The sequence below is a fragment of the Nicotiana tabacum genome, chromosome 17, assembly GCF_000715075.1.
Source record: "Nicotiana tabacum cultivar K326 chromosome 17, ASM71507v2, whole genome shotgun sequence".
In the NCBI taxonomy this organism is placed as follows: domain Eukaryota; kingdom Viridiplantae; phylum Streptophyta; class Magnoliopsida; order Solanales; family Solanaceae; genus Nicotiana; species Nicotiana tabacum.
Window position 1 is genome coordinate 135,233,055 of NC_134096.1, and position 72,089 is coordinate 135,305,143.

The 72,089-nt window shown below is 36.6% G+C and overlaps 3 protein-coding genes and 1 long non-coding RNA gene across 4 annotated transcripts; 3 read left to right on the top strand and 1 right to left on the bottom strand.

The window, feature by feature from the left end:
• Nucleotides 1–11,001: 11,001 nt before the first annotated feature.
• Nucleotides 11,002–17,538, bottom strand: LOC107814516 (V-type proton ATPase subunit F). Its single transcript, XM_016639948.2, has 5 exons — nucleotides 17,365–17,538; nucleotides 16,984–17,063; nucleotides 16,698–16,779; nucleotides 13,216–13,298; nucleotides 11,002–11,446 (listed from the first exon to the last, which is right to left on the bottom strand). Exons 2-5 carry the CDS (start codon nucleotides 17,044–17,046, stop codon nucleotides 11,282–11,284), a joined length of 393 nt encoding a protein of 130 aa, XP_016495434.2. The 5' UTR covers nucleotides 17,047–17,063; nucleotides 17,365–17,538; the 3' UTR covers nucleotides 11,002–11,281.
• A 1,166-nt stretch (nucleotides 17,539–18,704) lies between these two features.
• Nucleotides 18,705–24,281, top strand: LOC142171642 (uncharacterized). Its single transcript, XR_012701494.1, has 2 exons — nucleotides 18,705–19,211; nucleotides 24,093–24,281. It is a non-coding gene; the product is annotated as an uncharacterized LOC142171642 (long non-coding RNA).
• A 12,736-nt stretch (nucleotides 24,282–37,017) lies between these two features.
• On the top strand, nucleotides 37,018–43,112 carry LOC107779718 (small RNA-binding protein 11, chloroplastic). The gene is made up of 4 exons (XM_016600194.2): nucleotides 37,018–37,230; nucleotides 42,234–42,302; nucleotides 42,398–42,504; nucleotides 42,587–43,112. The coding sequence occupies exons 1-4, from the start codon at nucleotides 37,086–37,088 to the stop codon at nucleotides 42,725–42,727; spliced, it is 462 nt and encodes a 153-aa protein (XP_016455680.1). The 5' UTR covers nucleotides 37,018–37,085; the 3' UTR covers nucleotides 42,728–43,112.
• Nucleotides 43,113–61,812: 18,700 nt separating this feature from the next.
• On the top strand, nucleotides 61,813–70,162 carry LOC107779719 (choline-phosphate cytidylyltransferase 2). Its single transcript, XM_016600195.2, has 8 exons — nucleotides 61,813–62,109; nucleotides 63,807–63,920; nucleotides 66,258–66,353; nucleotides 66,628–66,670; nucleotides 67,064–67,219; nucleotides 67,368–67,448; nucleotides 69,428–69,526; nucleotides 69,743–70,162. The coding sequence occupies exons 1-8, from the start codon at nucleotides 61,925–61,927 to the stop codon at nucleotides 69,896–69,898; spliced, it is 930 nt and encodes a 309-aa protein (XP_016455681.2). The 5' UTR covers nucleotides 61,813–61,924; the 3' UTR covers nucleotides 69,899–70,162.
• Nucleotides 70,163–72,089: the final 1,927 nt, after the last annotated feature.

The window sequence follows — 72,089 nt, forward strand, 5'->3', positions numbered from 1 at the left end:
CCGGTCGTTTCGAGCATTTGCACTTCGCTCGGAGGTTTGTGGGAATGAGTAGCTCCGTATGAGGTATTATGACTTATGCGAATCGTCGGTTTTGATTTTCAGGTTATTCGAAATCGATTTGGAGAATGAATTTCATGGTTCAAGCTTTAAGTTGGAAGAGTTGACCAAGTTTGACTTTTGTGAATTTAACCCCCAGAGCGAAGTTTTGATGGTTCCGTTAGGTCCGGATGGTGATTTTGGACTTGGGCGTATGCCCGGATTTGCATTTGGATATTTCTAGAAGGATTCGGCGCTAATCGGTAAAAGTTGGAAATTTAAAAGTTTGGAAAGTTTATAAGGTTGACCGGGAGTTGACTTTGATGATATCGGGTTCGGATTGTGGTTTAAGAAAAATGAATAGCTTTATTATGTCATTTGGGACCTATGTGCAAAATTTGGATTCATCCGGGTTAATTTGATATGTTTCGGCACGAATTTTGGAAGTTAAAAGTTCGAAGTTTATTCTAGTTCGAATTGAGGGACGATTCATCGTTTCGATATTGTTATGCGTGATTAGAGGCCTCGAATAGGTCCGTGTTATGTTATGGAACTTGTTGGTATATTCGGACGGGGTCCCGGGTGGCCCGGGTGAGTTTCGGACACGATTTGAATCATTTTTGTTTCATGTTGCATTGTTGTAGGTATGTTGGTTCTGGTGTTTCCGCATCTGCGGAAGAATGGGTACAGATGCGGACAATTGTTCGTAGAAGCGCAAGTAGGCTTGGCTGGGGAAGATCGCAGAAGCGAAAATTGGAGCGCATTTGCGGCCCCGCAGAAGTGAGGGCCTTGGGCACAGAAGCGTGTTTGGCTTCGCACCTGCGATTGCACAGAAGCGGATAGATATCTGCAGGTCCGAGGGGTCAACTGGCTAGTGGAGTCCGCATAAGTGGAGCTCGTGTCACAGAAACGGCTCTTGTGTCCGCAGAAGCGGAAATGACTAGGCAGAAGCTTTAAATCAAGGGTTTGGTCATTTTGTTCATATTTTGAGATGTGGGACTCGGATTGTAGCGGTTTTGGAGGCACATTTCATCACAAGGATTGGGATAAGCGTTCTACACTTGGTTTTGATTATATTTCGTTATTTTATCTTCATTTTTGGTAATTGGATTATGAGTTTTAAAGGGAAAAATTAGGAATTTTAGCCTAAAGTTTCATAGATTGAGTTTTTGAGTTTCGAATGTCGAATTGGAGTCGAATTTGAGTGAAACTAGTATAGTTGGAATCGTAACTAAATGGGTTGTCGTATTTTGTGAGTTTTATTGGGTTCCGAGGCGTGGACCCGGGTTGGGATTTTGGGTCGATTTCGAATTTTTGATTAAGATTCGACCTTTATCATTGGAATAGTTTCCTTGGGTTTTACTTGATGTATTTGAGTTTTTTTTGGTTAGTTTCGAGCCGTTCGGAAGTCGGTACGCGCGGTATGTCATTGCGGAGCATTGTTGGCTTGCTCGGTATTGGATTTGGCTTGTTTGAGATGAGCAACACTTTTAAACTTGGTGTTCAGGGTATAAAACCCCGAATTACGTGTTATGTGATTTGTTTGGAGGTGATGCACATGCTAGGTGACGGGCGTGTGGGTCCGCACCGTATAAATTGAGACTCAGTCGATTCCGTAGAGATGTGTAGTCAATTAACTTGTATTTTTCCGTGTATTTGTCATGTGTTAAAGAAACTGAGCTGTGACTCATGTTAGAAATCATGCTTAGTCAAATGCTGGTATTATTGGGACCCACCGAGATCATTTCTACTATCGAATTATATCTTTAAACTGTAATTTCGTACTCAGTCATATACATTCATTGCATATTATATCTCAATCTATGTTGTAAATTTTTGATACACCACATCATCATTTTGGGCTAGTTTCATGACATAGTGAACCCAAGAGATGATCTCGCCCAAATCACACCTCAGTTTGGGGTTGTGAAGCAGTCGATTGCAATAATAATACCCAACTAAGAGTCGGGATCGAATCCACATGGAGCGTAGATGGGATTAGGTATATATTTGGACTAAGCACGTAAAGTGTCTAAGATGCACTTCCACAAACTGTGTTTTGATTCTACTTCTAAATTATGCTACGGTTTGCAAATGTAAAGCTAGAGAATAATATTTTTGGTGTTGTTTTTCAAGTATGTAAAAGATCTAGGGTTGTGACTTTCACCTAGGTGTTTGCCTAACGGGTTGTGGGCTTTAGGGAAGGTTTGGTAGGTCAGGGTATAATATACCTCTCGGTAATAGAGTGGTTTTGTCCAATTTGGCTTTCTCAAGTCCAAATGGGTAATTCACAAAATAGTTGATAGATGTTCAAGTCGGATTTTACTATCTCTAGATTCAACCCTTTAATTGGGACTATCAATTTCTTGAGTTCACCCCAATTTCTTGTTAGCCAAGTTTTCCTAGACTCGGTCTCTCTTTCTCAAGTAGAGACTAAGTCAAATAGGCTTGAATTAATGTTTGCAGCCATTAATTCTACAATTAAAGCAAGAACTAGGCTAAATATTACACACTCAACCATAAACAAGCCCTAAATCAAACACCCATTAGGTACCCACACTAGGGTTGGGTTATAACCCTAACTAAAAATTTAGCTACTCATAGATGAAAATGAAGGAATTAAAGAAGAATAGAAGATTAAACTAATATTCAATGATAAAGAGATAAAAATCCAATGTAAAATAGACAAACTATCATAAAATTTCCTAAAGCAGTAAATAAAAACGGCTCCCAACTTTCAGATGTTCCAAACTCAACCTAATTTTGTCACAAAAAAAAACTATTTATGCACAACTGAAATTTTCTGACAAAATTGCCCTTTCGGAGGTTCTGCGGCTGCACAATTTTGTGTGTGGTCCGCACTTTGATGTAGAGCTTAACAGGAGGGACTTCTGCGGCCGCACAATTCTGAATTGCGGCCGCACTTCTTCAGGTTCTGCGGACCGCATATTTTTGAATACGGCCGCACTCTTGAGCTCTGCGGTCGCATAATAATAGTGTGGTCTGCACTTCTTGATGGACTTAAAGTTGGGACTCTCTAATCTTCCTCTTCCGCGGCCGCACAATTATTGTGCGGTCCACACTTTTCAAAGAAGCTCTGACAGAAATTCCTTCATGATCTACAGCCGCAGACAAAATTCTACGGTCTGCACTTTACCCTTTTTGTTTGGTCTTAGTCCTTATCTAAAAATATTCCTTCTTGAGTTGAATTTCATCTCTTTGGCTCATTTTCCAATACTTCTGCAAGAAAGCATGTTTTATCAGTTTTCGGGAATACCTTTAAGCATTTTTGAGCTAAAACGAAAGTAAAAAGGGCACAAATAAGTAGTCAAAATCCCCACTTATCAAGAGACTAGAGAGATTGATGACTAAGTGAGGTCGAGGACTTGATTGTGAGGTTATTGATATTATAGCACGTGAGTTGTCCGTGCGGATCCAGATATTGATACTATAGCATGTATGTTGTCCATGCAGCACGTAATTTGTCCGTGCGTATTATAGCGCTTGGGCTGAAGAAGCCCCTCCGGAGTCTGTACATACTCCCAGTGAGCGCGAGTACCTATTGAGTACGAGTGCCGAGTGATTGAGAGAACTAAGTGGATTGATACTCTAAGAGTATGCATGTGGTTGTTCACTATGTTGTACTGCACTAACATGCACACTTGACATACAAGCATAGAGACGCATTTTTCTTCATGATGCACGGTATCACGTCATTCATGACTTCTCATACACATTGACATGTAGGCATAAAGATGTACTTTTCCTCATGCTATTTGATAATGAAACATTTACCTGTTGAAAAGTTTTGGAAGGAAAATCACGATTTTACAAATTTACTCATATTTTGGTATTTTCGGTAAAGGATTTGGGTTTTCACTGTTATGCTTGAAAAGCATGTCTATTTTCTGGAACTGTGAACAAGCTGAACATTTTATTTCTGAGTCATTTCCTGTACCACTTTTATTATATTGTTATGAGTTGTTGTTGGTTATTGGTGTTGGACTTTGACCTGTGTTCCAGCTCGTCACTACTTTCAACTTAAGGTTAGGTTTGTTACTTATTGAGTACATGGGGTCGGTTATACTCATACTATACTTCTGCACCTTACGTGCACATATTAGATGATGATGTTGCTGTGATCGACGGGAGCGGGATTTGTAGATGTCTCTTGTTCATGATAGCCTTAGATTTATAAAAATCGGTTTATGTACATTTCGAACATATGATATATTTATTTCATAGCAGCTTTTTAAATTCTAATCTTATAAGTTCATGATTTGTACTACTAGTTCTTGGGGAGTGTATTAAAGTCAGTTAAATATTAATTGAATCAGATTGTTGTTATTTGGCTTACCTAGCGGGTGAGGTTAAGTGCGATCACGGCTAGTTGGATTTTGAATCGTGACACTTTCTTCCTTTTATTAATATATATTCAAATTAGAACTAATAGACTTCTGGTTTTTTTTTATAATTATAATTTAAGATATCATCAAATCGATAAGTTTAAAAAGGAATAGTATATTGATTTGGTGATTTCATCTCTACTCTTTACATAGACCAATTTATAAATATTCATGTCCTTCATGGATCTAGGAAGTCATATGAATAAGCGAGATTTCAGAGTTGCCTTTGGATTGGCTTAATACATAATTTCGATACACTAACACACTAACATAGTTGAATTTTGAGAAAGGCAAAAATTCCTCCTTTTATTATTACTGTTTTTATTATATTTTTGTTTTTTTAGTGCACAAATCCTCTTCACTTTCAGAGAAGTTGGTCAAAGTCTACCAGAATCTCCGTTGATGAGGAAGATCATTCAAAGATAAGGTTGAAGTCAAATACTCTACGAACTATACTATCTGTATACTCACCCCTTCCCATCTTAAAGGGGCTTAGTTGACCGAATACATAAACTTTGAAACTTTTTGTGTTAAATTAAAGTTTTTCCAAAGTTAAAAATAAAATTATATTATTTATTTTCTGAGTCTCAAAGACTTTTTTTCTTGGAAGTAGAAACATTCTTTGTCGCCCTAACCTACTATTTGAAGGTGGCGGGGCACATAAGCAATCAGACTTTTGATCTTAAAGGTTTCGGGCAAAATATATGATTAATTTTTAATATATATATATATATATACATATATATATCTAGAATTTTTGTGAGGCTAACGTGTCTGATTACCATCTTCTCTATACATAGATTCGCTTATGCTGATCAGACCTTGATATAAACATGATTTAAAGAATAATATCACACATGTTTACCCCCTCTTTTTCCTTCTTTTGTTGTGTAATTACTAGTACTAATGATGACAAAACTCAGTCAAATTACAAGATATATTCAAAGGTGCAAAGCCCTATAACAATTTTACACACGTTTTTATTCGGACATTATTGGTCAGCTCTTTGTATCTCTATCCTTTTCCTAATTAGTTTCTGTCTCATTATAAACTAAGAGTATCTTCCAATTTTCTTCGTGCAGAAGATAGGTAAATTTTCATCTCTTGCTGAATACGCAAACGACTATATATTTATTCATTTTTGTTATTTTTTCTTGCTTGGTAGAGACTTTTGAAACATTGACTTTGGATATGGAGGTTTAAGTAAACATTTAGTTCCTAAATCGTTTAAGGTGTGATTGTTTGAAGAAAAAGAATCTGAATAAACACAAACTATTTAAAGCGTGATAGTGTAAAGAAATAGAAACAGAATAAACAAAGTTTCTTTGAGCTTAGAAGAACGTGGGATGGGGGTGGTGTTGGGATTGAAAATAACAAGGCGTCATGCGAAAACTAGCAAAGTAAATCTTTGTGACGATAAATCAGATGACAAAGAAAAATCTACTAAAAGATCATAATATTATAATATGATTTGGTCAAGTGACCTACATATGGTTATAAAAGAGAAAAAAACTTATGAGAGAATAAATTCTCCCCCTAAATAAAACTCTTGTAATGACTACATTGTTAATGCTATTCTTGTATTGTTTATGAAGGAGGAATTTTTAATTTATAGAGGCCGGAACTTTTCTTCCAAGAAAGGAAACTATTAAATATGGAAGAGATTTATATTTTTTCTTAGAGGAAAAGTAAAAGCAATTATAGTAATACTTTGATTTTCCTTTAAAAAAAAAGTAAAACTCAATTATGATAAGAAAATCAGGGCAAATACATTAACAGGACCTGGGAGGAGGGTAGGACAAAGAGGTTAAAATTAAATCTTGAACTTTTAAATACAATTCTTTATGTTAATGAATGGGAATTACCACTATGAGGAAAAAGGGGGTTCTTTTTTTTTCGGTATGAAATACAGCATGACGAATGACGTAAAAAATCAATAAGAATACTTAAAAGGTAATTGAATGTTAATTACTCTATCAAAAAGGAATTCATTGCTAATTTATCCTGAATAGTAAGTAACCTGCTTTATATAACATTGATTATGCAATAATTTTGCACTACCAATAACCTTTTATTCTGAAAACATTATTGGTGTTTATGTTAATAATATGCCATCAAGTGGTGTCACTTGCTACATTTTGTTCAAGTGTACCAGACTTTGTAGTTTATGGAAAATTAAAAGGGGTCGTTTGGTTGGAAAAATGTTATCCGAGGATTAATTATTTCGGGATTAGTTATTTCATATTTTCATAGAGATAAAAAAATACTATAATCTCGGGATTAAAAATATCACAATTTTCTCTCAAACAAACATGTGATAAACTCTTCTTAAATTTAGCCCGGGGTTAATTATTCATTGTTCCTCGTACCAAACGAGCCCAAATAGTATAAAACAAAGCATGGTCAGTTTCGTAAGTCAAAAGCAAAACCCTAAGCACCCAATTATTTGAAATGTAATTATATTGCTAAACTAGTAAACTATCATGTACTTAACACATGTTTTATTAGTTTACCTCTTCCAAGAAAACCTCAAATTATACGTACAAATCAAATATCTAACCAAGATTCGTTTACTATGTTCACAATTCGATCCGCTATTCAAGCAATTACGCTATCTTAGATAATTTCATAACACAAGTATTATAAGGGCATATCAATTTTTGTTAACTATGTTAACCTTGAGTTTCATATATCAGGTTTTAGGAATATTTCTTTCTTTAGTTTCTTCTTTACTTTTGGTTATTTGTAAGATTCCCTTAGTTTCTTTGTTTTATAATCTTTGGACGGGACATAATTCAAGCATATGAAAAAGGAAATGGAAAAGTCCGCTGAAAATCAAACGTTGCACAAGTAAAATACAACAACATAACTAATATACTCACATAAATAAAATTTGAGGAGTGTTGTGTATATGCAGACCTACCCTTGTATATGTAGACCTACCCTTACCTCAAGTAGATAGAAAAGTTGTTTACGATAACTCTCGGCTCAAGAAATGCAGAATCACAACAAATAGGATAAGGATATAAAATAAAATTCTGAAATTGTTATCACTCAATTCTTATTCTTTTTTCTTAAAGTTTATTTTACAAGTTAGTACAATCTATATTTACTGGGTGAGGAGTCGTCCAAATTTATTGGTTTAATTCTCATTATGTACCACCAAAGAACCTTGGATTTTTCTTAAGCGTTACAAGTTTCGATGTTGAAACATAAGCTGTAAAAATCGATCAGAAAAAGTACCAAGTAGATCTCAACCCATAGGTACCTATAACTTTTAAAGACTTGGCTAAGTATATAGTAAAAGTACTTATTCCATTTATATGTTGTACTGCTTGTGTCATAACCGTGTTTCAAGTTTAAATTTTCAAAAAAGATACTCCGTATGATACATTCTATTTATTTCGAATCCTTTTTTTCTACTACACCAGTATCAAGAAATACTTACTCCAAACCGGCGATTATGTTAAATCAATTAATTTAATTTTAAATCAACAAAATAAATAAAAATATAAATCACCTAATCATAAATAAAAAATAAATATATTTGTTTTGTATTTACTAATTTGGTGTAAATAAAGCAGGTGCGAGTAAAAAATTTCATATATTTCTCTGTTTTGCTACATAGGAAGCGAAAGTGTGAACATGACCTGCCAATGGCATATGCAAACTTATTTTACTCTAAACAAATGGGTTGCGTGTCAACATATATGGTCAACCACTAGATAATGAAATCAAACGGAATCATACTATGGGTACTTGTTAATCATTTTCACTGTATAGAAAATTAATTTAGACAAATCATTAATAAATCTATCGCAATCTCCTAGAGGCACATGCGCCTTTCATTACAACGCGGAGGTGATTAAGGATGGGTTAATTAGATCATTAAGTTATGGTATTCTCCTAGAACCTAAGAGAATCTCTCTAACAAAGGAACATAAATGGTTTTCAAAGGCCATTTCAAATGAAGCTTAATCCTTCTTTCTCTGTCTTTATCCCTTTTTTCTATAATTTTTTTTATATTTAATCATGTTAAATTAAATGTATTCTCACTTTAATTGTGAATGCTATAATTAAGTTTCTTGATTTAGTTAAACACCAAATGCGAGTAACTATTGTCTAACCGATGAAATTATTCTCTCTTTCCATTCTTTTCCGTTGAACTCCGTCATGCCAATCAAACGTCCTTTAATTAAAAGATAATTAAGCCATTCTCAGACCCTAAAATAACACATATATAAGTACAGAATGACGTATTCACATATATCATAATCTAGCCACGTTCTTTCTTGGAAAAACACCTGCAGCTATATCTTGGTCTTAATGAAGGAAAAAAGAAAAAAACATATAAGATGAATAGTCAACATCCAGCTTTTATGCCTTATTCGTTCTTACCTTTAACCAAAAATCCCATTATATAAACATTCTTGCCTAGGTTGTTTCTGCCCTTTCTAAACAACAAACTGAGCTAACACTTTGAATGTTTTTTGAATGATCAAAAAAACCATGCAAAGCTCAACTGATGATCCTTTGAACTACTATTACCTACAAAAACTTAGCAACCAACCAAATGATATTTCTGTCACCAAAATGACTACAACCTTAAACTGTGACACTACTACCTTAAGCCCTACAAATTCATTATCTAGTCATGACTTAAGTCCCAAAAATTGTTGCATAAAGAAGCCAATTCGAAGAAGATCTCGAGCATCCAAGAAAACTCCAACCACTCATCTAAATGCAGATGCCTCGAATTTTCGAGCTTTAGTGCAACAATTTACAGGATGTCACACTGCTAATACCTTCTTAGGAGCTCATAAAGGTCCTATTAACTTAAATTTTGGACTAGATGAGAATGAAGATTTTGATGCAAATAACTCAATTACTCATTTGTCTTCATTTGAGTGTGATGATTACTGTGGTTTTAAGGTTCAGGCTCAGAGACAAATGCAGCAGAAGGAGAAGAAGATGGCCAATATAGAAGATCAAGAACAAAAGGGTATGTGCTCAGTTGATCATAGAGTTATTGCTTCAAGTTCAACGACCAATAGCAGTAGTCCTCCGATGGATTTTTTGACTTTAGATGATTTTGAATTGGAGAATCTTTCTATTCAAGATTTCACTGGAGAGTTTACTTCTACTGATGAAAATATTTGGGATGATGGTTATCTGATCTTTTAGTGCATATATGCTATTAATTTTATTTTTATTTTTGGTTTTTTTTTCTCTTTTTCTTTTTCTACTCACTCTTTTGGGGCATATAGCCATGGTAAGAAGAAAATGAGGAAAAGATTGGTTTGAGGATCAAGTCTTCAATTTCTTTTTCAAATTTCAGTAGTTTTTTTTCTTATCTTGGATTTGTTTAAGGTTTTTAGGTATTAGTTAAAAGAGAATGTTCATTATGTAAATATTTATCCTATTTAATGTCATCATTAAAGTTGTGATATTCACCTCTTGATTTAATGCGATTTGTGAGTTCCTGGTAGCATGTATGATGTATCAGGTAAATACAAAGAAAATTAATTGACCATGTATGTGATAGTCTTTTCTTTCTTCTGCTTTTTCTTGGTTTTACAAAATTGTATGTACGTCTTATAAGAAGCATTAGGTCACACATCAATGAACAAGGGAACTTAAAGATGACCCAGAGACAAGTCTACATCCCCCAAAGAACAATCCACGTCAATTAAACTAGATTAGAAGACGTTTCACCACATCTCTCTAACTCATGTGATGTATGTTACTAGCACACACGCATTCAGAATTTAAATTTTATGGATTTAAATTTTATTTTATTGCATTGAGTCCATTGTATTTTTAAAGTTATAGGATCATATCGACTATTTTTGTTACAATTTTAATAAATTTTTATACATAAATTTATGCTATGTGCTGAAAGTACTAAATTCAAATGAACCCGGCAGCATTGCTACATCCGCCTATGATTACTAGAGGTGAATCTCCGAATTTACTGACACCCAATACGCTAGTCCAATGAATGCATAGCATGTGCTATTACTGTATTTTCATCACTTAACTATTGTCAATTAATACTACATATTTTCAGTTAAACTTTGGTGTAAATATTAGGTGTGAGTAATCATCTGAGAGAGCTTGGTTGGTTTGTAGTAGACCAAGTGTATCAGCGCCCTACGGAACTTATGTCCTACTCTTTGTACTGTTATTTATGCTACTTTTCTAGGAACATTTTTAAACATCCCTTAGTAGCGCATATATCTTCCATTTTAACCAATTAAAACGCCCTTTCTTCTTAGGGTAAATAGTTTGAACAACCATTAAACTTTTTATAAATCCTAATTCCAGCTTTTAAAACAGTTTTTCGTCTTTTGAACTACTACTTCGGATTCATCCAAATTCTTCCATCAAGTTTCACCTAACGTCAAAAGATATTGGTACGTATAAACTTAAGGGAGCATAAGCAAGTTGAGTCTCATTGGATACCTGCTATCTTACCACCAGCAACTTTGCCAACTAATGCTTAGACAGATGATGATCAAATAAATTTTCCATAAGCACATTGATGAAGAGCACAACATTGATGCAATGCTCAATTATTCTAGTTGATTCCTCTTCAATAATAATATTCATATATCATTTCAACCTCCCCGAGAACAGAAGCCGCCAGCAACTGACTTTATTACAAGTTATTCACTCACATAGTCGGTTTAACTTGTACAACTTGTATCAACACACAATCCGCTTAAATATCTAAAACAAACAAAGATTGCAAGATGAATACGGCTTGATAAGATGGTGACATGGTACAATACAAGTTATTTCGAGTGTTTGGGGCATATAGAAACATTATTCCATCATTAACGCCTTCCAGAGGCCACTGATTCAGTAGAGAAGAGATACTTCACTCGTGACAGAACAGAATCGTGGGCAGGATCGTATGGGTGGTCCTTTGAAGGAATCTCCAAAATAGCTGGAATTGGTTTATTATAACTATCAACCAAAAATCGTATCATGTTGGCAATCTGCAAAAAAATAAACCAGGAGGAATAAGTTACATGAAATGCCAATTAACTCTACTTTGGACCCTAGCAATCTGAAAAAAATAAACCAAGTTATACGAAGTGCCAATTAACTCTACTTTGGACCCTTGTTTTCCGTGAGTCTTCAGTTAAAGAAAAGTGGATAGTTGCCCATGGACATAAAATTGCAGCCTAATAATTTTTAGTTCTTATGGGTGATAGCGAAACTCCACCATATTACACAATGTTACTGGGATTTATTTGGTAAGCTGAACAGAAACACAACAAAGATAAAAGAAGCAATTAGACAGCACCTCACAATCTCTGGTGTATCTAAAAATGATAATACATCCAAGGACAAGTAAGAAACAGGAAGCGCTAAACTCAGGTTGTTTACTGAACAAGGCTCTGCTATTGATTCGACGGGGAGAGAAAGGGAAATTGATAGCTTTTTCTTACTCTAAGCAAGCTATTGTCCTTTCCCCTTCTATATTATGCCTATCAAAGGAGTATCTCCATTGCACACATCCCCTTTGTCCCATGTTAACAAACAACTAGTTCAATACAGGCAGACATTGACAGGCTAACTCAGCAGTTTCAAATCTCTGTTTCACAGTGTCTGATACATCTTAAGAGAAGTGACTGACTGGTTTTGAAAAGTACTTTAACATTTCTTAACACTGTTTGGAAGGACTGCACGAACAGTTACTTTCTCATTCTGATGAATTTTAGACTGGCTTAAAAACTGAGATGGAGGTCTACACCTCTTCACTTGTATTTTCCTTTCTTTCTTCCCTTTTTTTTTGTGTGTGATGATAAGGACACCTCTTCAATTGTATTTCATAACCAAAAAAGGAAAATGAACTTTAGCACTACCCTCTTGATGCCCCCTCCTCCTCCTGCCTTTTCCCCAACCAAGTACAGTATCACCTGATGGAGGTGACAGAGATTCGAGAAGCAGGCTTATATGGTTATGGTCAATTATCTATTTTTGCTTTTACAAGTCCAATGGGGTTTAGTTTTGGAAGAGGAAATGCAAGCTGATTGATGTTGTAGCGAATGGCGGAACTACAGCCAATGAAGGGATTTCAATTGAATCCTCTTTGTAGGAAAACTGTACTGCGTAAGACGAAAATAGAGGAAAAAAAAGGAAAAAAACAACTATTTCATATATATCCAAATTTTTGAATCTCCTTGAACATGAGGAAGGTTTTCATTATGGTGGCAAAGGTAGTTCAAAAATTGCTTTAGATCCTAGGTTCGAATTTTTTGAATCCCCTTGTTAAAATTACAGGTTCCGCCACTGGCTATAGCCACAGTAAGCTTAACTTCCAACAGGAAATATAGATTACATTACTTTTACTCTAGCAGGTTTCTGATATTAGCTTGAGAGCAACCGAAGTTGGACAGCAATTAGGTAGTTCAAAAGTTCAGATTCGGAAACAGCCTTTCTACCTTCATAGGTAGGGGTAAGGTTTGCATACACACTACCCTCCGCAGACCCTACTTGTGGGATTCCACTAGGTTGTTGTTGAAAAGTTGAGAAAATGAAAGATTTGGATCGATCCAATTAGCCATCTACATTCCAACCTAATTTGACATAAACACTATATGACATAACTAACAGTTGAAACACGCAATTCTTATTGTGGCGCTTCAGCAGAGCTCCATGTAATGCACAACCAGCAATTGCTGATAATTTTCTTGACTACATAATAGACATGTAAAAATGATAAACCAAACATCAAATGAAAACAGAGTATGAAACTTACATATTGGCTGATTAACACAATTGCGACGTCCTCTCTTGTGGTGAATTCCTTAAAAGCATCTTCAATCTGCTTCACCGTTGTTTCTGAACATGAGATAGGAAATCTATATTACTTTCTATCCAAATATTGGAAAATTGAGAGAGATGAAAAAATTTACCACTCAAAGAAGACGCCAGCTTCCATTATTTCATTCCTCACTCAGCAACTAAATTAGAAATATTATTTTAGCCCATTACCAATAAAAAAAGGTCAATCTGTTTGGTTATATGGTCTAAACGCATATGATTGACTTTATGCTGAGTTGAGCAAGAGAGTTTACGAAACAGATTGACCTTGGGCTCCTTAAGTCGAAAATCGTGTATTGAAATCACATTTGGGCTCCTTAAGTCATAATCATAATGACAAATCCTTTATACCGGGAGTACCACCTAGACACTGACATCAAGATATACCACCGAGATCATCAATGTCGAAAATAAAATTTTAATGCAAAATAGTACTTTGAGAGCTATTATTCAAGAGAACACTACATGCTAAGTGTAAAAGCATAACTAAAGCATGTAACATAAACATAGTCATTTATTTCCAAATGTTTTCTTCACTAGCCATATGAATATTATTTCCTCCCAAGGTCAATTCCTCCTTTAGAGAGGAAGCTTGCAACATCTAAAAGTGTTGCGTCCAAATTGCCATGGTCAAGAGCAAGATTTGCTTAAATATTTTTTCTTTATCTTTTAATGATGCTCAGTAAAAACCAACAAGATTCTTTTTACTTTGTCGACTTTTATCTTTCTCTTATTCTCTACGGCAGTCTACGCTGATATGCCCCTTCTGCAGTTAGATCAAGATACGACCCAGTGTTATTAAAAGCGAGCGCTTCTCGCTTAAAGCGCAGAAGCGAGGCGAGGCGAGGGGTCTACGCTTTTCTGCCCTGAAGCGCAGTATTTGTAAATAAGCGCACGCTTCAGGCAAAAAAGCGAGAAACGGGGCGATGGGGAAAAGCGAGAAAAGCTCGCTTAAGTGAGGTCCAGCGGCTGCCTAGGGTTTTTAATAAAAAAAATCAAATACACTTGCACACATTTCTTCCAAACACATCTGCTTCTCTGCTGCGACGACTCTCTTCTTCTCTCAACTGCTGCAAGCCTTCGAGGTCTTGTCTTCTCTCAGGTAAGTTTCTCTTCTTCTCTTCTCTTTTTCTGTTTCTTCTCTTTCTTCTCCTCTTCCTCTTCTGATTTTCTGTGCTACCGTTCGACTCCTCTCATCTTTTCTCTTCTTCTCTTTCTCTTCTTCCTTTCTATTTTTGTTAGTTCTTCTTTTCTATCCTGCCTTGTTTTCTATTTTAGGGTTCTGCTCTATTTATTTTTTAAAAACAATTCTGTTGTTCACTATGCTTCTGCTCTATTTTTCTGTTGTTCAGTTCTTTTTTTTTTTTTTTGGTTGTTGAAGAATAGGATGTTGCTCCTTTTGTGATTTGGTTTTGCATTTGCTTAATATGTTACGACTTTTGAGGATTATTGACTATCTATTTTTAGTATCTATTATTTACTTCTTAATTTAAGAATTGAAACATTTGCTTAATATGTTATTTTTATTAAGTTCTAGGTCACTTATCTTTGCCTATTTAATATTTTTTTATTTATGTATTAAATTGCGCTTCACATGAAAAAAGCGCGCTCTTATGCCCTGAAGCTCAGAAAAGCTCAGGGGGCACGCTTCGCCTCGCTTAAGTTGCGCTTCAGTGTAAGCAAAGCATTAAGGCATGTGCCTTATTGCCCATAAATTCTATCTTGAATAGAGCAGTACTAAACAACAATAATAATTGAAAAATAAGTGTATCAGTTGTTAAGTCAAACATTATGAGTGAATTTGTTACTCTTTCTTCTTGAATTACATATATATTTATTTTTCCATCATTGCGTCTTTTTTTACTAAAGCCCACATTTCAATTGCGCTTAAACCCCCAATAAACCTGGAACGTTTTTTAGAGCTTTTCGCTTTTGACAACACTGCACCTCGCTTTTTTCCGCTTCTCGCTCTCCAAAACACTGATACGACCTGATGATAAGTGTAGTGCTTATTAGCGTCACCATGACCACAACCACAATTATGGTCGCGGCTACATCCATAAGATCTATTAGTTGTCTTATACACTTCTGGAGATAGATGGGAACCAACGGAGCATGCTTCATTATATTTTAGTAATTGCTCATTATATTGATCAGACACTAAGAGACATGAAATCAATTCTGAGTACTTTTTAAAACCTTTTTTCATGGTATTGTTGCAGCAAGAGCAAATTTGAAGCATGAAAAATAAGGAATGCTTCCTCTAACATATCCTCGTCATTGATCTTTTCTCCATGTAATTTCACTTGACTGAGCTATATCTTTTTCCACCATAGAATTAGTTCTAAGTGAAATTACATGGAGAAAAGATCACTGATGAGGATATGTAAGAGAAAATATTCTCAACTATTCATGCTTGAAATTTATTCTTACGATAATAATATCGTGAAAAACGTTTTAAAAAGTACTCAGAATTGATTTCATGTCTCTTAGTGGTTGAGCAAAACAACACTAGCTATTAGGGGAACAATCAAGAAATATGCATGTTGGTTCTAGTCCACTCCCTGAAATGAACGCGACAATTAATAAATCTTATGGACGTAGTCATGGATGTGATCGTGGTGGCTACAATACTAAGCATTAAGCCATTTGTCACCCCTAAGTGGGGCAAAATAGAGCAAAGAAGAGGAAGAAAGATTAACGTGGACAATAAAAATTATCAGAGCATATTGTTGATCTTTACCAAGCATCATTAAAGGTAATACAAAAATATTGAAACAAATATTATTCTTGACCATGGCAATTTGGTACGCTTAGATATTGTAGACATCCTCACTAAATGAGGCATTGACACAATGATTGCTAACTACAAACACACCACGCAACATATTTCAATGGTGTTGCTTGGTGGAAATAATGATCATATGGTAGTGATAGAAACATTTGGAAATATGGATTACGTTTAATTTACATGCTTTAACTACGGTATTACGCTTAGTTATGTAATGCTCTCTAAATTTGCATGTAAACTTTATTTTCTACATGATATTGTCTTAGCTTATCTTCTTTAAGATTACATATACATATTATAAATCTTATTTGACGAAGAAAACACTAGTTTTGACCTAAATACGTCCGCAAACGTTTATAAGTGTATACGTGTTGCAGACAGTGCAACTACAAACACAATATTGAAAGATATCAAATATTTTTCGTATTTGAATAATGACAGCTGCAATGGCCAGCGTCTATTACATAACTAATTTTTTCTTTACTAACAAGAGCATATTTGCATTCAATCAAGTTAATAGTATCAATACATATGTCATTTTGATGGAGAGTGGAAGCTATAGCCTAGAAGTAAACGAACGATTCTCAAAGCTATCAGCGAATTGCAATTCCAAAGTTGAAACTTACTTGAATCCACAATGAGGTAATTTGTTTTCCTCCTCAAATCAACATTGCCAACTCCAGCCAGTAAAAATCCTGTAATTGTGTCCTAAATTAACAAGTTATTTCCATCAGGATCAGAATGTTTAGATACTTAAAGTGGGCAATGCATACACATAGATGATTCCAGCACGGAACGTGAACAAAGAAATACATGATTAATGCCCATTAATGACACAAGTGAAGTAGAACACAGTCTATCTATTCTAAACATACATAACAACACCCAAAAAAACCACGATGAAAAGTTCACCTCATCAGCGATCATAGCAATAAGAGCTGAGTTGCTAGTTTTGATAGGAGGTCGGTTAGCCATCTGAGAGAACAAGGTTTCTGCAATCACATAAGAGCAGGGGGGAAAAAGCAGTTTTAAGCAAATCTAGAATCACAAAACAACAGCTTTGATTCAGAAAGTAAGCATCTTGAACAGATTGACACATTCAGATGTCAAATCAAATCCTAAACTATTAATAAAACACCACCAAAAATCAGATGTAAACTAAAGATTTAAACAAATTTCAACTTCTTAATGATATCAAATAAACTAAATAATCAGATCGAAATACTCTGAAATAACAAAATTGAATGGAGAAGAAGTATTGTAGTAGTGAGTGCAACAGTTTTTAAAGCGTACTTTGAAGTATTTAGCTTCAATTTGAGGGATCCAATCTCTAGAGACGAATCGAGGAATGAAGAGGGAGAAGGCTGATGCTATTTGTGTGGAAAAGGAGGAAGTTGAAACTGAAAAGGAGGTACTGAGAGTGTCGGTTAAGCCCCAAAAGTTCCAACGTGCTCACAACTGCCCACCTTCTTAGTTTAACCCAAAGAAAGAAAAAGAAAACAAAAGAAGAATTATTACCTTGCTACAAATCACATGACACATGTATATTCTTAAGGGTTATTTTGGTTGATGATATTGCAGTATTTAATCCTAACATAAATTCGTATTTATAATATCACCATTTGGTTGGCCACATAAGTTAAAATATTTGTCACGTAATTAATGTAGTTTTCTATCGGCAGTATTGCAAGTACACAACTAGCTATTCTCAGAGATGCTATTTAAAGGGTATTTAGCTAAGCTTATAAGCTGGCCAAACTAGCTTATAAGCACTTTTTGAATAATTTACGCATTTGGTAAAGTTAAAAGTGTCTATAAATCACGTGCTTATAAGTCAAAAATAAGTCAAATGTTATAAGATGGTCACACGCAGCTTATGAATTTTTAGCTTATAAGCACTTTAAGTTTGACCAAGATTTTTACTATTTTATCCTTAAAATATTCTTTTTTAGAACAAAACTCCTACATCAATACTTAGTATAGACATGTAATGTTTGACCCTCCCCGAAATTTTACACTTTTTAGTGCTTCGATGTTGGTTTTAGGCCTAATATCGCTATTTTGACTATATTAAACTTTTGGTTTTATTTAATCTTAAAAATTAAAAATTACAAAGAAATATTTTTCTTTATTTTAGCTAGTTGATATTTTGTTTAATTAGTTTTACTCTTGATATTTTATTTTTCAAAAGATAAGAAGAAAATTTTCAAAAATACTTTTATTTAGTTTAGTATTAAAGTTGTAGGCTCTAATAAATATCAAATAGTATTCAAATATAGCTATCTTATTCTCTTGTCAATATTTCATATTATTTTAGATAGTTAGTATTTTTGGTTAATCTCTTAAAAAAATGAGAAGAAAAAAAAAACAAAACAAAAAGGCAAACAAAGAAAAAGAAACGAAGAAGTAGAAGAAGGTAACGGGAAAAGCAAAAAATGCAAAGGAAACCAAATGAACAATGTGGACCTCTTTGGGAATTTATTTTATTATTTTTGTTTTTTTTTTTAAAAACAAAAAAAGATTTTCTTTACCAATTTTGAATTTTGTTTTCTTGTGTAACAAATTTTAGTTGGTCACTACATTTCAACTAGTGCCCTCACCATTCATAAAGACTTTTCCACTATATAGCGCCCTCACCATTCATAAAGATTTTACCACTATATCGTGCGACTCACGTTTGAGAAAGGGGGTCCACACGATTATAATCCATTCTCTGTTTCTTCTTGCCCATTCACATAAAGAGCACTGATTTGGCACAAAAGAAGGAGGCAGAAGATTTCAAGGTTTAGGGGAGAGAAATTGGAACTAAAAAAGTTCCTAAGAGTTCATCAAAAAGAGAAGTTGTTCTTCATTATTTGGACGAAAATTTCTAAATTTTTTTTCTTTAACTTTCAAAAAAAAAAAAAGGTTTAGATTTCAATAGTAGATTAGTATTGAATCAAAAAATCCGTACAATTTTAGTCCCTTTTAATTTCATTTTTTGCTCCTCAAATCTGAAAAAAAAAAATACACTTTAGTTTCTGATTTTGATCTTCTCTCGTGGAGCTGGATTAAGTTCAAGGTGTTGAGTCGAAGTTCTGTTTGCCGATTCGAGGTCCGCTCAAGTTCGCGCTTCCTTTCGATTTGGATTGCTATTTAAGGTTATCTCTTTTCCTCTCTTATTGTTTATGTGATTTGTTTTTTTTTTAGCTTGGTATTGGCATATTATTCTTAGTTTATCTTTTGTTTGATTTTTATAAAAAAATCATGGTATGATTTTGTTCAATTCATATCGTTGTAATTGTGAGATGAGATTTTGATTTGTTTTAAGGAATTTCATACGCCTAAAGCTTCAAAGCAATGTCCAAGTTTTTCTTATCATTTGTCTCTGTCTTTAATATATTCACCAAGAGAATTCAAATCTAAAGATCCACCTGGAAGTTTTAATATTCAAGGTTTACTAGTGTCAGTACCCGCACGATGTGCGGATAATATTATGATCCTGCTAAATTCTATAAATAAAATAGAATAAATTATATGAATAACTATTGACATAAACTTAAATATTATAACCCCATATATAGTTGGTGATACAAACAAATAAAAATACAATATGATTCAAAAATAAATACTCATTCCCTTTCAATTTACATAAAATATTTTTCTTATTAGTCTGTTCCAAAAGAATGACACATTTCTGTATTTGGAAATAATTTAACTTTAAATTTTTTATTTTACCCATTTTACCTATAATGAGAAGTTCTTACACTCATACAAATATTATTGCCCCACAAAACTTTTAAGACCATATGTTTCAAAAAAAAAAAATTGTTCTTAAATTCAGTGCCAAGTCAAACTATTTCATATATATTGAAACTGAGTGAAGTCATGCTATATAGAGTAATAACTAATAAAAATACATTTAGTAATATCTTAATTTAAATATAAAAATATATTATATTATTATCTCAACATAATAACTTCTCACATCAATATCAACTTCTATCAACCTAAAATTACACAATGACAAATTAATATATACATACATGATAATTTATTAATAACCAATATATTCTAAATTTTGGGAGTTACCAACTTATAAAACAGTTGGATCGTAATTTGTTCAATAATTTTAATGTCACCTCAATTTTAACCACACAATTAAAGTCACTTTATTTTTAACAATTTAAATGATACCTTTGGGATATAGTTAAGATTAATATATTATAATTAAATAAATGTTAACCTACTTTAAATATTTTTCTTCTACCATGCACATGTACTAAAATAAGATGAGTTCTTACATGTAATTCATAATTAAATGAATCTGATTTTTGTAATTCACTTTATTTTGTGTAAATAGCAATCCCAAATAGTGCAATTAAGTTCCTCTATATGTTTACCCTATCCAAATCTATTTCATTCTAATTGATACATATATGATCCAATCGGTTGCTCGATCAATTATCTCATACAATTTGATAGAACATACATATCAACAACGGGCTAAAAAATCATAGTTCATACCTGAGTCATTAGAGAAGAATCTATCCTCCTTTCTTATCTATTTTAGCATAGCAACTGCTAGCACTAATAGAAAAATAAAAAAGACAAAAAAATGTATCTATGACTTCCAAACAATTGAGATATAAAATAAATTATAAAATATTGGATAATTAATTTTACCGTAAGGCAACACAACTGACATTTGTTTAGCCGATGTTTGAGTCAATTCATAGTTTAAAATATTATCTCCACAGAAATGTATGTCATCAATTTCTGTATTCCTGTGTAAATTTATGATTGATCAACTCCCTTCTAACATTATTGGAGTTGCTTAAAAAATGATCGAATCGAACAGCATTTATGTGACCATTCTCTTTCTGAGAATCATTTTAAAAGTATCGACTCCAAACTACATACATCACACATCTTGATTCTCAAAACTGAAATGCTAATTGAGCAAGAGATATAGATTTATTTTTAAATTAATTAAAAGTATCAATTTACCCACACTATCTTTATACCCCCCCCCCCCCTCTCTTTCTATAGTATTCCCTCTACTATGAAATTTTATATAATTATTTCATTTAAATGGAAGTTTGACTTTAAATTTTCACTTAAATTAACTATATAAGAATTTGAATTATATTTAAAAAAATTTAATTTGTTTCTCGGAATTATGTCAATTATTTATTTATTTTAGTTTTATCTATTATAACGGTTTTAAATGCATGTATCTTATTTATATAGTATAACTTAGCTCATTAATATTTTAAAAACTTTCTCTTCTCAAAGATCAAATAAGTCTTATTATTATGTATACATCTACTACTAAAATTATTTAATTACATATTTATTGCATTACCCATAACTTAGAGTTGTTCATATTATTGTCCACAACTCCCATTAATAGATGAATTTAGTTTTTTTTCTTATAATAAAAATTATATTCACTATTTTTTTATTCTACTGCTCAAATTAATATTTAAATTTATCAATAATATTTTTGTGTGTCATTTATTTATTATCTTATATTTTATATTTTAGCTGAATGGAGTTGTGATGACCCAAAAGATCATCTTATGTTTTAGAACTCGAATCTGTGCTCTTAAGCCTTAAAATAAAATTTTATTTTTACCCTCCTCGATTTGTGTGCGCAGTCCGGACAGATTTCCGGAAAGCTTTTATGTTGAAAACTAATGAAAATAAGAATTTTTACCTTAAAAATTGATTTTAGTTGATTTTGGTCAATATTTTTGGTAAACGGCTCCGAATCCGTGCTTTGACAGTCCCGGTAGATCCGTATCGAATTATGGGACCTGGGCGTGTGTCCAGAATCAAATTCGGAGGTCCCTAACTTGAGTTATAAATTTTTGATGAAAATTAAAAGTTTGGAAATTATTTGTCATTAAGAATTGATTGATATTTGGCATTGTTAGTATCGGATACGTATTTTAGTTTCGGAGTTCGGTACAGGTTCATTATGATATTTAAGACCTGTCTGTGAAATTTGGTGAGAAACGGAGTTGATTTGACGTGATTCGGACGTCTAGTTGAGAAAATAGAAATTTTAAAGTGTTCTTGAGAATTTCATTTGATTTGGTACTAATTTCATAATTTTAGGTATTATTTTGGCGATTTGATCGCGCGAGCAAGTTCGTATGATATTTTTAGACTTGTGTGCATGTTTGGTTTGGAGCCCCGAGGGCTCGGGTGAGTTTCGGATAGGCCACTAGATGTTTTGAACTTAGAAAATTTTTCTAGTATAACGGAACCTGTTGCAGGCCTCTTATCTCGTAATTTCGAGATCAGGCATCGCAAATGCGAACATAACAGGGTCCGTAATTGCGATGTTTTCATCACAATTGCGATCAGAAGCCTGGGCCACCAGTTCTCCCATTTGCGAGGTTACCTTCGCAATTGCGATGGGAGTCTGGGAAAGGCAAGTTCGCAAATGCGAACATCTACTCGTATTTGCGAGGTTCAGTGGTCGCAAATGCGATACTTTTCTCGCATTTGCGAAGGCAGCAAGATTGTGAAGGGCATCGCAATTGCGATTTGCGACACCTGCAGCTGAGTGATTCATTCATTTGGCACCTGCAGGACGCAATTGCGACACCTGCAGCTGAGTAAAAGGGGCTTAGACGGGATTTTTCATTCATTCTTCATATTTTCAAAACCCTAAACTTTAAGAGGCGATTTTTCAAAGACCAAATATTCCCCAAATCATAGGTAAGTGATTCCTAATTATTTTCTTTCAATCTTTTACATCTTATAACAAGATTTCAAACTAGAATCTAGAATTTTTATGGTGAAATTAGGACTTTTGGGTAGAACTTAGGAATTTCGAAATTTGAGGATTTAGACCCCAATTTGAGGTCGAATTCCAAAACTAATTACATATTCAGGCTCGGGGGTGAATGGATAAAAGAATTTTGGTCGAACCTCGAGTTTTGAAAAAGCGGCCTCGGGGTCGATTTTTTTTGACTTTTTGGAGGAAAATTTGGAAAAATTTAACTTGCGCAATATAATTGATTCCTTTAGCAATATTTGATATTATTGAGTTATTTTTGAATAGATACGAGTGGTTTGGAGGTGAATTCCAAAGGAAAAGCTGTGATTGAGAATTAAGTGGCCTTCGGAGCGAGGTAAGTGTTGTGTCTAACCCTGACTTGAGGAAATTAGGAACCTTAGATCACTTGCTAAGTGAAATTCATGTGAGCGGCGTATATGTGAGGTGACGAGTATTTATGCGCCGTCAATTCACCTGTTTTTCATGTTTCTCTATTTTTCTTATATTGTCTCATTCCTATGCCAAATTGCTACGTGTTATACTAGTGTTGTTCAATTTATCGTTCTTATCATGTTTACGAATTTTCTGGTGATAATTGAGTTTTTATTTCAAAGTTGAGATTGATATTATGGAACCAAATATTGAAGTAAGGTTTGTACTTGTTATTCTATTTTTCTGTTGTTATTTATGCATTGCATTATGGTAAGGGAGAGTGTTAATACACGAAGGGTGATGTCGTTCCATATTGTGAGTGTTAATGCATGAAGGGTGATGCCGTGCCATATTGTGAGTGTTAATGCACGAAGGGTGATGCCGTGCCATATTGTGAATGTTAATGCACGAAGGGTAATATCTTGCCATGATATGAGAGTTAATACATGAAGGGTGATGCCGTGTCGTTTCTATTAATTTTATGGTGAGATTGAGAGTAAAAGCACGAAGGGTGATGCCGTGCATTATTTTTTCTTATTGTGTTCACTATTCATGTTGATTCATGGTATATTGATTGCTCTGGTGATCCTTCTGTTGCAGTTCTTTATCTTGTATTCCCCTCAGTATGTTCCCCTCCCGGCATTTCCTGTTTAGCTCTTCATTTCTGTTATTTGCATATACACTGTTAAATTGTACAAGTTGATTTGTAGGTGTCTTGCCTTAGCCTCGTCACTACTTCGTGGAGGTTAGGCTCGACACTTACCAGTACATGGGGTCGGTTGTACTAATACTGCACTCTATACTTTCTGTGCAGATTTTGATACCGGCTCGGGTCGATCGAGATTTTGCTATTGGTCCGCTGTTCGGAGACTCAAGGTAGATCTGTTGGCGTTCACAGACCTTGAAGTCCCCGTCTATCTTTTCTGTTCTACTGTTTCTTTCATTCAGACAGTTGTATTTCTTTCAGACTATTACTTGTAGTAAATTCTAGAATACCCGTAAATTGTGACTCCAGATCCGGGTGGTAGTAATTAATACGGTTTTATGATATTCCGCACTTATTATATTTCATCTTAGTTAATTATTGTTAATTACTGAATGGGAATAAGGAATTGGTTTAATGATTCTCTAACGTTGGCTTGCCTAGCAAGTGAAATGTTAGGCGTCATTATGGTCCCGTTGGTGGGAAATTTTGGGTCATGACAAGTTGGTATCAGAGCACTAGGTTGCCTAGGTCTCACGATTCACGAGCAAGCTTAGTAGTGTCTGGAGGATCGGCACGGAGACGTCTGTGCTTATCTTCCAGAGGCTATGAAGTTTAGGAACAAGTTTCACTTATATTCTTCTCTATCGTGCGATTTTACTTTCTCAATACTGATTGAACTCTTCTACTCATATTCTCTCGCAGATGGCGGGAACACGTACCACTTCCTCAGCTGAGCAGCAACCAGAGCCTCCAGTGACAGCTCCTACGCGGGGCAGAGGTCGAGGCCGAGGCCGTGCCAGAGGCCGAGGCAGGGGCAGGGCTCAGCCTAGGGCCCGAGCAGCAGCCCCAACAGTGGAGCCTCAGATAGAGCTTGATGAGGAGGTTCCAGCCCAAACTGTTCCTGCCGGACCAGCTTAGGTTCCGGAGGGGTTCATTGCTACCCAAGCACTTCAGGACGCTTTGGTCCGTTTGGTGGGCCTTATGGAGAGTGTGGCCCAAAATGGCGCATTTCCCATGGCACCACCTGTCTCTCAGGCTGGAGGAGGAGCCCAGACTCCCACCACTCCCGCTGCGAAGCAGATAGCTCCCCAGTATCAGGCTCCAGCAGCTCAGCTAGTCGGATTAGTTCAACCGGTTATTGCGACACAGGTCGGAGATGGGCCAGCTATGTCTTCTGAGGCTTTATGGAGATTGGACAGGTTTACCAAGCTCTTTCCTGTTTACTTCAGTGGTGCTCCTTCAGAGGATCCCCAGGAGTATCTTGACAGCTGTCACGAGGTTCTACGAAACATGGGTATAGTGGAGACCAACGGGGTCGATTTTGCTGCATTTCAGATGACTGGTTCTGCCAAGAAATGGTGGAGAGATTACTTATTGGCCAGACTAGCTGGGTCGCCTGCTCTTACTTGTGACCAGTTCTCTCAGCTCTTCATAGAGAAGTTTCTGCCTATCACATTGAGAGAGGAGCGTTGCCGTCAGTTTGAGCGTCTCCAGTAGGGCAGTATGACTGTTACTCAGTATGAGACCCGTTTTGTGGATTTGGCCCGTCATGCTATTCTTCTGCTTCCCACCGAGATAAAGAGAGTGAGGAGGTTTATTGATGGACTTGCTCAGCCTATCAGATTGCAGATGGCTAAGGAGACTGGGAGTGAGATTTCTTTTCAAGCGGCTGCTAATGTCGCCAGACGAGTCGAAATGGTTCTTACTCAGGGAGGTCAGGGGTCTGACAAGAGACCTCGTCATTCCGGTGAGTTCAGCGGTGCCTCATCTAGAGGCAGGAGTACTTTTGGTAGAGGCCATCATCCCAGACCATTTCATTCAGCGCTTCAGGCATCCCACGGTGCCTCAGGTGGTTGTGGCCCTCAGATGCATTATTCCGACCAGCTAGACTACAGTGCACCACCAACTCCTATTAGTGCACCTCTACTTCAGAGTTATCAGGGTGGTTATTCAGGTCAACAGGGTCAGTTTCAGGGTCAACAGTCACAACAGCCGAGGTTATGTTATACTTGTGTGATCCAAGGCACATTGCTAGATTTTGCCCTCGGGAAACGGGCAGCTCACAACATCAGAGTTCTCGTGCCATAGTTTCGGCACCAGTTTCTGCACCACCTGCTCAGCCAGCCAGAGGCAGGGGTCAAGCAGCCAGAAGTAGGGGCCAGACAGTTAGAGGTGGAGGTCAGACCGTTAGAGGTGGAAACCAGCTAGCTAGAGGCCGTCCCAGGGACGTAGTTCAGGGTGGTGGGGCCCAGTCCCGGTGTTATGCTTTCCCAGCCAGGCCTGAGGCTGAGTCATCTGACGCTGTTATCACAGGTATTGTTTCAGTTTGCATTAGAGATGCTTCAGTTCTATTTGATCCGGGATCTACTTACTCATATGTGTCATCCTATTTTGCTTCCTATTTGGTTGTGCCCCGTGATTCTTTGAGTGGTCTTGTGTATGTGTCCACACCAGTGGGAGATACTATTATTGTATATTGTGTTTATCGTTCGTGTGTGGTCACCATTGGGAGTCTTGAGACTCGTGTAGATCTTCTACTTCTCGACATGGTTGATTTTGATGTCATACTGGGCATGGATTGGATGTCACCTTATCATGCTATATTAAATTGTCACGCCAAGACGGTGACCTTAGCCTTGCAGGGGTTGCCTCGATTAGAGTGGAGAGGGAATCTTGGCCATTCTGCCAGCAGGGTTATCTCTTATGTGAAGGCTCGACATATGGTCGAGAAGGGGTATCTAGCTTATTTGGCTTATGTCCGCGATTCTAGTGCGGAGGTTCCTTCCATAGATTCGGTGCCGGTTGTTCGTGAGTTTCCAAAGGTGTTTCCTGCAGACCTGCCGAGGATTCCACCTGACAGGGATATTGATTTCTGCATTGATTTGGCTCCGGGCACTCAGCCTATTTACATTCCGCCATATTGCATGGCACCACCAGAGGTAAAATAATTGAAGGAGAATTTGCAAGATTTGCTTGATAAGGGCTTCATTAGACCTAGTGTCTCGCCCTCGGTGCACCTGTAACGACCCAACTTGTCATTTTAATAATTAATACCTCGTTCCATGACTTAAGGTCTTGAGCAGCTTCATATTATGTGTATTGACTTGCGTGCATAGTTGAATTCAGTTACCGGATGATTCGGGGTAATTTGGGACACTCGGTCCCTAAAACGGAAGCTTAAGTCTTAGAATTTTGACCATACTCGGGAATGTATGAAGACGACTCCAGAATGGAGTTCCGTTGGTTCCGTTAGCTCCGTTGGGTGATTTTGGACTTAAGAGCGTGTCCGGACTATAAATCTGAGATATGTATCCAATTTAGGCTTGAAATGGTGAAGGTCGATTTTTTGGAGAATTGGACCGGAAGTAGACTTTTTGATATCAGGGTCGGAAACCGATCTCGGAAGTTGGAGTAGGTCCGTAATGTCAATTATGACTTGTGTGCAAAATTTAAAGTCATTCCGGATTGATTTGATGTGTTTCGGCATAAGTTATAGAATTTGAAAGTTCAAAGTTCATAGATTTTGAATTGGGGTATGACTCGTGGTTTTCGAGTTATTTGAGGTGATTTGAAGGTTCAACTAAGTTCGTATGATATTTTGGGACTTGATAGTATGTTTGGTTGAGGTCCCGGGAGACTCGGGTGAGTTCCAGAATGGTTTCGGATCATTTCTCTTTGTTTTGCAACTGCTGGAATTGATATATGGTATTGTTCTTCGCGAACGCGAAGGGTCTCACGCATTCGCGAAGAAGGATTTTGGACGGCTGGGATTTGCCCATCGCGAACGGGATGAAAAAGCCGCGAACGCGAAAAAGGAGATGAGGAAAGCCTACGAGAACGCGAGTAGGAAGACGCGAACGCGAAGAGGAAAGAGAGTTGGGGGCCTGCCTGGCGTTAAGCCTTCGCGAACGCGACTCGTGTCTCGCGAACGTGAAGGGCAGAGGTCGGAAGGCAACGCGAACTCGATGAGGATATCGTGAACGCGAAGGAGGAATATGAGAAGCACATTTTTTGTGCTTCGAGAACGCGAAGCTATGGTCGCGAACGCGATGAAGGCACTTCTGGGCAGAATTAAAAGTCCCAAAACGGGGGTTTGAGTTCAAACTCAAAATCAAATTTGGAGATCGGTAGAAAGCAATTTTTGGAGAGATTTTTGCATGGGTGTTTGGGGTAAGTGATTCTTATCCAGTTTTGATTAATTTCCATGATTATGTCTTTGAATACATCATTTAATTCGGATTTAATAGAGGAAAATCAAGATTTTGTAAAATCTTCCAAAAACGAAAATTTAAGATTTGGAGGTCGAGTTGTTATTGGAATTCGATAAAATTGGTATGGTTGAACTCGTATCGGAATGGGTGTTCGAATTTCATGAAATTTATATCGGGTTCCGAGGGGCGGGTCCCCCGTTGACTTTTGTTGACTTTTTGGAATAAATTTTTAAGTCGACATATTATTATCCGGAATTATTTTCGACGAATTTTAATGAAGTTATGCAATTAATTTGGATATATGTGAGTGGTCCAGAGGTCAATTCGAACAAGAAGGCGATTTTGAAATATCGCTCTAACTTCAAAAATGTAAGTGTCTTGCTTAACCTCGAGTGGGGGAATTACCCCTTAGGCATCGAGTCTTATGCGCCATTTGTGAAATGTGAAAAGCTGTGTACGCGAGGTGACGAGTACGTACTCGGGCTTATATGTGTAAATTTTATTGAGTTAAAGTCTTGAGCATATTTTGTGATAAATTGGATAATTGTTGGTATATATTTAATCATCTATTTATCGTGCCTAAATCCTTGTTGTCGTTGAATCTGTTGTTATATGACAATTTGATGTGATTGTTACTTGATTATTTATGTAATTCTATGAATTTGTTGATTTGATAATTATTGAAATTTAATTTCATTATGGATTTTCCCTCTGCAAATAATTAATTAAATGAGCTTAAGAAGAGGTGTTTATATAATTATTGAAAATTTGAATTTAATGAAGACTTTGTTTTATGTTGAGTAATTTATATCTCTATTAATTATTTTTGGGTGTTGTGCACCTTATGGTTGAACCATGGGCTCCTTATTGTGAAAAATAATGTATTGTTGATTTCTGTGGTAAGTTGTAATATTTGGGCACTTGATGTGCAATTTGTGATATGTTGTAAGATTTGAGCACCTGATGTGCAATTTGTGATATGTTGTAAGATTTGAGCACTTGATGTGCAATCTGTGATATGTGTAAGATTTGAGCACTTGATGTGCAATTTGTGAAATGCTGTAATATTTGGGCACTTGAGGTGCGAATTGTGAAATATTGTGATATTGATATGCATGCGGTGAGATAAGGGTGGCTTGAAACGCATGGCTAGTAGGGGAACTACTAGAAGTCATGCGGTGATATAAGGTTAGTGTGTTGAAATGCATGCGGTGAGATAAGGGTGGCTGGAAACGCGTAGCTAGTAGGGGGACCGTAATGATTCAAGGTAGAGCTGCTTGGTCGTCGTAGTCCCTTGGAGTCTTTTCATTTCATTGCACTGTTAATTTTTAATCAATAAATATTGTATATTCGGTCCTCGTGATCATTCCATATATCCAGTTAGAGTTCGTGACTCAGTAGTACCAGTCTTGGGAGGTTGTATATTGTAATTATTTCCGCTATTAGTTTTAAATAAAAAACAATGGCTTCAAAATATAATAGAAATCGGCTTACCTAGTCTTAGAGACTAGGTGCCATCACGACGCATGTGGTGGAATTTTAGGTCGTGACAAGTTGGTATCAGAGCTCTAGGTTCATAGGTTCTACGAGTCTAGTAGAATCTTGCGGATTGGTACGAAAACGTCTGTACTTATCTTCGAGAGGCTACAGAACTATTAGGAAATTTCTATTTTTTTTAATCCTGTCGTGCGGAATTTGATGAATTTGGAATTTGAACCTTTGTATCTCCATTCTCTCACAGATGGTGAGGACACGTACTGCTGGGTTAGCTGAGCAGGCATCCGTACATACTGCTAGGGCTGCAAGAGGCCGAGGTAGAGGTCGAGGAAGGGCATGTGCTGCGAATAGAGCACCTGTCAGAACAACAGTTGAGGAGCCACTAGTAGCTCCAGTTAGGGGACAGGTATTAGAAGCACCTATTGTTACCCCCGGACTTCAGGAGACTTTGGCACAGTTCCTGAGTATGTTTGGTACATTAACTCATGCGGGATTGATCTCTGTTGCACCAAACATTCTGCAGATTGGGGAAGTAGCTCAGACTCCTATCACAACTCCAGAGCAGCAGGTTCACGTTGGCCAGGTTCCGGGTGTAGTACCAGTACAACCTGTTATTCCGGTTCGGCCTGAGGCATCATAAGAAGAACAAAAGAGACTTAAAAAGTTTAAGAAATATGATCCACCAACTTTCAGTGGCACAGCTACAGAGGATGCCCAAGAATTTCTAGAAAGTTGTCACCGTATTCTCCGTACCATGGGTATTGTAGAGGTGAGCGGAGTTGCCTTTACTACATTTCAACTGTCAGGCGTAGCGTATCGGTGGTGGAAAATCTATGAAGAAGATAGACCAGCTGATGCCACACCACTAACTTGGGCTCAATTTTCGAAAATATTCTTGAAAGAGTTTGTTCCCCAGACTCTCAGAGATGCGTGGCGTACAGAGTTTGAACGGTTGCGTTAGGGCACTATGACAGTGTCAGAATATGCTATTAGGTTCAGTGAATTAGCCCGTCATGCACCTATATTAGTTCCTACAATCAGAAACCGGGTCCGCAAATTCATTGAGGGGCTCGATTATGATATTAAAATATGCATGGCTCGAGAGTTGCAAACTGATGCTCCATTTCAACAAGTAGTGGAGATTTCAAGGAAGATTGAGGGTGTTTTAGGCGAGGAAAGGGAGTCTAAGGAGGCCAAAACACCCTCAATCTCCAGATCTGGAGGGTTTAGTGGATTTTACTCTTCAGCTAGAACCCATTATAGCGGAAGCTCGAGCAGTCGGTCAGCTCAGTCCGCACATCAGATTACTCGGACTGCTCCAGTACACCACCGACAAGATTCTTACCGTGGTTATTCCAGTTATCCGGCACAGACTCAATACGAGCAGCCGCGACCTCAGAGGGGTTGTTATGAGTGTGGTGATACTAGGCATATCATGAGAGATTGTCCCAGACTTGGGAGTGGTGGATTTTATTAGAACACTCCAGCTACAAGCTTTATTCCAGTTGATACTCCACGTGCACAGTTAGCTAGAGGTGGAGGACATGCGGGTAGTGGGCGCCTAAGAGGTGGAGGCCCGACTCATTGATATAATCACTATGATTTGGCTGAGACCGATACACCAGATGGTGTCATTACAAGTATGATCCTGATTTTGTTATAAAAGGATATTTTCCTTTAATTTGATTTGGTTCTAAATATTGAGGTGAGTCCTCCTATTATGCTCCGCTTATGGGTGAGCTTTGTAAATTTGTGACTCACTTATATGTTTATCCTTGTTGGGAGACTTGAAGATGTAAGATGTGTCTGTCACTTTATTTTTGTACACCATTGAGGGCTATAAGTCCAAAACCAAAAATTTATTTATTCAATACAATGGGTTTAATGTGTTTCAGAATAATTGATTCCAATTTTTATGAATTATACGCCCTAATGATATGAGGGTTCATTATATATTGTGAAAATTATTTATGAAATATATTAAAAAGAAGAAATAAAGAAAATTAAAATTTTCAGTTAGCACAATGTGCAACATAATTGTGATTCGGATTTGAGGACGAGATCCTCGCATTTTTACATGATGTGAAATATTTAAATTGGGCTACAAGCCACGGTAGGAGTATATAAGGACGAGGTCCTTATGGTGAAATATTTATGAATTTAAAATTCTTCTTTTGTGAAATTTAATTTGTACAATAATATTAATAGGGAGTCATGCCTGTTAGGCTTATTTGTAATTCTTGTATATTTTTCTGTTCATATTCAGCCATTTTGGTGCTGTAAACATTGAGTTTTAGCCTATGAGGTGAGTGCCCAGGTGGCGTTAAATGTGACTCGTTAAGTCGGGTAAATAATTATGAGGTCTTCATGCCTCACATTCTGTCGTCAATATTGTGAAAAAATCGAAACGAGGTGTTGGTTAATATGAGATTAATTGATGATGCTGGAATTAATTATGAACAACTTTTAAGACCAGAGATGTGGTGATAAGCATACATATGATGTGCTTCATGTCCTGATATCATTATGATAATGCAGTGCTTGTAATGCTGAGATTGGTGTTATTGATATATACCTTGTGGTATTTTGTTGGGTTGTGGATATGTTGTTAGGAGTTGTTTGGTGTTACTCTGACAGGTGGATAGGCCCAATTACAGGGGAGACTCTGCCGAAATTTCTAAAAATTTTGGGAGTTAATAAAATTTGAAGGATTGAGAATCGCAAAGGAAGAGATAAATATGTTATGTGTTTGAGGGCGAATAATCCTAAGCGCGGGGGGGGGGGGGGGGAATGTAGCAACCCAGAGAAAGTTTTGAAGTACTTCAACACTATCAAGAAAGTTGACGTGTGCGTAGGTACGAGTTGCTATAGCCAGTTGGGACTAATACCGTGCGTTGTTGTAAAAATCAGGTATTTTGAAAATGATTGGAGAGTTAGGGATTTTGCTTTAAAGCTTATAAGAATATAGAAAAGAAATAATCTCAATTGAGATGGTGTTGTCGGACCCGTGTTAAATTGCGGGAACTAGAATCACTCACAAGTATGTGTGTAAGAATACACTCAGTAATTCAAAGTCCTCAGAAAGATTCTTAGTACGTTCGATGACGAACGTTTGTTTAAGAGGTGGAGAATGTAACGACCCAACTTGTCATTTTAAGAATTAACGTCCCGTTCCATGACTTAAGGTCTTAAGCAGCTTCGTATTATGTGTATTGACTTGTGTGCGTGGTTGAATTCAGTTAACGGATGATTCGGGATGATTTGGGATAGTTAATGCACGAAGGGTGATGCCGTGCATTATTTTTTCTTACTGTATTCACTATTCATGTTGATTCATGGTATATTGACTGCTCTGGTGATCCTTCTGTTGTAGTTCTTTATCTTGTATTCCCCCCAGTATGTGTCCCCTCCCGGTATTTTCTGTTTAGTTCTTCATTTCTGTTATTTGTATATACACTGTTAAATTGTACAAGTTGATTTGTAGGTGCCTTGCCTTAGCCTCGTCACTACTTCGTCGAGGTTAGGCTCGACACTTACCAGTACAAGGGGTCAGTTGTACTGATACTGCACTCTGCACTTTCTGTGCAGATTTTGATACCGGCTCGGGTTGATCGAGATTTTGCTATTGGTCCGCTGTCCGGAGACTCAAGGTAGATCTGTCGGCGTTCACAGACCTTGAAGTCCCCGTCTATCTTTTCTGTTCTACTGTTTCTTTCATTCAGACAGTTGTATTTCTTTCAGACTATTACTTGTAGTAAATTCTAGAATGCTCGTAAATTGTGACTCCAGATCCGGGTGGTAGTAATTAATATAGTTTTATGATATTCCGCACTTATTATATTACATCTTAGTTAATTATTGTTAATTACTGAATGGGAATAAGGAATTGATTTAATGATTCTCTAACGTTGGTTTGCCTAGCAAGTGAAATGTTAGGCGCCATCACACGTCGGTAAAAATTTTCGGATCGTGACAAGAGTAGTGGTACTCGTAGTATGTATTAATAATAATTCCATAGTTATCTTTATAATGAGTTTAGATAGGGGTGTTGTTTTTATCTTTCAGTTCAATTTTTGTGTGGTCAAAACCTTATTAATTAAAATAGGTAGTTGGTTATATCATTATAAGACTATTATTCCTTCTTTCCATTCAGATTCAAAATAATCTTATTTACTATCTTTCCATTTAAATTAAAAATATTATCTTCTAATTTTAAATTAAATTAAATATTATTATAAATATTATCCTAAATTGTCAAATAACTTTATTGTAGCGTGCCACTGCCCACTTAACTTAGCCACAATACAAATTATTCCTTTAATATGTATAATATATATAAAATATAGATATAAATTGATTTGAACATTAAGTTTACTGATTGGTGAAGAAAGTGCTCTATCACCAAAGCAAATTTTCCTTTATTAATCACCATACAAGTTGATGCTTCAATTTATATTTTCTCTCTTCTGTTATCACTATATGTTATACTTAAATCTTTTGAATTAACGTCTTAGTTAAATCTTTTGAATTAATGTCTTAGGGCACACAGAGAAGTGAACACTATTGATCACCTAAGGTAGTTACGCAAGTTAAGTTTTGACCCAACAACTCGGTAATTATGATTATGGGTTCGAACCTAGATTTTTTAGTCTTATTTCTAGTAACAAACACGTTTTTGTTTTTTCTGTTGTTTTTGTTGTGAACTCAAATTTCAAAAAACTCTTTATCATCATTTAGAACAATTCGCCTCACTCATTGAGCCTCTCGTTTGAATTGAAACATTTATGTGTTGATAGCTTTCCTAATTAATTAATCAATCAATTCAAATTTAACTTTCTTTTCATTCAGATATTTACTATCTTTCAATTTAAATTAAATACTATAACAAATATTGTCCTAAATTGCCAAGCGGCTTTATATTAGCATGTCACTTGGCTTAACCACAGTGCAAACTTTCTTGCTTTAATATATATATATAGATAGTTGGTTTCTTTAATAAATTATATTTCCATGTCATTTATTCTTAGCAACTTATTTTAGGTTCTGTCCAGGTTGAATTGATAAGGTTTAGCACAGAACATATTACTTACTAATAGTTTAAATTAATGTTTGAATATAATCTTTATAATATGTAGGTGAAACAATAGTAGTATATTTCTATTAATACCTCTTTAGATCCTAAGTCTATTAGTTAAGAACTCACTAATATTTCTTTATAATTGTGTTTAGTCTTTCACTTAGTCTGCATTAGGAACTTTGTGTCTCGATGGAATGATATTATGTTTATAGCATTTAGCTTTGCTAGTTTAGGCTACTATTGTGTTTGATCATATTTATTTATCATCCGCAATTTGCTAGTTGTATGTTTCAATGTTACTTGATGGAGTATCACATGGAGCTAATAGGCTATTAAAATAACAAAAAAAAAAAAATTGTTTGTATGGGTCATATGGATTAAATTAAGAAGAGACAAGCATTCGGTAAATACTATTTAAACACTAAGCTATTTTTCCTAAAAGAGACTTTGTAGTCAAATTGTCAAGTAAGCCAGCATCATATTTTGATCTATTCTTTATATGTCTTTATATTATTTTTCGTATCTCCTTCCTTTGTTTGTTGGTCAGAGGCATTATGTTTTTATTTGGATTTATAAAAATGTCTTTGTTGCTTTTATTTATTATTACCGCAAGTAGCATGTTTAGGCCGACCATATCCGGGTAGGTAAATTTTAGGACTTTCTATTTCATTTGAGGTGAAAGGCCGTCCTTTTAGTTAATTAATTTATCAAGAGTATGTCCCAAAAAGTTTGTAAATATTAATTTGTTCAGGGGAATGTCCCGTAGTTCATGTAAATAGCAGTGGAGACGGATGACATTATGGAAGCGTAGTATAAAATCCAGTATTTTTGTCTTATTTTTATTTTTATTATTTTTGGTAGCGACGACCTCAAACCTCTTTGTGTTTATTTCTGCTTTTGTGTGTTTTACCTCGATTTGAGTACCATTTAAAGCCAACTTGATAAAGTATGCAACCGTACTAGTTATGGAACTCGGAGAATGCCTAACACCTTCTCCCCGAGTCAAATGAACCCCCTTACTCAGAATTTCTGGTGCAGTCAGTTTTAGAGTCACAAGTATTTTGAAAGAAAAATTAATTTTTAAACGGTAACTTGGTACACCGAAACCAAATGTCAAGTGGCGACTCTGAAAAATCTTTTGAAACACAAATCTCGTCAATTTCTAATTGAAAACCCTTTTGATCTTAAAAAATCACTTTTATCTTTTATCATTTTAAAGTGGGTTAAGGTAGAAAAAATGAGTGTGACACTCAATGCCTCAAGTATTGTTTCAATCTAAACCTTTGCCTCTTTAAGTCTTCAATTCTCATTGACTATTTAAGATAAACAAATTCTCTATTCCTTTGCATATTTGTATCTATGTGATTGTGTATTAATCTTTGAACTATATGTAATAAATGAGGACATATCAAATTTTTTGGTGTATTGCTTTCTAAGTGTTGTGGTGATGAAGACAATGTTTGTTTTTCTTCAAATATTTTGTCCTATTTAGGTTTATTTTTTACTGAGAAACTTTTGTCAATTTATTAATTATTATAACATATGATTATATGCTTATCATAAAATAAATTATATTTATCATAAAAATTATCTTATATAAGCACAATTGTATTTAAAATAAAATGACAAATAGAATATTTTGTATTTGAATCGATCTGGAATCTAAAATTTTGAAGAAATACGCTCTTATAAGTGTAAACAGTTATAAGATTATTTAAGTCATTTTAACAGAAAAAGAGCTTATCAGCACTTTTTAATCAAATACTGCAGCAGCTTATATCAATTTCAGCACTTGTATCCAAACACGTAACTGATTAATTATTAAATTAATTTCAACACTTAAAAGTATTTTTTAGCACCTAATGCTTATGAGCTACTTCAAATCAGCTAATCCAAACGGGCTCTTAGAGATTAACGAGTACTTATTTTATTCTGAAATTTTAAACTAAATTTTTTAACTTCAGTCAGGATATTTTTTTCCGAAAACCGAAAAACTTAAATTCATGACGCACGAGTTAATTCCTAAATAACAACCCTTCAAAGTAGCTATCCGGTGTTATTTCTACTTAATTTAAGCAAAAATATACATAATTTTAAAATAGAATAGAATAGAATAAAAGATCTTACATTAGCAAATGCGAAAATTTAGTTATTAAAAACAAAAATTACTCTTTTAATAATAAGTATTTCACATATAATATCTAATTAATTACTTCATAGCTGTTTCTCCAGCTTCTCCATTAATTAGCAACAATTCCAGCATTATGTTCCCACAAAACCCCAACATCACCTAAGGCTTAAGTAACGAAGTTGATAATGTTGATGCATAAGGGGTTATGGCCAAGCAGCTCATCAGTTGCTGTTTTGCAGCCAACAATTGGACTTTCACGTCAACCAAAATCCTTCAAAATCCAAGCTAGTTTTTCCAGCTACCCTCTTGCCAGCAAGATTATGGTTAGAAGTAAGCAATTTACTCCCTCCTCTTTGTATTTTTATCTCATTTCTTTGTGGGCTTTGTTTTGTCATTGTTGATATATTTAATCGAAGTTGAGATTAATATCAAGAACTGTACTTTATCCTAAAAGAGGTTCACTTGGCGTGAATTCTTTCCCCACCTAAAGGAAAGGAACTTTAATTTTTCTTTTTAGATGATATATTTTGGGGGTAGATGGTCACTTGTTCATTTAATTGGCTATTAGAATTTTATAGAAGGAAATTTATTTTCTCCGCTCAGTATTATTATCATGTTAAGTCCAGTTGGTTGGCCTCTACCTGAGCCCGAATCTATGAAATGGTGGGAAGTTCCTGGGAGCTTTTCCGTCCATTATAATTCTGTAAAGCTATGATCTTTTGTTTCCAATATGATAATGTCTGAAATGCTTGACGAGATAATTTGGATATCTATTTTACTAGGTTAGGTTAACTGGATGGATGAAATTACTTTACTTTCTTTAGCCCAGATTTTCTTCTCTGCGTAATGTCATTGGAGCCCGAAAAGATAAGACGCTTGTCAAATTACACAATGCATTTGGAAGATGACATTAGCTTCTCAGAGGAAGTATCGGAATGAAATTTTACTGCTTGAATCAATATTACAGTATTGACTATCCCCTTCTAGCGTGGATGGTAGTTTTTAAACATGTCTTAATTATATGCTTTACCTAAGTCTTGTAAAACCTAAACCTTCAAGGCGTTTGAAGCTCGGATACAACATCTGGAGGTCCAAGCCAAAACTTTATTGACTTACTTTCTTTCCCAAGCAAGGGTGGGCAGACATGAAATTAAAAAGAGAAATAAGTTTGGTGGCACTTGTTGTAGTCTGAGTACTGTTTGGCACCAGTAATGTACAACCCACATTGCTTGCGTGCTGTTTCAGACCAAACAGTTAAGAATGAGATATAGTAACAAGTGATAAGTTTGGCTAGAATCTTTACTGGTGGCATTTGTTGTAGTCTGAGTACTGTTTGACACCAGTAATGTACAACCCATATTGCTTGCTTGCTGTTTCTGACCAAACAGTTAGAATGAGATCTAATAACAAGTGATCATAGAATTGTATGTTTCTTTATGTGTTATCTTGCCTCCGCCGAGATGCAGTAATACTAACTAATAAGACTCGTAGGAGGTTATGCGTCTTTGTGCTATATCTTGTCTCTGCAATCTGATACTAATAAAAAAGTTGATATCACAACATTGTAAATGTTGATTTGCCCAGGTGGCTTTGGTAAGAACATCAATCCATCATTGTGAAGATTCGGGACTATGTGGTTGTAGTTGTACCTATGAGTGGTTACATTTTTCTGCTTCATTTGGTGATAAAAGCTAGTGATGCCCTTCCATAGTGGTGGTTGGAGTAAATGGCATCAGTTTCTTTAGTTGGCATGATAAGTCTACGATTATGCTGCTTCTTGTCGAAGAAGTTGCTCAAAGATGCTGGCTCTGTAAATTTACCTGGTTCAAACTCTGCATCAGGCGGAGTAGAGTTCAGATCCTTGGTTTGAGCAATTATGATGTTTGATGTAAGTAAACACTTCATGTTATAGGATAGCATCCTAATTCTTTAGCTCTAAGGGCCTGGAATTAGAAGGGGTCTGCAGGCTTGTAGAACTTCAGCTAGGCATTATTTGAAATGTACATCTGCTGGCTCTTAGCTTCCTCACTGTAGTCCGCAAAGGCGTAAAATGGTGATATTAGAAAGCAATTCCTATGTAAAGTGCATTTCAACCATCCTTGACATTACAAAGTTAGTAAGAACTAAGAAGAGTGTTGTCTTTGAGGACTGAAAGTGGTCATTGGAGATATATTTGCTTGTAAAAAAAATAAAAAGAAAAGAATAAGGTTTCATAGAAGGAGAGATGTATCTCCATGTAATTACTAATTCCGCAAATTTCCCTGTAGGAACTATATTTTGTATCTGTTTAATGAGAAAGATGTTGGCTTTTTAGTGTTGTTTTTGGCCTTACCCATTTTGAAGATAGAGATTGTCTAGACTGCAAGAGCCCCCAAGAGGATACTGCAAATATAATGATGAGGATAAAATAAGTATGTGTGTGTTAATTGAACCAAATCTGGTGTTATGAAGGTGAAGTGCCTATATGGTACTCCCAATTCTATCTTTTGTGGCTTTGCATCTTATTCTTTTCATTCTGTTCTTCCTTCTTCAAAAGCAATCACTTTTTGATTCATCAGTTGAAATTTGCAATTATAGAGCACGTTAGTGGTTGATCAATGAGAATTATGTAAAAAGTATTACCTTTCTACATTTGTTAAGCACTACTCTCTTTTTTTTGATAAGGTAAATTGTATTAATCAAAAGGGAGAAAAAACTCCCGCATACAAGCAGTATACAAAAAGTAGAGAATTTACATCAGAACATGACTCCCTACAAATGACGCCCAATCTTCTACACAAGTAGGGGCTACATGTGTGCACCAAAAAGCGATCAAAGATAAAAGACTATTCTTAAGATGTGAAAACGAAGACTCAATCCCCTCAAAAACTCTCCTATTTCTCTCTCCCCAGACTAACCACATGAGAGCTAACGGGGCGAACTTCCACGCCTTTTGCTTGCTTCTTCTACGGAAACCGGCCCAGCTATATAGCTTTTCCTTTACAGTGTTTGGCATCACCCATTGAACACCAAAGAGATTCAGGATTGCCCTCCATAGACCCCAGGACACAGGGCAATGCAGCATAAGATGATCAACTTTTTCCCCTGAGCTTTTACACATGTAGCACCAACTAACATGTGTAATTCCTCTCTTTCGCAGATTTTCAGATGTCAAGATCACTCCCTCGCTGCTAGCCACGCGAAGAAGCACACCTTCGTGGGCGCCTTAGGAATCCAGATCGATGAGTATGGGAAAGTAGCCTCCTGTCTCACCAACATACTCTGGTAGAAGGACTTTACGGTGAACAAGCCATCATCACGCAACCCCCATCTCCAAGAATCATAAGATGGATGGGGCATATCTTGCCCGTATAGCAGTGCCAATAAATTTTGGAGCTCCGCAATCTCCCAATCTTGCATGTTCCTTCTAAAAGAGAGGTCCCATACTATCCCCCTTCATGCTCCTTGCGTATTTGTTGGACCATCAATTCCTTCTGGTTTGAAGCTCTGTAGACGTGTGGGAAAGAGACCCTCAGAGTAGCCTCTCCACACCACTTGTGATTCCAAAAGCTGATTCTCCTTCCATCTCCCACCTTGTAAGTGATGTTGCCATAGAAAGCTTCCCAGTTCTTCATGATGTTCCTCCACATGCCACACCCGAACGGTGTTGTGATTGCCTTGGTCCTCCAACCCCCTCCCGTGGAATCATACTTTTCTGCTATGACCTCCCTCCATAGAGCATGCTCTTCTACCCCGAATCTCCACAGCCACTTCCCCAGCAAAGCTCTGTTGAATACCCTGAGATCTTTTACTCCAAGTCCACCCCACTTCTTTGGGGAAGTGACTGTCTGCCAATTCACTAGATGAAACTTTCTAGTTCCATCTGCCGCATCCCAGAGAAAATTCCTTTGAAGTCGCTCCAGTTTTTCTGTGATGCTCACAGGTGCTTGCAACAGGGATAAGTAATAGGTAGGGATACTTGACAAAGTGCTTTTAATAAGCACTTCCTTACCGCCTTTTGACAAATACCGTTTCTGCCAGCCTGCTAATCGTTTTTCAACCCTTTCAATGACTGGATTCCAAACAGTAGTATCCTTTTTCAAAGCACCCAACGGTAGACCCAGGTAAGTAGTGGGGAGAGAGCCCATCTTGCATCCGAGAACATGCGACAAAGCATCAATGTTAGCAACCTCACCCACCGGGAAAATCTCACACTTGCCGAGGTTGATTTTGAGTCCTGATATTATCTGAAACCACTGCAGTACCTGCTTTAGGCAGGTCAACTGATCCATATCGGCATCACAGAAAACTAGGGTGTCATCCGCAAAAAGCAAATGAGAGACCCTTCGGGCACTGAGCACCCCGATCGGAGCTGAGAAACCTCTCAAGAATCCTCCACTCGCCGCACGATCCATCATTTTACTCAGAGCATCCATCACTAAAATGAATAGCATGGGGGATAGGGGGTCACCTTGCCTGAGCCCCCTGGAGCTGCCAAAGAAACCACACGGGCTACCATTAACCAGGACAGAGAATCTGACTGATGAAATGCAAAACTTGATCCATCCCCTCCATCTTTCCCCAAACCCCATCCGTTTCATAATGAAGTCCAGGAACTCCCAATTGACATGATCGAAAGCCTTCTCAAGGTCCAACTTGCACAGTAATCCGGATTCTCTTCTGGAGTCTACAAGTTCATTTGCCACAAGAGCAGCATTCAGGATCTGCCTACCTTCCACAAACGCATTATGGGAGGACGAAACGGACACGTCAAGAACCTTCTTTAGTCTGTTGGAAAGCACTTTAGAAATAATCTTGTAAATGCTCCCCACTAGACTGATAGGCCTATAGTCTCTGATACAAGATGCGCCTTCTTTCTTAGGCACAATGGTAATAAAAGAAGCATTGATGCTTCTCTCGAAAGCACCATTCACGTGGAAGTATTCGATGGCTTCCATCAACTCCCCCTTGTTGTGTAAATTTTCAGGCAAGAGACAAGATGATCTGTTGTAAACTCGAATTACTTCTAGTTAGTAATATACATAAACATGAAACTTTCATGGTGCTGCTCAAAGAAGAGTTTTGAGAAATTTTCTTTGCTGAGACCACTAGAGTGATAGTTTCTATAATTTAACTAAGTTAAAATGTTCTACCTTTAAGGATTACTCGATAGTTCTCATTCTATTGTAAACGTAATGAATGCCGGTTTTTTAATGAAAAAGATAGTTTTGGAACACTGAAACACTAGCTGATTTTCTATTTCGCCCTTTACTACAAGTTCGCAATTTTCTTGCTTTTCTCTGCTTTTCTGGTTCTGTAAAGTTCTAAACTTTCTTTCTTGTTTTGAACCATAGATCTACCATACTCTGCTGATGAAAGTTGCCTGGAGAAGATATTTTCAAATTTTGGCCAGGTGGCTGAAGGTACATGCCATTTTTGGGAGATAATTTTCTTATCTATTTTACTTTTTCTTGTAGTTGAGGCCTGCATTCTTAAATGTGTCTACTTCCCTTATCAGTTAAGGTGGTCAAGGATGAAGTGACCCAGAGATCAAAGGGATATGCATTTATTCAGTACACTTCTCAAGAAAATGCCATGCTTGCTCTTGATAGCATGGATCACAAGGTTATATCCCACTGAATTTGTTTTGGTTCTTAATTGTTGTGCAGTGTTTTCTTTTTTCTCAAATTCTGTCTTCCCTTGTCAGTACCTCAATGGGAGGGTCATTTTTGTGGAAATTGCGAAGCCAACAAATAAAGACTTTGGCAGATACCCCAAAACTTGTGGACCACCTGAGGAAAGATTGCCATCTGAAAATGAGGTTCCAGACTTAAAAGAAAATCGTTAATTCTTACATCGGTGTTAGAATGTTATTGCTAGGTGAATGACAGTTCCGCAGGTACTCGTTCTGGCAACTAATTTCTGATGCAGCTTCCTGTGGTCTTAATGGAAATTCTATTGCGGGAAAGTACAATTTTAGGTCACCCCGATGGAATTAGTTTACTTTGTCCGTCATTGGAACCTCTGGTTTGCATCTGTAAGTCCAGGTTTACGTTGTATTTGTTCTCTAAGGCATAGAACTACAAGAGGCCAAGCATATTTTGTGTCATCTTACAAAACTCATACTTAGAATCATGTATATTAATCGCATACACTTGCCTTGTCAAACTTGGGTGTAACTCGTTAGATCAAGATCGACTAGTATATGTGGCTTTTGACTTGGTGAAAATGAACCATGATGTATTGAACTCTTACAAGAATCTAGACGAGAAACTACATTGGTATTTGGCCGTTGCTAAATGCTGGAATTGTTTGGAAAATAACAACAACAAACCCAGTGGAATCCCACAAGTGGTGTCTGGGGAGGGTAGTCGTAGTGTGTACGCAGACTTTATGATGATAGAGACGCTGTTTCCGGTAGACCCTAGTCGGAAAATAAAGAATTCTGAAATTAGTTATCTTTGATACAGTTGGGGCAGCTACTGTTATCTGTCTTTTGATATTCTTGCACTCCTTAAGAAAGACATTTAATTGCATTAGTCATAAAATAAAAATATGTCTAAATGTATCTTACATCTCTTGACAACATCAATTCGAAAGAGTGGTAGATCTGGAAAAAAGGTCAAATATTTTGAAACAAATTATTCTTTGTCTGATGATTGAACAGTTGAGATAAGGCTAGGAGGGTTGATGTACATCAATTAGGGCTCGTTTGGTACGAGGGATAAGGGATAATTAATCTCGAGATTATATTTGATTGAGATAAAATCGTGGTATAACTAATCCAAGAATTAGATATCCCGGGATTGTAGTATTTTTTTATCCCCATGGGAGGGTGGGATAACCAATTCCGGCATAACTAGTCTCGGAGTAATTAATCATAGGATAACTTGTTTCCCAACCAAACGACCCCTTAGTTGCAAGTCACAAGTTTTGACAAGGATTGCTTGTTGGATTATACTCTCATAAATCCATGTTTAATGCTGATTAATATTACTTGGCTCCTGTTGTGCCGTTAAATGAACTGTCCTATCAAGTGTCAATCACTTCTTGAGTGAATATTATCCAATTAGGGGGCGGTCTTCATTGTATCAAGTTTCCTTTAGAGTTGAGTTCAATCTTGGGACAACTAATAAGGTTATGAATTAGCTGCTTTTCTGTTTGACTTAGTTGTAATCGATTGGATTATGAAATAATATTGTGGATCAACTATAGTTTAAGCAAACTGAGTATCATACGATTTATTAGTTAAATTTGTTTTCTGAATTAATTAGTAGTTAAGCAGCTTACAACGTGGAAGCCCAGACAGTTGAAGTTTGAAGTAGTACTAATTATGAATATCTCCGGAATATTCTTAAGAAGCTTCTTTTTTGTGTTCCGTGGAATCAGATCCGGATTATTTCAAAAGTTTCCTTTCATTACTCGAATATTCCACTCTTTGAAAATATTCTTTTCGGCCAATATTATATGATTTTAATATTTTTATACATCATTTAAGAAAATATTTTAATTGCGTTAATTTTATAAGAACGTTTTGTCTAAATTGTCTTTTATATTTTCTTGAAAGTCTTACTTAATTAGCACTTCATTATTTCGACAGGAGCTTTGATTTAGATACTTTACCACTGAACCAGCACATGTGTTGCTACATGAGGCTCATAACGAATTAATAACTGCCGTGTGCACACATCTCAATATTGTACATTACTATTAGCTTACCTTTGGATCAGCCATCACAGAATTATTTGCCTTTAGATGTCAACAATTGAATAACCTCTCTAATTTACTAGTATAATTTTTTATTTGGAAAAAGAGCATTGTCAATTAACAATATTGAATTTAGGAGTGAAATGAAAATGCTCATATTTTCATTTGACTGTGTTTAGTTGTGTAGGAACTACTTAACCAGCTTATAAAATCGAAAGTAGATCAACTCATTCTTTCTTTTCTTTTTTTAAATAAAACTTTACATAAAGGTACAATAAATGTGCAATTCAAAGTTTTAAATTACCTTTTTATAATTTAATCGGATATTAAAGTTGGAAGCCACTCCTATAGAATTTTCTTCTTGCAAATGGGATATCCTCTTCCCATGTTTCGAGGGGGCTCTTATCTCAAGATGTTAATATGTCGTAGCTATGTCATTTCCTCATTAAACTCTTTTATTTAATCCATGGGTTGGCTTTTTTATTTATTTATGAAAATCTCAATCATGGCTCTTTATATAGGAATTAGCAAATAAAAGTTAAAATCTTTTATGATCAAAGATACAAAACCTCTTTTAAAGCTAATGAATACAGTCTTAAATCTTAATAGAGTTATTTTCCCTTCCACCATTAAAGTGCAGAGTTTAATTCTTATACTTCAAAAGATTCTTTCTCTTATTCGGCGAGAGAGACATTTCTTATTAAAGTGTGTCATCTGATATAGTTTTAATTTTTTCTTATATGTGTGTGTAAGTAATAGTAATATTTTAAAATAATATATGTTAACTCTAAACAATAGGTCGACACTACTATATAAAAAATAACAACAATATATATTAATTTGAAATAAGAAAAGATACGTAATACTTAGATTTTCATAATTTATTCTCACATTATTTATGAGGGAAAGAAAAACAATCAATCAGACACTAGAATATTTATAACGGTGGAGTTTACATAAAAATTAAACCTCCTTCATATACAATTTAAATGACTCATAAAATTATAAAAGAATGGTAATAATATATATTAAATCATATATCTTAATTTCAAACTTAAAAAATAAAAAACGATGTGTAATTTGTGAAAAGCTTTTTTCCTCACGGTCCATATATTAACTAGTTCTTTATTGTCATAAGTTACGTATTCGATTGCTCGGACAAAAATAAATATATTTACTAGTTAAATATATATATAGAATACATATTTGATTGACTATTATTTTTTAATTAGCGATAATACTGTATAGTTTTTCCTAATAAGTGAATTTTGAACAGGATGCTTAAAGCAAAATGTAGAGCCGTAGAGGCGTTCCCTTTGGGACCCACAATGCCAGCGTTGATACGTGTCATTGAAGGGGAAAAGTATTAAGGACCCACAGCCCCACGAGGCTCTACCAATTATTCCCGCTGCATTTATTCCTTTGTTTTTTGAGTTACCTAAAATATAAATGAGAAAAGGAAGCGAATAACGAGAAAAATAGGAAAGGAAGATAAATTTGTAGAATAAGAAGACGACAGGAACTGAATGAATTGAGTTATTCTGTTTTTGCATGTCTAAGTCCCCCACCTCAACCCCCAAACAAAAAAGAGAGAAGGAAATATTGATATTTCGTACAATTTTAAATTTCTATTGTGTTATTCTCACATTTGATAATCATATGATGATCTGTAAGAATATTTTTTTTTAGTTACAAATTTATTTGAGGTATAGTTATAGTTGTTGTAATAGTAACTAGTTTTTGTTTACCTGTAAAATGGTACAGTTGAATTTATACGTGATTTCTAGATAAGTAAATTAATTTGATCCTGAAATAAATAAATAATTGAAGAGTTACGCAATACTTAGCCTTAGGATATAGACGAAACAGCAGAAGCAACAATTTCGGGAACAGGATTTCCGGGCACAATAACAAAGAAATCAAGAAATAAGAAGATAAGATTGGATTGAACTTTGTATAAAATATAGTGTAAGTTTGCCAGAAAATTCGCGTCCTTTACGATGACAACTAAGCTCACTATTTATAGCTATGAAGAAGGTCCTAGGGTCGTGCCCTTCTTTAATGTCCCATTATGAGGGGCATTGATGAAGATATAACAGTGAACATAAATGCCAAATTCCTTGTAACGGATAACTGCTCTTAATGCTATGAATATTCTCTATTAAATGCTACCCGGAGAAGACCATTTATCACATCTTCATGAGCATTATTCTTTCCAGTGACAAATGAAACAGTTGTCTTCAGTCTTCAGTCATCTCCTGTCTTGGGTTCCATGTATCCCTTTCTCAGAAGGCCACATGTCATAACATATTTTACCTTATACATATAGTCCCACTGCTTTCCGGCGACATAACTTTGTGTTATCGGAAAGTTGGTAGAAACACTCTTTTGGCGTAAATTACTATAATTCCCTCTGAAGGCTTCTGACGGTTGATTAGACGCATGTCTCTCCGCATTTAATGCCCCGAACACGCGTCGTCCCATGATTCAATACAACTTTTTCCGATTATCGAGGTAAACCTAGCCACGAATTTAACCGCCAAAACTTTTACTTATACGTATCAACTTCCTTCATTATACTTCATAACTTTTCAAACTTCCTTTACCTAACTTGCATATTGTTTCTTCATATTTTCTCTAATTCTCTTCAAACGAAAGCCCTTCTTTTCTTTCCTACAATGGCTTCTTCCTCAAAAGGCAAGAACAAGGATGAGGACTCTGCTTCTCCAACAATGGGCTCCATCATCCCTCGAAGTCTTATTACCACAAAAAACTTCGAAGAGAAATTCCCTACTGATAACTCTCGTACATGGGCCGTTAGCAGGTATCCTTCTTCCATACGTTCTTCGAGCATTCCTGCTGTGAAGGAAGATTGACGCTGCCATGACTTGAAAATTATCGCTCCTGATCTATCGGAGCGATTCACCCTACCCAATGAGGGTTTTACATATGTTTACACGTATCCCTTTACTTTAGGTGCGTTCTCTTTGAGCGGAGAGCTTGACTCCATAATTGCGGAGTTTTGCTTTAGTTACCAGGTGTGTTTGGTACAAGTAAGTCCTTCTGTATGGAGGACAGTTGCTTGCGTTCGGAGTTTGTGCCAGGAAATTGAAGAGGAGCTAATCGTAGCTCATATGATGAATCTCTATTCTCCCAAACTCTTCCGTGGGCGAATAATAAACATCTGCAAGCATGGCCACCATGCATTGTTGTCTAGCATAGATGATGATAACGACCGTGGGTGGATGGAACGGTTCGTTGCAATTGCCACCACCGACATCATTTCGGTAATGGCTTCATCCTTTCCGACCACTTTGAACTGCACTCGTAAGCTCTTTGTTTAGTATTTCCTTTTACTAAAAGTTTTTTATAGCCGTATTGATCCTCCATCCTTCATTTGTTTCAATAACTCACTGGATCCCACCAGTGATTGAAGGTTTGGACCGGTGGGTACAAATGATTGGACGTTACGACACCCAAGACTCACTTGTGGAAAGAACTGGCCCCTAAATGCGTGTGGAAAGCCAAGAATCATGGAAATTCAAACTAATCTTGTTTCAATTTTTCATGTGAAGAATTTGATTGATCATTTCTAACATGTCTATGAAATTAGGTCTACCCACGGGCTTTGTTGCTATTGCCGAGGAGGATGTCTTGGTTGATCCTGTTGATACGGCGAGGCTGCTTCAGGAGGCGCTTACACGAACATGTGGCTCCGGGCCTGCTTCGAGAGGAAAATGCTTCTTTACGGAGTCCCGACTGGAAGACAAACAACCAAAGAGAAGGCGCCTCTCTGCAATTGGGGAAAAGAATAAGAGGGCGAGGACCGATGCCCCCGAGTCATCTCTGGTAGCGATGGTGACTGGCCCTCCTTCTGGGCCAGTCATAGACACTGTGACGATCAACGATGATGAAGAAGCTAGTGATGAAGGAGCTTCTCTACATAGAAGACGACGATCCTCATCATCTCAACAGGATTCTCAACCTGTTGAGAGAGTTACACCTACCGAGGACGATGCCTCGACACTTTGGGGAGAATTTGATTTGGTAGATAATGTCAACTCCCGTTTTCGGGCCCCAATTGTTGTATCCGGTACTGCGGGGCTGAGTACAGGACCCTTGCCATCTTTGGTTGGCGAGCATCCAACAACTAGCACTGCATTTGATGCAACCGTTTCTCACCTTTCAACTCCATCAACTTCATCTCCATCTTCACCAACACCAACAACTTCTACATCACTTCCATCTTCATCCATCCTTCTACCAACAATTGCTACACCGTCTCCGCCGGCCGCACCTGACCACGAAGAAAGTGTTCCTCTTCCACAGTCCCCATTTCATGGGAATTTGTGGTAAAATTATGGTGCCCCTTCTGAAGATCCATAAAGGAGGAGGAACGTTACCCTTTCGGTCTCTACCGAATGCAACTTTCTATCCCGGTCGGTAGAGTTTGCTAATTATCTGAAGCCTTTGGCTTTAGAGAAAGACTGGGAAAAGATTCAAGCACTCTCAGGAGAGTGTTTGTTGAACAATGCCATGCACAATACCGCAGCGGTACATTCCTTTATTCCTTTATTACTTCTTCTATTTTTGGGTGTGAACATATCCTGAATTTTACCCTTCTAACTTTGTAGGACAATTTTCTTGCTTCCAAGGGCCTTCAGAGGTTGATTCGCAAAAAAGAAGAGATTACCTCCGCACGGGATCAGCTATTGGCAGAGCAAGAGCACCATGTTGTTCGCCTTTCAAAACTGCAAGCCAAAGCCGTTGAGGTTGTTGTATTGAAAACTCATTTACGGTAAAGTGAGCAAGAAGTAGTAACCCTTAGCCAAGAAATTGGCCCTCTGAGGGTTAGATTTGACAAAGCCAGGGCCGAGTGAGTTGAAGTCTATAACGTCGTTCTTGCTGCAACCGAATGTGAGGCTGTCTCTGTTGAAAGAGTGACTATCTTAGAGGCAACCTTGAACTCCAAAATTGAAGAGCTTGTTGATGTGGGGGCGAAACACGCCCAACTGGAAGAGAAGTACGGGAAAACTATCGAGCATAATAGGCTTTTTAGTTCAACTGTCCGCAACCTTGATGTTCGCCTCAAATCTGCTATGTCCTCACAGGAAAACCTTTTTGCCGAGGTAACCCAACTCAAGGAAGAACTCAAGCGGCTTCCCTCGTTGTTGAAAAAACTTACGCCATGTATAGCATGGGGAGAAAAACCTTGGAAGAGGCCAAAGTTGGTGTCATTGATTTTGATGCTAAAACTGCTAAGGCCCGCGAGCTTGAGTTAGCTGCTAAAAGAGGACTCCCAGTGAGGTCTGATGTACCTGGTCCTTCTGGTTCCGGTTCTGAGTTTTCGGGAACTGAAGAAGAATCGAATGATGATGATGCCAAAGGCCAAACTAGTGAAAATGTTGAGCCATCGGTGGGTCCGTCTACTTCTCCCGGGGCGCGGACACTTCTCTTCCTCATGGTTCCGGAGATACTACAGTTTAGCTTTTCTTTTCTTTTTCCAGTTCTCGTACATGTGCCAATTTGACGTGTTTTTGTAAATAAAATATCTTTTGCTCTAGTATTGTTTGAGTCTTCTTTTCGTTAGAATATTCATGCAAGCCTTTAATATTTGCATTTTCTTTAAGAATTTTGCGCAAACTTTTTTGTGTCTTATTATGTGAAACTTTTGGGTGTATTCTCCCCGAAAGCATTTTTGGCTCTGGGCATTAGCCCTTTTCCCTGAGGGCTTTGATAAGTATTTGCGCAAGTTTACTTTTTGTGTCCTTTCGTATACGGCTTCGGGTGTATTTTTCCCCGATGGCATTTTTTATTCTGGGCATAAATTCTTCCGGAACTAACCCTTTAATGTGAGGGTTTTTATAAGAGAGGGCCCTCTTATATTTACGGTGCTCTTGAAGAGGACGCCTACTATTCATTACAACACTAGACTTTGAAGTACTTGTTTAACTTTCAAATGACAAATTTAATTCATCGTTCAGACAAGAAACAAGATAAAAATAAAAGGATGTTATTTTATTCCTTCTATTTTCAAAAAATACATAAACATTTGCTATGCTGAAAAGAAATTGCCATTACTTGTGGCTAACTTGTACAACTTATTTCTACGGGGCTGGCCGCGCAATCCCCGGTCTCAATGATATAATTTTATGTTCGATTTTGCATTTAACGGTCAACGTGGAGGTCATTGTCACCATATTCTCATATCATTCCCCCCAGTGTTCGAATATGAAGAGTGTGAATTGGTACACTGGAAGTCTTATATCTTCGAAGATTCCACTAATGTATTGCTAGATAATCCTTAACTTGGTAACACACTTTACTTCCCCCTTAGGAACTTATGCTATCGAGCGAAGGACTATCTAACAACCCTCTAGTGGTTTGTGCTCGCGAATGATCGGGTAACATGTGCTCAATAGCAGACTTAACTTCCTTGTGGGAATTTGCTATAGAGCAAAAGATTATCTAACCATCCCCGAGTGGATCTTTGCTTGCGTGCCTTGATATTAAAGGTCTTATTGCTGATGTCTTCGTAGTATGCTTTCTGTTGCTACCTCGTTAAAAACCTTGCCAAAAAACCCAATTGGGACAAAAACTGAACGAAAGGAAAAAAAGTGCAGCACATACTTTCTGATCGGATAATGTTCATCATCAATAATATATTTTGAGGTGTGCCACGTTCCAATTGCTGGGCAACTTTTCTCCATTTTGGTTTTTCAACTCGTATGAACCTTTTCCGGTGATAGCTGAAACCCGGTAGGGACTTCCCTATATTGGACCTAGCTTTGCCGCGTTGAGCTGCCGGGTACTGTGAGTTACTTTCCTTAGAACCAAGTCTCCTACTACTTGAAATAACAGAGGTTGGCTCTTCGATTATAATACCGCTCCATTCTCTGCCTTTGAGCTACCATTCTTACATGTGCCAATTCCCTACGTCCATCGAGCAGTTCCAAGTTGACTAGCATTGCTTCGTTGTTCGATTCTTCATCTGCCTGGAAGTATTTCAAGGTAGGTTCCCCTACTTCCACTGAGATTAAAGCTTCTGCACCGTACACAAGGGAAAAAGGGGGTTCCCTTGTGCTCGACTTGGCCGTAGTTCGGAATGCCTGTAGAACTTTGGGTAATTCCTCGGGCCAATTTCCTTTAGCCGCTTCCAACCTTTTCTTGAGGCTTTGAATAATCACTTTGTTTGTCGACTCCGCTTGACCGTTTGCGCTTGGATGATAAGGTGAAGATGTGATCCTCTTTATTTTTAAATCTTGGAGGAACTGTGTAATTTTTATGACGATAAATTGTGGCCCATTGTCGCATGCTATCTTTTTGGTATTCCTAACCTTCAAATTATATTTTTCCCCAAGAAATCCACCAGTTCGCGTTCTCTGATATTTTTATAAGGACGTGCTTCCACCCACTTAGAAAAATAGTCAGTTAAAATTTAAAAAAATCTTACCTTTCCGGGAGCCGATGGTAATGGTCCGACGATGTCCATTCCCCATTTCATGAACGGCCACGAAGATAGGACCGAATGTAAGGGTTCTGTCGGTTGATGCACCAGTGGCGCGTAACGTCGACACTTATCACATTTTCACACGAAGTCTTTGGCGTCATATTCCATGCAGGGCCAGTAATATCTTGCCCTTACCAACTTCAACACCAAGGAATCTGCGTCCGAGTGGTTGCCGCATATCCCTTCGTGAACCTCTCTCATGACATAGTTAGCTTCGGACGCTCCTAAGCATAGGGCCAGCGGGCCTTGAAAAGATTTTCTATACAATTGGCCTCCCTTGAAGCTATATCGCGCTACATTGGTGTGCAGCATCCGGGATATTTTGGGGTCTTCATGTATCTTCCCGTGTTCGAGATAATCGATTTCATTCCTTCAGTCCCAAACTATATTAGTTGAATTTACCTCGTAGTAACCATTTGTATCCAGGACTGAGTTCATCAGTTGTAATATCGATCTGGACTCCGATCCCTTTAATTCTGTTGATAATCCTAGGTTTGCCAATGCGTCTACTTTTGCGTTTTCTTCCCTTGGGATATGAGTAGTTGACCACTCTCGGAATCGCGCCAGCAGAGCTTGAACCTTTACCAAGTATTGTTGCATACGCTCCTCTTTAGTTTCGAAGATCCTGTAGACCTGATTTACCACCATCTGTGAGTCGCATTTGATTTCAATGACCTGAGAGTCAAGTCACTGGGAAAACTCGAGTCCTGCAATCAAAGCTTCATACGCTGCTTCAGTGTTAATTAAATGGACCATCTTGATGGCTTGCCTTAGGGTTTCCCCCGAAGGCGTGATTTCGGCCACAACATCAGCCAAGAGACAATCTATGTCAAACTCACTCATTTCGACGGCCCATTTGGACAATCTACCCGAGAGATGGGGTTTATAGAGGATGTTCCACAAAGGGAAAGTAGACACTGCGGTTATTGGGTGGCATGGGAAATAGGGCCTCAGCTTCCGAGCGGCGACTACGAGAGCTAAGGCCAGTTTTTCCAAATGTGGGTAACGAGTTTTTTCTCTCGTTAAAACTTTACTAACATAATAAATAGGAGAATGCGTACCTTTGTCCTCTCGGACTAAAATCGCACTTACCGCAACTTCCGAGACCGCGAGGTAAACCATTAATGTTTCCCCTTCTTTTGGTTTTGAAAGTAATGGAGGGCTTGAAAAGTACTTCTTTAAATCCCTCAAAGCATGCTGGCACTCCGGGGTCTATTCAAAATTATTTTTCTATTTGAGCAGTACAAAGAAACACTAATACTAATCTGACGATTAGGAAATGAATCTGCTCAAAGCTGTCAATCTCCCCGTAAGCCCTTGGACTTCCTTCACGTTTGACAGTTGGTTAGGGATATCCTCTATAGCGTTGATCTTATTAGGGTTTACTTCAATCCCCCTTTGTGATACCAGAAATCCCCGAAACTCACCATAACTGACCCCGAACGTGCATTTCTCGGGATTAAGCTTCATATTATGCTTCCTTAGGATGTCGAAAGTCTCTTGCAGATGTTTAAGATGATCACCTACATTTAAAGACTTAATGAGCATATCGTCTATATAAACTTCCATAGTTTTTTCTATTTGATTTTCAAACATCTTGTTCACGAGTCGTTGATAAGTGGCTTCGACGTTTTTCAACCCGAACGGCATCACATTGTAACAATATATACCGAAATTCGTTAACAATGAAGTTTTTTTCTGACCTTCTGGGTTCATCTTAATTTGGTTGTACCCGAAATAAGCATCGAGGAAACTCATTAACTCGTGCCCTGCCGTGGCATCAATCATTTGATTGATGTTTGGCAGTGGGAACGAGTCTTTCGGGCATGCTTTGTTAAGATCTTTATAATCTACACACATGCAAAACTTATTATTTTTCTTAGGAACTACTACTACACTAGCTAGCCAGTCTGGATATCTTACCTCTCGGATCGAACCGATATTAAGTAAGTGGGTTACCTCTTCTTTGACAAATTTATTCCTGGCTTCGGCGATCGGGCGCTTCATTTGTCTTATCGGAGGTATGTTAGGATCAAAGCTCGTGTACGGCTACCTCTGTCGGGATACCTATCATATCCTCATACGACCATGCAAAACAATTGGCGTTAGATTTAAGGAATTTAATGAAGTTGGACTTGAGTTCTGGATGCAGTCCTGTCCCCAAGTGGAATTTCCTTTCTAGGAATTCCTCGAATAATGCCACTTGCTCCAGATCTTCCACTGTGGACTTCGTTGCATCGGTCTCTTCTGGAACTTGAAAATATCTCGGCACCTGATAATTTTCCGACGCCTGGCTAACTTCATCTAGTTCAGGAGTAGGTGTCGGGCCCTCTAATTGCTATACCACGTGTTCCTTTCCTTTGCTACTGGATACCGAAATTGCATTCATCTCCCTTGCCGTTGGTTGGTCACCCCTTATTTGCTTAATTCCCTCGGGCATTGGAAACTTCAGCAATTGATGGTATGTTGATGGTACAACTTTTATCTCGTGCAACCATGGCCTTCCCAGAATGATGTTGTATCCCATATCACCATCTACCACTTCGAAAAGAGTTGTTTTCATTACTTCTTTAGCGTTTGTAAGTAATAAAATTTCTCCTTGAGTTGTCACACTTACGAGGTTAAATCCAGCGAGGAGCTTTATGGCCGTTATAATGCTTCCGGTGAGTTTAGTTTGCTCCAATACTCTACATTGTATGATATTAGCCGAACTCCCTAGATCCACTAGAACACGTTTAATTTTAAAATCTAGCACATTTAAAGAAATTACCAGTGCGTCGTTGTGTGGTAGCAACAATCTGTATGCGTCCTCCTCCTGTCAATCGTGAACCTGTCCGCTGTCCGAAAACCTCTATTGCGGCCTTCGGTTCATTCGTAAGGCAAAAATCGGCCCCTCGAAGTCCGCATGTCTGCATCATAATCATCCTTTCATTTTTCCTTGTTCTTTTCTCATCCTTTGGTCGATGATGGAAAACTAACCCAATCATATTCTATCCTTATTTTTGATTCATACCAGTTGTGGACGTCCACCCAGGTCATTGCTTGAAACTCAAATAAGCTTTTCTTCAATTTTTGGGAAGCGTCTGAACTCCTTAGATTCAATCCTTTGATGAACGCCTCGGCCGCCCATTCATCCGGGACAACGGGGAGCAACATTCTTTCCTTCTTGAATCGAGTAACGAACTCTCGTAGCAGCTCAGATTCTCCTTGCGCTATCCTGAATATGTCGGCCTTTCGTGCATGTACTTTTCTTCCCTCGCATAAGCCTTGATGAAAGAATCCGCAAGTATTTCAAAGGAATCTATGGAATGCTCGAGTAACAACGAATACCATGTGAAAGCCCCCCTCGTGAGGGTTTCTCCAAATTTCTTCAGCAGCACATATTCAATTTCGTGAGGAGCTAAAGCATTCCCCTTTATCGTCGCTGTGTAGGTGGTAATATGCTTCTGGAGGTCTGAAGTTCCGCCACACTTTGGCATTTCTAGCATTTTGAACCGCTTCGAGATTAACTCTAGTATCACACTTGGCTTGTATGGCAATTGAGTATACTTCTACGAGTCCGGGCCTTTCAGCACTGGTGGCGCGCCCGGGATCTGGTCTATGTGGGTGTTTACTTCCCTCATGAACCGTAAAAGTTCATTCTCCTTGTTGAGACCCGATTCGTTCCCCCCTGCCCCATCAGAGCCAATTTCACCCTTGGGAGTGTTGTTGTCGATTCTCCGCGTTGTTTGATTCGTGGGAACCGCGGGAGGAATCAGATCTCGTCTGTTTGCATTATTTGAAGCTACTGACAACGCTTTCTTCAAATCCGTCATAACTTTATCCTGTCGTGTGAGGTGGCCTAGAATGATCACCTGCTGCTCTTGCAAGACCCTTACAGTGTCGGCGACATGCTCCTCATCAACATCATCAGGAGTGGCCCCCCGAACATGTCGAGGATACTGCCTGTCATGCACTGGTGTAGCGTCACTCCCTTCGTTATGGGTGTCACTGATTGAGTCCTCATAATGAGGCTGATCCTCTCGAATCACGAGGTTGTGCATGCCGTCAACAGTGCTATTTGCTATTTCTTATAATTTTTTCTAAGACAAAAATAATCAAAACACGTTAGTAGAAAAGGCAAGAATCAATTTAATTACACAGCTATTTAGGCCCCACGGTGGGCGCCAAACTGTTTATCCGTAAAATGGTACAGTTGAATTTATACGTGGTTTCTAAATAAGTGAATTAAATTGATTCTGAAATAAATAAATAATTGGAGAGTTACGCTTACGCAGCCTTAGGATATAGACGAAACAACAAAAGCAACAATTCCCGGACACAATAACAAAGAAATCAAGAAATAAAAAGATAAGATTGGATTGAGCTTTGTATAAAATATAGTGTAAGTTTGCCAGAAAATTTGTGTCCTTTACGATGACAACTGAGCTCACTATTTATAGATATGAAGAAGGTTTTAGGGTCGTGCCCTTCTTTAATGTCCCATTATGAAGGGCATTGATGAAGATATAACGGTGAGTATAAATGCCAAATTTCTTATAACGGGTAACTGCTCTTAATACTATGAGTATTCTCTATTAAATGCTATCGGGAGAAGATCATTTATCATATTTTTATGAGCATTATTTTTCCAGTGACAAACGAAACAATTGTCTTCAGTCTTCAGCCATCCCCTGTCTTGGGTTCCATGTGTCCCTTTCTCGGACGACCACGTGTCATAATATATTTACCTTATAAAGTTTTCTCTAGCAAATTCTTCAAACGAGCTTTCCTTTCTTTTTATTTGTCATTTTATTTAACAAATTATAATTTAGTGATGTGAAAGTATCTCACATACTATGTGTAGATTTTAAATAATATAGAAAAATTAGGATGAATAGATATATTAAAATACTATATTATGAATTTCATTAATCACTAGCGAGTGACATCACACTTTTTAGTATGAACTAGCTTTAGTGTACGTGCGTTGCACGTGTGCATCGCGACAATTAGTATAAAATGTATATAAGAATATATTGTTGAAAATTAGCAATTGACATTAAACTAAATGTAATACTTGTTACACGTATTAAACTCCAAAGGCACTTATGAAGTTCATAAAAGTTTGTCAAATAAGAAAAAAATAATATAAAATAAAATTTAAATTTTGAGTCCTAAATGTAGTATTTTTTACATAGTTAAAATAAGAAAAGTTAATTAATAAATAAAATTTTAATTAATTTTATACTCTTAAATATTAGAAAAATAATTATATGATTATTTTATCTAGTGTGTAATCTATTTTAAAAGGGTAAAAAGACGAACGATATTTCGGTAAAGAATTTCGCGCTTTTAATATAGTAATAATATAAATATAAAGTGTTACACATTCAAAATATTAAAAACAAGGAAGTACTATGGATTCTAATAAAACTACAAGGATTCATGTTAAAGGAAGAAAGATAAAAACTCCAAGTTAAAAGAAATAGTATATGTTCAGAATCGTGAAGGGCTGTGGATTCATGTTAGATACCCGTAGGATTCAACCATAATAGTATACGACGTGAGTTCTATATACGGTCAAAATAGATTTCGGCCTTAGCACGTCCGATCGAGTTCGAACGGTGATCTATCGAAGTAAAATTCTGAAGGTGGAACAAATTAATCTGGAACCCAGGGAGGCCGATCCGTGTCGAGTTCGATATCATTATCAAGCTCGAATCGAAATCGAATCATGATGTAGAGTAGATCTATCATGCTGATAATCTAGAGACCAACCAACATTGATCTCGAATCAATTCGAGGGATCGATCCAGGATCGGGCTCGAACCAAGATCATGAGCTCGAGTGGAAATCAAGCTCAAACCAAAAATCGAGGGTTCTAAGCAAGATCTAGCTCGCAGACAAAAGCCGTTGCAATCCCACTAGAGAGAATCTTGGCAGAAATTGTGAAAAAGCTGACTTATCATGGGGTCTTCAACTGAATGTTTATTTTATTATGCTTAGAGCCAAATCCCTCCACTACAAAAGGGCTTGGTTACCATTTCTGTAAGACAAGTTTTTCTCAGTCTTACATTATAATAAAAGCGCTATATTCTTCTACAGTAAAGAATCGTTCTTTCAAATTTCTTAGATTGATTTTATTTGTTGAATCCTAAGATTCATTGTTCCTAACAACCTTATCTATTTCGCATTCTCTGCGATCTATATTTATATTTCTATTTATCCTTACACTTTGTGTTAAGTTACGCTACATATCCTCGGAACTGCGTATAAATTCAACTCTATCCATTTTTCGGGTAAACATGTTCATAATAGTATGCGTTGTGAATTCACAACGTTATCTATATTATATTAAAAGCACTTAGGCCCTCAACGAAATGTCGTTCGCCTTTTTTACCCTTTAAAAATATATTTTGCATTGGATGAAATTGTAATTTAAATTACTTTCCTAATATTTAGGAATTTAGAATCAACTCAAATTTTATTTATTAGATCTTTCCTTATTAAACTAGGTAAAAGTCCTAATATTTAGAACTTTAAAATCCATTAGCATTTTACCTTATATAAATTGTGCTAATTGAAAACAAATCCATATAAGTAATATTTAGACGCTTAACGTGATGATCATATTTTATTACATCATCACCAAAGAGAAAACATAAAAATACATTCATGGAAAGTACATGAAGCACGTAAAATTGTTGAGAGCAAAGCAATTAAATATGCATTTTAAAATTTTTACTGTAGTTATACAAAATAATTAATTCATATACAATTAAGCCTAAAAAATAATTAATTCATGTGCAGTTAATCTATTGTGTTATTTGATATTTTTTGAAGAATCGTAATAAAATTATAGCTAATTAACTCTATTTGTGTCTCTTCGAATGAATTTGAGAATAATTTTTCAAAAATATCTATAGAAAAACTCTTAAATCTTTAAGGGCTATACGTTCTTGGTGAAACTAAAAAGGAAATATGACAACATGTGAAATTGAACATGCGCATCATTCTAGGGAATCGTGCGTATTAATTGTACCAAGGGCTAGTGTATCCGGGAGTTTTTCCTGATTTGAATTATGGCGAATTATGGCGACCCATCTGGTGAGGTCCATTATATATATATATATAAGAGGGAGGAGGTGACTGCTAATCGAGAGTTGAGTTTATTGTTGAGAGGAAGATTGTACCACATATTTATATTTGTTTAATTCACGTATTTATTCTGCCCCATATGTGTTTCACTTCTTACTGTATTTGCCTTATTGGACCACTAGTAAGCATCGACGTCGACCTCTCGTCACAACTTCTCTGGGTTAGTCTAGATACTTACTGGGTACACGTTGCTTACGTACTCATACTATACTTGCTGCACATTTTTTTGCAGGTACATATATATCTAGAGGCCATGTGAGAGCATATGCGTGTATACATGCGGGGACCTAGGTGAGGTGTATTCCATTTGTCGACCTGCAGCCAACAGAGTCTCTTTAAGAGTATTTACATTTTCCTGTCCAATTTATATTCCGGACAGCTGCTGTATTTTACCAAAACGATTTTTTTTTTCAAATGTAAGGAATTTTAGTTCTGTTACATAATTTAATCAAGAAAAAGGATTGATATAAGGTAAATTCTTAATGAATTTTAAAGTCCTATATATTAAGAATCTTTACATAGTTTAAATAAGGAAAAATTTAATAAGTAAAGTTTTAATTAATTTTAAGGTCCTAAATATTAGGAAAGTAATTAAATTACGATTTTGTCCAATATAAAATTGATTTTAAAGGGTAAAAAAGGCGAACGACATTTCACTAAGGGCTTTCGTGATTTTAATAAAGTACTAGTCTCTATAGACGTGCGTTGCCACGTCGTTTATAGAATTATTGTCATTTAGTGGAAAATTTACGTAAGAAATAGTAATATTGTTAACTGCATTAATATTCAGAACATATTTAGTTGAACTATGACATAAAAATTGAAGTAGTAGAAATCTAACCGCATAAATTTTAATTTGCTCTCATTCATGAAATTAATGCTAGAAGGCATGTTCTTGCTCCCTTACTTGGTATAGTTCGTTATTTTTGTATCCTTTTTATCTTTATTCTCGGCCGAATACGACTAATTTTTAGTAAGACTTGTAAAGATAGGAGTATGTCTCTTTAGTTATTTTTACTATAAATTTCGAAAAGACTTACATATAATAAGTCTCTTATACATGAAAAACTCATCTATTACTTACTCGAGGGGATGATTTATTTTTTAAAAAGATATAAAACTCCATAACTCTACTGCATATAAGGACCTTCGAATTCTAAATAATTGGTTATATGTAAGCTTTTAGGCTAAAGATAGATAATCCAATTATGATTAGTCAAAGCTTTACGTTTTTTGTTTAGCTTTTTTTCCTTCTTATTTCAGCATATAATGGCTCAATTTTTGTCAGACAACAACAAAGTGACAAATTTTTTTGATATTCATTTAATCTCCATAACAATAATGCACAAAAGTTTAATCATATATCTATTCAGAAAGAGACTCTCGTGAGCAACATATAATCCCAAATAGCCATATTATCAAAATAGCGTAAAAACACAAGAGGAAAAATATATTTTGCATTTTACTGCACATGCTATTTAGTAAGAGAGGTTCCCCTTTTCTTTTTCTTTTTCTTGTCCCCATCAATCTCAAAATGTTTGCACTTCTTGATTGGGTATTGTGATTTGCAATCCTGGTATTAAAATTTAAATTTTTTGGCAAGTGAAGGTTGAGATAAGTTGGCAGATAAGTTTAATAATTTAGAGCGAAATTGAGTTCAATTGCCACTAAAAGATAATATTTATTGACAGAAAATAAGAATTAGAGATCGATAGGAGGCCACTCACCGTAAAAATATATCTGGCATTGTTCCTACAGTAGGAATCGGAAAATCTTTTCTTGGTTAGCTTCACGAAAAAAAAAACGATATTTTTTACTATTAGTTTAGCATCATTGCTAATTAAATATGTTGTGTGATGCAAATAATCAAATATAGCTATGCTTATCTTGCACCGCGTGTTAGATAGGGAGAGAAATAAAAAAAATAACTAAAATTATTGTTGTTCACAGAAAATTTTCAATAGCTATATAATATCCAACAATAAATAAAAATTAAGAACTTTTGCCAAATCAATCAAATATTACAAGGATAAAATAAAATAAATCACGAAATACAAAAAAGAGGTTAAAACTCCATCCATGCTACTTGATTATATGCATATGTAGCATCTTATATAAATAAAAAAGAGAGGAAATTATGGACGTGCCTTTCTAATCCAAGTAGGATCAAATTTGTAGGGCCCATATGTATAGTTTAAATCGAAAAAGAATTCCATCATTAAATAATTTACAATCAGATTCTTAAATTATATAAATATTTAAGGGCATAAAAGTCAATCAATATTTCGGGGATATTTTAGTCGTTCAATATTTAACATAAATTATTCGTACTTTTATAATAATATAGATATAAATATAAATAGATATAGATATAGATATAGATTAAACGTGGATTTTGAATATTATAAAAAAAATCAATTACTCCAATCAATTACTAAAATATATTGGGGCCCAAAATATAATTCGAGTAAAGAGAGGTCGGCAGCGGTACCCCGTGTTGAGGGTGTGTGATGCTAGCAGGTGGGGTAGGGGCTGGGTTGGAAGAAACAAAAGATGTATAAATACGAACACAGTAATTCCAATTTAAACGTTACGATTGTCATATTGGGAAGCACAGCAAATTGCAATTGCAATAGCAATAGCAGAGAGAGAGAGAGAGAGAGAGAGAGAGAGAGAGAGGAAGAAACAATGGAGAATGGAAGCGAAGATCCACAATTACAACAACAGCAGCAACAACAGCCGCAGCCGCGACGGTTGAAACCAATCCCACCGAATCCACCGCCAACAGATCGACCGGCTCGTATTTACGCCGACGGTATCTACGATCTCTTCCACTTCGGCCATGCTCGCGCTCTTGAACAAGCCAAAAAACTGTATATTACTTTCTCTATTCTCCTTCTTATTTCCCTTTATTTACTCATGGTTTTTATAACCTTCAATTTTATTTTTTGTGGCATATTACTCCATGATTTTACAAGTAATGGACTTCGATTGTAATAAAATTTTCCAGTTTCTATTTTTTATATTCTCAAATGGGATGCTAGATTTCTGAGAGAACTGGGGAGATAATGGTAATTGGTATATTTTGTTCAGTCATGAGAGGGATCCCATCATAGGCGAAAAAGAAAGCTGGTTAATTTGTATTACTCTGCCTAAGCCTCGGTGAGAAGAGTTACACCGTAGCATATTGGTAGGAAGATAAAGGTATCTAGAGTTATTGAGGAAATTTTTGGCCAATAACATCCCTTAACTATAGTTCAAACTTAAACTACATCCTTGTACTACCACGGCGAACAAAAAATATCCCTACAAATTCTACTATCTGTCCCCTCCACTATCATCTTCAACATCCAACAAAATTTGTTTTGTTTACACGAAAGTGCTATTATATAATTCAACCGGCAGCTAAGTGATCGAGCATGATTTGGTTGCATGAAAAGAATTTATAGAGCCTCTATGGGTTCTGAACTTGGGAAAGGCTTTGCGTTGTTACGTATGGATGGTGAAGTAGTGTGGGGCACCACTACCTTCCATGGTTTGGTTTTGAAAGCATGCAAAACGCAATCTTAGCTCAATGTCCTTAAATATATAAGGTTTATTAGCTTTATTCTCCATTCAGAACCTAAAGCTGCAATCTTTCTGAGGAACAAACAAGACTATAGAGAAGCCTTGAACTGGGTTATTCAGCTAACTTCTCAGGGACATAACAAGAAATGGAATACAGTAAAGCTCAAATTGAGAAGCTCAAGGATAGATCCATATGGAGAAGGCAAATCCATTGGTATCCCAGATAGTGTTCAGATCAGACTCCATTGCTAGCAGTGCTCACAGTCATGACTTCGGGGACTCCAGAACAGTTCTCTGTGCGCGTCAAAATGCTCGTTAACACTAATGACAAAGGCGAAGTAGCTAAAGCAGTTTCTCAAACTTCTTCTGTGACTTGAAACCTGGAGTTGAGATTAAAATTAGACCTGTTGGAAAAAAGATTTGTGCCTAAAGATCCCAATACCACCATTCTAGTGCTCGCCCACTAGAACTGGAAGATAATTTCCATGCATTCTTGTGCAAAATGTTCTTTGAGAAAATGATGATTGCAAGTTCAATGTAACAGAACAAAAACAGCGTAACTGGAGTTGAGCAAATTGTTCTTTGTACATTTCCCTACTCTAGCAACACACTCTATCCTCTATAAATCAGTCTCATGCCTCTCTATTCCTAACATCAAAACCCAGCATAGCAAGCACACTCATGGCCTACTGCTCGCAGAGAAGAAAGCCATCCTCCGTTCTGTTAGTTTTTTAACGAAGTTTTGTATACTTCAAGGATGTTTTTTGTTCACTATATGGTAGTTTAAGGATGTAACTTAAGTTGGATATAGTTCAGGGATGTTATTAGCCAAAACTCATTATTGAGATGTGCAATAGTTAGCCTGTAAAAGGGAAAAACAGTAAATGTTTGCCTAAGTTGCATTTTAATTTACTTTGGATTTTATTAGTTGTAAGCCATGACAAATTTGTGAAATTGAACTGACGTTTTACTTGGACTAAATTATTCATTGCTTAAAATGTAGGTTGCCCAACACTTATCTTCTTGTTGGATGCTGCAATGATGAAATCACCCACATGTACAAGGGAAAAACTGTTATGAATGATAAGGAGCGCTATGAATCTCTGCGCCACTGCAAGTTAGTTCAATGGAGTTGTCAATTCTGTTAAAAATTTAGCATTTGCTTCAGTCTGCTTTACTGAAATGTTTTTTTCTTCTTGCGGTAATACTGAAATGATCAAGTGTCTAATTGTTCATTCAGTTGTCTGGTGTCTTCAGAATACGTATACAAAAATATGAACTTATATGCACCTTTAAACTTATAATCTCGTGTAGATGTTTCTTATATTGTGTGTATTGAGGGAAACTTTGATTTTTAAAATGAACGTTGTCTGTAATTTATTTTTGAACCCCATTCTTTTGTTTACTCTTATATTGTTTTGTTCATTTGCCTTTTGGTTCCCAATGAGATGAATAGTTGAGGTCACTTCTAGCTATTTTGTTTAAAAATGTGGTTTGTTGGTGTGAGATATGAGACACAAGGGTGAGAGTGAGAGATTGTGTGAAGACGAATGTCTTATACCTGAATTTATTTATAGATTCAATTTACAATTTACATAGCATATTTACCCCATGTGGGAGACTACTATTATGTTAAACTAGGTATGACTATTTACCCCTATGTTAAACTAGGTATGACTATTTAAACTTAATTATCTAGCTCCTCATCAAGTTGGTGCGTCAAGTTGTATGTTCCAAGTTTGTGACACGTGACCTGTTAGAGGATATCTGCTGAATGTATGCAAGTTGATCGTTTGACTTCATCAACTCTGTGACAATATTTCTTGAGAGTATCTTTTCTTCGACAAGGTCACAATAATATTTATGTGCTTGGTTTGTCATGAAATTCTGGATTTGATGCATTATGAAATACATTGTGATTATCACGACTAATGGGTGGCAAAATTAGCTCATGATAATGTGATCCACTCAACCCGTCCATGTTCTTTTACCCTGAGAGACCAGACCGAATATCTTTTTCTTTTTCGATAAAGAGTCTAAATCCAATAAATAGAAAATTTGGTTGAAAGAGAGCTCAATAAAGAATAAAAAAAATAGAGTGAAGTGCCACAAATCCTTAGAGAAAGGGTCTGAAACTGATGGAAGATGGAACAGGATATTGAGTTAAGTTTGCTGAATAGTGTTGGAAAACAGCCATCAGAAAATGTGATCCACTCAACCCGTGTGGCAAAATTAGCTCATGATAATGTGATCCACTCAACCCGTCCATGTTCTTTTACCCTGAGAGACCAGACCGAATATCTTTTTATTTTTCGATAAAGAGTCTAAATCCAATAAATAGAATATTTGGTTGAAAGAGAGCTCAATAAAGAATAAAAAAAATAGAGTGAAGTGCCACAAAACCTTAGAGAAAGGGTCTGAAACTGATGGAAGATGGAACAGGATATTGAGTTAAGTTTGCTGAATAGTGTTGGAAAACAGCCATCAGAAAAGGTTGCTGAAATATCCTGTTTGAGGGGAAAATATACTCACTGCGTAATTGCTAGAGATGTCGGAGCTAAACTTGACAACTTAGGGTGCCGGAAAACTTAAGTGGAAGTGATTTAGATGGCCTACTTGATTTGACTCCAAAGATGCTGGAAAGAAAGATTGAAAGTGGTCATAAAGATGATAAAACAAAAACGCTCTCTGGGATTTGACTGAAACGTACTAAATAATAAAGGAATTTGACTGGACAAGTGGACAGTCTTGGGCTAGGGTTCGGTGATAAGAGTTGGTCAGAACCTCGATGGGAATTGAGATTGGCGAGTCAGAAGAAAGCAGTTTACCGGATACTACCTCACGGGCCAGCCGATGAGATATTTTAGCCGCAAAAGTTTTCTTCTCTTAGATATGCCTTTTGGGTTGTGCTTGCATGGAAATTTCGGTCTTATAGTGGTACTAGATTTTGCGCAAGCACTCATTGAAGGTTACAGGGCAACAATTTCTTCTCCTGGATTGCCACCGGTATCTAAGTATAGCAAGCGCTGATACTGTACGAGGAATAAGAGATAAGAAGAAAAGACTTGGAGAATGCGTGAAACCTAATGTCTGATCCTGTTATAGGCACAAGATAAAAACATATATAGGTAAATAATATGGGACACTACTTATGGGACCTACTATTATTCTGTTGTATTACACCAAGCATAACCAATTACACATAACTATCTAATAGTAGGAATTACTATTCTGATTCTTGCTGACATTTTTTGGTTTCTAAGGAGGTGATATGCATGATATTGCATGAAATCGTACTTCTGAATATGTTTTTATCTGAAGCTGCACGTGCTGTTAGTCTGTTAGAATGTCTAGTAATGTAATTTCTGATGGGTCATGTCACCCTTTATCTTAAATTGTGTTATGGGTGCTATATTGTCCTCATTTTAGGTTAATTGTGTATGCATTGATGCAGATGGGTTGATGAAGTTATTCCAGATGCGCCTTGGGTTGTTACCCCGGAGTTCATTGAGAAACATCAGATTGACTATGTGGCACATGATGCTCTTCCGTAAGGCTAAATGGCCCATAAAATTTTTACTTCTGTTGATATACATGAGGTCCTTGTTTCCTTCATTCCTTGGAACTGATATTTAGAGAAGCTTCTGATATTATATTCGTTATTTTACTTTAAGATGGATTAGCTTTGCATAACTAATTCAAGCCCCCCCCCCTCCCCACCCCCGGGGTATGATTTGCCTTGTATTATTTGTTTGTTTTGTGTTTTCTTTTGGTTCATAGATATTTATCTTTTAATATTTCCTCTTCTTGTCTCTACATGTCAGTTATGCAGATGCAAGTGGAGCTGGAAATGATGTTTACGAGTATGTAAGTCCATAATGAACTTCAGTTATATCATAGGAGACTTTCTACCTTATTCCTTAATGTTTCTTTTTAAAAGAATTGAATTTGTCAAGTGGAGCTGGAAATGATGTTTACGAGTATGTAAGTCCATAATGAACTTCAGTTATATCATAGGAGACTTTCTACCTTATTCCTTAATGTTTCTTTTTAAAAGAATTGAATTTGTATCTGTACAATGTTTGTGTGCATATATCAGGGTATGTGCAACTTGTGGATCTTTTTTAACATGCTGTATGAAATTCGTTCTTGATTTACTCATTGTTGATCCTTCATTATAAGATCTCTAGTTTGATATGCTCTCTTAATGCATGCTGAAGCCTTGTCTGATGTGAATATTGTGAAAACCTGTGTTATTAGGTTAAGTCCATTGGTAAGTTTTTGGAGACCAAGCGGACTGATGGAATATCTACTTCAGATTTAATAATGAGGATTGTAAAAGATTACAATGAATATGTGATGCGCAATTTGGACCGAGGATATTCAAGGAAGGATCTTGGTCTAAGCTACGTGAAGGTATGCTCTTTAGTGTTTTAATTGGGTGACTTAATATTCAGGAAAAAAGTGTTTTAATTGGATGATGTAGACTTTCTCCTAGCATTAGCTTTACATTTCGCTTTTTATTTGCTTTGCCACGTATTAACCTCATTATTGCTTCTTTTAGGAAAAAAGGCTGAGAGTGAACAGGGGGTTGAAAAAGTTGCATGAGAGAGTAAAGAAACAACAAGAAAAAGTGGAAGAGAAGGTATACTCTTCTTTATATGACTTACAAACTCTAATGATGCATTTCATTTCTTTAATTTCAAATGCGAGCTTGTGGAAGAGCCTCCATAGTATATGTTGTTTGTGAATATAGTTGGCAAGTACCTGGAAAAAACTGTACCTGGAAAAAGGAAATTGAGATCCCGGTCTTCCAGCCGCTAGATTTTGAGTGTCTGTTTTCAAATGGCACTTTGAGCAATGAAAGGGTAGTATTATGAGCGCACGTAAGGTAAAGTTGAATTGGAGGATACAATTAATAAGATGTGAATAATACGAAGTGTTACGTGGGTCGGTTTGGCACATCCTAGACAAAGACAGATCTAAGACTTCTAGAACATGGGTGCACCATTAAAGAAAGGAGCAAAAAGAAGTATTAAGTGGGAATAGAATCCTATGCCTTTGGGTAAATAACTCAAACATTTAATCAAGTCCCACCATTCAACCTTATTGGAGCATGGGTACCAACAAATAATGTTAAATCAATTCTTGGAAATATGTACATAAAGTACCTAGTTTGGCGGAAAGACCATGGGTTCACGTGCACTGTATCATGGGGGTAAATCCGCCCCTGATCCTAGAATGGAATTCCAACATTATACCATCACTAAAAGTGAGGGAAAAAACATTGCTTTCTGTGTTAGGTGTTCAATTTTTTATCATCTGTGTACAACTCTCATTTCTCGTGTTATTAGATCCTTCATATTTTAAGCTGACAGCATTTCATTAGGTCAAGTTGTCACCCTAGGAGATGAAGCATTCACATTATGTCATGCATAGGTACTTGGATAAATAGAGTAAGTAAAATCTCACAAGTGGGGTATGGGGAGGGTAGAGTGTACGCAGACCTTACCCCTACCCCAAGAGGGTAGAGAGGCTGTTTCCGATAGACCCTCGGCTCATGCATAGGAACTTGGAATACAGTAGCGATCCATATTTTCATAATAGCTATATTAGCATGGATCCATGCTTGTGCATTTAGTTGTTTTTCCTTATGGATAGGGTGATATGTCCAACCACTTTTAGATGCATCAGTATATTCCTTTGGTGAAAATGGTTTGACTTTGTTGGGTCCACATTGGTATGCTTTCCTTTGTTGTGAGAGTGCTGGAGCTTTAAAATTAGTGCAATTAGTTCACTCAATCTGTAATGAAGTGTTCATGAGCTTTTGGGTTTGCTTGCCCATTATGATGTGGCTTGGTTGATAATACTCCCTCCGGTTCAAAATAAGTGTCCACTTAGCCATTTGCACACCCCTTAAGAAAATACTAACTCCTAGAAAAATAGGTAATCTGACTAAACTATCCCTAATTAATATTTCCTATTTAACGATATCATAGAAAATTAGAGCAATTTAAAAGACTCAGGAATATGTAAATAAGCGCTATTATGGAAAAATAAGGTTAATTCTTTCTTGATTTGGTAGGTGGACACTTAATTTTGAACCAACAAACAAAGGCTAAGTGGACACTCTTTGAACCGGAGGGAATATATATTTATTTCTGTAAATGAGCTTGCATCCGATTATGGTTAATGTTGTGTTGCTCTGTGTATTACTACCTTCTCCGTAAATTTTCCTCTTACTATTCTACAGATTAGTCATAATAGTTTATCACCTAGTAGAATTTGGGTGGAGGCAGTGGGAGTTGCGATTTTCTGATGAATGAGCTATGATAGCAGATGCTACTTCTCATATGAGATGCTAGGTTTCCGTGTGAAAAAAAGCTCTCTGAATTGTTTGTAGAAAAGCGAAAAAAAAAATTCTTATCCATGATTCTTTTTATTACGTCTTTTGTAACATGCTACCATAAATGAAGCAATACATAGTCGTTCTGATAGCTCTTATGTATGTTAATGAAATGAACATAAGAAGATTGCCTGTCATCATACTCTTTCAGTTTAAAGCTATTTATAGCTATTTATAGTCTTCTAGCACAAAACATGTTGAAAGACTATTTATTGCAGATACAAACAGTAGCAAAGCATCGGAATATTTGGGTGGAAAATGCTGATAGATTGGTTGCTGGTTTCCTTGAGATGTTTGAAGAGGGTTGCCACAAGATGGTGAGATCACTCTCCCTCTTTCCCATCCCCCCATCCTTCCCACGCTCCTCTTCTCTTGTCTCTATCTTGTACTCAATTTCCTACAGTTGCCAGGCAAAAGAAAAATTTAGCACTAAGCACACACAAGTGATTCCACATTGGCAACCCAGAGTGCTGAATGTCCTTGTATGAGTGGTTTAACTTCGCTCGTCTGATCATGTCTTGGGATTTCAACAGGGCACTGTCATAAGAGACCGAATTCAAGAACAGATAAGGACCAAGAGTATAAAAGGGCTTCTATATGACAAAGAAGACGACGATGATGATTATGACTACTATTATGGGAGCACTGACGATGATGAAGAATACTACGATGGTGAAGATGAAGACTAGGGTTCCTCACTTTTTCGAGTTATGAATAGTAAGGTACTTTCGTGGTGAGCTTCACTGTGTAAAGTATAGCTTATGAATCAAGTTGGTTGAAGATGTATGACGTGTAACAGTTGGGTGCACCTGCGATGTGCATGTTTTCTTTGGTTAGATGTAGTAGCAATTAGTTGTGTTGTAAAACCATGATCAAGCATAGTCTTGTACTGTAGCGGTGTCAAACAGAGTGATTTGTCTAATATGAGATCAATAATTATATATTTTTGAAAATGCAACTTTCTTGTGGCAAGTTCATATTAAGGACTCAGTTTCTTGACTTCATATTCAGGAGCGACCACTCTATGAGCAATTTTAAGTGTGTGCATGCGGAGTACAAATATTTAATGGATTGCGTTGCGCTTCATTTTTATTGATCAGGATTAAAAATCTTTTCGCAAATTGACTAAACTTTCTTTGTCAATCAAAATGTTGCATGATTAAGAAACATTAGAGAAAGTTTAGGAAGAATAAAACCAAAAGGATTAGCATAAAAATTTGGCAAAATAGCCTCCGTGGCAATAAACACCTTTGATCATTAACCAAATTTACGTGACAACAATATGTGTCACGTGGCAATAGTGCGTGCATATCACGCAAATCAGACACGTGAAAGTTGTTTGCTAAGTAATTAAAAATGAAAAGAAAAGATAAAAAGTGAAAAAGAATAAAAAAATCTCAAATAACCACCCGACACCCCATCTCCCCATTCCATTTCCCATTTCCCTTTCTTTTCTTCCCCCCCGGGCCCCCCACGACATAAGGTTGCAGAAGTTCTCTTCTCTCAGTTCCATGGATAAATATTATCTTCCTGTCCTTCAGGTGGGATTATTACTTATCCTATTCCATCTACTTTTGGCTAAAATATTCAGTGGTAATGAATATTGCCGTGTCCTTCTGTTTCTCTCTCTTTTTTTTTCCTTTTCATCTTCATTGGAGGCTTTCAAGCTCTTCACCGTACAACAATGGTGCACCTATTCTTCATAAAACTACTTCAAATAAACCAATGGTCTGGCTTCCCAAACATCACAATATCTCCTAGATCTACTAACTTATGTCTCCTTCCCCATTATAACTGCTGAAAAATACCTAAAAACACATCATCCTTGGGAATCAAAATAGACAGCCATTTTTCTTCATTAAAAGCTTCATTGCAAAAATTAAAATGAATATCATCTTTAATTTTTTCTTGTTTGAGGGATTGTCCACGGCAAATAAAAATTTTCGACCTATGGTGACTCATTAATGCAATGGCTAATTTTACTAATTTAGGTCTTTTGAGAGGACGATTTTTAAGATTAAGAAACAACAATAAAAATCCAGTAAAATCCCACTGATAAGGTTTTGGGGTAGTGTGTACGCAGACCTTACCCCTACTCCAAAGGAGTAAAGAGTCTGTTTCCGAAAGACTCTCGGTTTAAGAAAATAAAAAGACAAAAGGACAAAAGCAGACAATATTAGTATCACCACAACAATCATAGGAAAAATAGGAACACCATAAAATACAGAAGAAAGATGGAAAGCAAAAACGATAGCTAGTAAATAGGACATGCACTGAAAAGCGAAGTAGTAAAACACAACATTGTCACTAGCTATCTTAGACAAAACCCCTACATGGCTAGTCCCACAATAGTACGAAGTAAGTCAAGACTCAACTACATCCTAACCTACAACTCTAATACTCGGCCTCCACATCTTCCTATCAAGTGTCATGTCCTCGAAAATCTGGAGCCTCGCCATATCTTGTCTGATCACTTCTCCCCAATATTTCTTAGGTCGCCCTCTACCTCTTCTCATGCCCTCCACAACTAGCCGCTCACACCTCCGTACCGAAGCATCTGAGCTTTCCTTTGAACATGTCCGAACCATCTAAGCCTCGCTTCCCGTATCTTGTCATCAATGGGAGCCACGTGCACCTTCTCCTGAATAACATCATTCCTAATCTTATCTATCCTAGTGTGCCAGCATATCCACCTCAACATCCTTATTTCTGCTACTTTCATCTTCTGGATATGTGAGTTCTTAACGGGCCAACACTCAGCCCCATATAACATGGCCGCCTAACCACCGCTTTATAGAACTTACCTTTGAGTATTGGTGGCACTCTCTTGTCACACAAGACTCCAGATGCTAACCTCCACTTCATCCATCCTACCCCAAT

Bases quoted from the DNA above. Each gene is read 5' to 3' on its own strand.
- LOC107814516 (XM_016639948.2), bottom strand. From the start codon at position 17,046: ATGGCTAACCGACCTCCTATCAAAACTAGCAACTCAGCTCTTATTGCT. The intron at 16,780-16,983 runs GTGAACTTTTCA...TTGTTAATTTAG, and splicing joins TTGCTATGATCGCTGATGAG to GACACAATTACAGGATTTTT. The intron at 13,299-16,697 runs GTAAGTTTCAAC...TCTCATGTTCAG, and splicing joins TTACCTCATTGTGGATTCAA to AAACAACGGTGAAGCAGATT.
- LOC107779718 (XM_016600194.2), top strand. From the start codon at position 37,086: ATGTTGATGCATAAGGGGTTATGGCCAAGCAGCTCATCAGTTGCTGTT. The intron at 37,231-42,233 runs GTAAGCAATTTA...TTTGAACCATAG, and splicing joins CAGCAAGATTATGGTTAGAA to ATCTACCATACTCTGCTGAT. The intron at 42,303-42,397 runs GTACATGCCATT...TTCCCTTATCAG, and splicing joins TTTTGGCCAGGTGGCTGAAG to TTAAGGTGGTCAAGGATGAA.
- LOC107779719 (XM_016600195.2), top strand. From the start codon at position 61,925: ATGGAGAATGGAAGCGAAGATCCACAATTACAACAACAGCAGCAACAA. The intron at 67,220-67,367 runs GTATGCTCTTTA...TGCTTCTTTTAG, and splicing joins TTGGTCTAAGCTACGTGAAG to GAAAAAAGGCTGAGAGTGAA. The intron at 67,449-69,427 runs GTATACTCTTCT...TATTTATTGCAG, and splicing joins AAGAAAAAGTGGAAGAGAAG to ATACAAACAGTAGCAAAGCA.